Source organism: Vulpes vulpes, unplaced genomic scaffold (assembly GCF_048418805.1).
Source record: "Vulpes vulpes isolate BD-2025 unplaced genomic scaffold, VulVul3 Bu000000722, whole genome shotgun sequence".
In the NCBI taxonomy this organism is placed as follows: domain Eukaryota; kingdom Metazoa; phylum Chordata; class Mammalia; order Carnivora; family Canidae; genus Vulpes; species Vulpes vulpes.
In genome coordinates, this window is record NW_027325690.1 from 106750 (window position 1) to 178838 (window position 72089).

Sequence of the window (72089 nt, forward strand, 5' to 3'; positions counted from 1 at the left end):
TCTTAGAATTGGTGGACATTTTAAAAACCACCAGAGTGCAACCACAGGGGTAATAATTTGAAGCTTTTCAAGTTTCGCCTACTAATTCTATTTTAGAATTACTATTCTTGCCCATAGCCATTACTGCTGTTAGATATTCTAATAGTGATTGTCTATTTCCTTTATTACTTCTATAATAACTATTTTTTTAAGTACACTCCACACTCAATGTGTAGCTCAATGCAGGTCTTGAACTCATCACCCTGAGATCAAGGCCTGAACTAAGATCAAGAGTCAGATGCTCAACTGACTGAACCACCAAGATGCCCCATAATTGGCATTATTTTAAGAAATCTATCCCTTTTTCTCCATTTATATATTATTCAACAATTTATACCAGAAATGACTCAGACATTTATTTTATATTTTATTGAGGTTGAATCATATACTATGTTACTTGTTTCACAAATTATTCCAGTTTGACTACTGGAGCTCTTTCAACTTGGCCCCTTGTCCTTTTAACAAGTCCCCCATTTTTTTTTTTAAGCACAGTGCCCTAGAATTATTTTCCCTGGTTTTATTTTAGGGTCAGCTAAGGAGCTCTTATTTCAGAAGGGCAGTTGGAAACCCAGATCTGAGTACTAGGTATGCTTATTGCTACTGTGATGCCACTTCAAAGCCATCTCTATGAACAGAGGTAGGAAATGCACATTTGTATGCTAAAAACATATGTAAAAATGTATTTGTATCTACTTCTTTATCAGTATGTATGTCTATGTGATATATATATACTTGTATAGTATATATACTCATATTGATGGCTCAGATGCCAGTTTGTTACCAAATAACTCATTCTAGAATTCTCTTTGTAACTTTTTCCCTGAAAATGTGAAAAATCAATCCTCATCATCGATAGTATGTATGTTCAAACCTAATTATGTGTAGTTTCAGAACTGCTAGTGTGTACTCTGCTGAGAAACAGATTTACCAGCTAGAATATGGGGTTTGTATTCCATAAGAGTTTGATTGTATTTGAGGAATGGATGGAAAGGATAATTCTAGGTTCCTGACTTGACTAGCTGGGTATATAGTGAAGCCATTGATAGAATGGAGAATTCATTGCAGGAAAAACAAATAATATAAGATTGAATTAACTTTAAATACATTTAGTTTGAAATGGTTATGGCTTATCCAAACAGATATTTTCCAAAACGCATTTGGAGGTAGGTCCAAGGTCCAGAGAACAGTCTTAATTGGAAATAAATATTTGAATCCTAGTTGTGTCTAAGATATCCAAATATAGTATATAAAGTCAGATAAGGATTAGTAATAGAACACTATGAAAAGAAAATTATGCTTTGTGAAAACTTACTAGCTCTAGAATGGGGATAATAACTGCATATTTTTGAAATATACAATAAAAGTTAATAGCATAATCCACATAAAAACTATTTCAGAGGTACCTAATATGTATCTTCTAATACATATATTTAATAAGCTACACTTGGATTCATTGTCCATGAATATGGCTTGATGTCTAAACTGCTTATGTTTTCTAATATATTTAAATATTTGGATATTATGTTTATATTGATGTTATAACAAACTTAGTGATTTAAAACAAAACAACTGTATTTTACTATAGTCCTGGCAGTCAAAATTCTGAAATAGATTGGCAGGGCTCTATCATTTCTAGAAGTTCTAGAGAATATTCATTCTTTTGCCTTTTTTCCTAATTTCTAGAATCTGCCCATGTATCTTGACTTGTGGTCCTGCATCATTCCAATCTTTGCTTCCATTGTCACATCTTTTTCTGATTATGGCTTTCCTGTTTCCCTCTTACAAGGACCCTCATGATTACATTAGGCCCATAATGTCCCACTTTAAGACCCTTAATTTATTCATATCTGCAAAATTCTTTTTATTATGTAGGATTACATATTCAGAGGTTTGTGGGATTGGGATGTAGACAGTTTTGGGTGGGTGAGGGCATTATTCTACCTACCACGTGGGCATTAGAATTTGTAATACACATAGGAGAAGGATGATAAAAGGACACCAATACCCTGGGAAAGTTTTATGTGGGCCAGGCAGTCATGTAGTGTCTATCACCTCTGTCCATATTCCAAAGGCTAGAAATCAGTCACATACCTACATTTAATTATAAAGCTAGAGAATTTAGGCCAGCTATGTGTTCAGCAGCAAGAAACATTAAGTTTGGTGAACAGATATTTGAATTCTACCAGCCAACATGCTTACAAATAAACCAACACTCAGCATCTTTTAAATACTAGTTTAATCTAGTAAAAAAACAGGGTAATTCTAAACTGCACAGTTATGAGCTGAAGCAGTTAGCTGAAGGATAAACAGCTCTAGAATCACCATAGGATAGATGCTATTTTTCAATTTACTATTAATTCACAACCCAAGTGTGACATATGCTTACCCAATAATTCAGACAGGCTCTAATAAAGTAAACATTTACCTTGAGAGTATTTTATAGAATCTAATTTTAAAGAATATTTTCAAACATATTCTATTTAAATGTTGGTCAACAATCCATGTGCTTGTTTAATACAGAAAAATAGCTATTATTTTTAATTTTATTACACATTTGGTGAGAATTTTATATTGGAATCATTGTTGTTTCAGGAGGAATTGTTTCCTATCTGTGGTCACCAAATGGGCTAAAATTAGAATTTAAGCTGTGGAAATATTCTGTCATCCTAAAAATTCATGATGGTTAGGTCTCCTAACTTTTTATACAAATCTAAGACTATTTTTCTATACCATTTCGCACCAGCAATGGATCAAGGAGACATCCTAGGACTCGTGAAACAATAGTCACCCTATCCCTAGTCATTTTATAGGGCCCTTTGTCAATCATTTCCAGGAGTTTAGAAAGCACTTTGACCTTTGACAGTGTGTCTCTGCCATTCAGAAACATGGAACTGAACCTAAATAACTATCATGACACATTGTATTTGCTCTCAGCCTTGTAAATATGTACTTAGAATCAAGATTTTCAGAGATTTAATTCAAGAGAAGAGCATTTTGTAATCAAGCAGAATTAGGATACTATAGTCCTATTTAAAAATGTATGTGACGAATGTCTGTGACACCATTCTTTCCCCTGCTAATATAGCAACATCTGACAGTTTATTAAGAAGAAAACCAAGAAATTAACCCCAGTAGCATGGAGTGAATTAATCTGATATTTAAATGCATTACAGAATGATACTAATCCAATTATATGGAACAAAGTTTAAAAGAGAAAAATGACTGCAAGCATTGCCACAATGTGTGGAAGATAAAATGGTCTTTAAAGAGCATTTCTCGTTGCAATGAATAGTTAGTCAAAGAAAAAACTTAAGCCTAAAATAATCACATGAAAGCATGAGGTTCCCACTCTCCTCTGGTTTTGTAAAAGAACTTGTGAAAATCACAATAATTTAGTAAGGTTATTTCAAGCCATTGCTCCATGCGTCTCCTTCCATCTCTCTGCTTCTACTCACTCATAATTTATATGCATAATTCTCCTCCCATAGCATTTGTTTTCATTATACATGTACTGTAATAGTAAATATTTTCTCTCTTCAGGTGTTATCCTGTGTCATTTTAAAATTATTGTAATCCCAAGAAAATGTACTGGGCATTGCCTTTTATTCTACAATTGTGAAATGTTCCATGATAGGGGTCAAATTTATATTATAATAAAAAGAAAATTAGGCCCAAAAGGCAATTCTGCCACTAGATTCGAAAACTGGGTTTAAATAGTTTCATCGGCAGTAATAAGCATTCCAGCAGCACTTTGGGTCTTGTCTTTCACTATAAAGTAAGGGACATAGATAAAATATTCCTTTTGTATTGTTGGGGTCTTTTTAAGATTTATTTATTTATTCATGAGAGACAGAGACAGAGAGAGTCAGAGACACAGGCAGAGGGAGAAGCAGGCTCCATGCAGGGAGCCCGATGTGGAACTCAATCACAGGACTCTGGGATCACACCCTGAACTGAAGGCAGATGCTCAACTGCTGAGCCACCCAGGTGTTTCCCCTTTTAAACTGTTGATGAATTTTTTAGAAATCATTTAGAGGGGCAATAATTCAAAGGAGAGATATAACACAGATGTATTGTTTTACTTATTTATTGGTACATACCCAAGCAACAACATTTTAGGTAATTAAACAGATTCTTCACCAACAAAGTCACAGCCTCAATAAATTCAGAATTTAACACTCCACAGTGTGTAGAAATGAGAGAATCAATTTAGATAGATATCTACATATAGTCAAAATCTATGTCCTGATGTTTTGCACTATTCTTCATTTTCACTGTTGGCAACAACCTAATTAGAAAATTCTGATGTGGATGTCAAGTAATTGATACTAAGTGGAAAGGGTTGTTCTGGCCTATAAGAATTCTAAGTTAGAAAATACAGGTTATGTGATATGATATGTGGTAAACTGTAATAATAAATGATACTCATGAAATTCCATGCAAGAATTTGCCAGATTTGCCTGCTCTAGCATTAGAATATGCTATGAATGCCACTTGTCAGATATACTATATAGATATACACATATATGTGGTTCCCAAAACCAACCTGTCTATATGGAATAAATCTACCTGAGTGAGGAAAAATCATTCTACTTACATTGTGACCTTTGGCAAATTGATTAACTTCTTCAGTCTAATAATCCACATAAAGTTCCTACTACTGTCCTAGGCTCATAATATTTATTCAGAAAGCACACACTATAATTATGCTTATACTTCTGTTAGATATCACCACACTTGTTCATTTACTACCAAAATTGGTTGAGGGAGTGAATACCATAAGGCATCCACATGTAAAACTTGATTGAGGAACACATTCTACACTAGCCCCATTGTGCAAAAGCAGCCCTACCTTCTTCTGATGTTCAGGATCAGTTATATCTACTATAGTGATTTCTCTTCTTGCCTATTTGACCCTTGACCCAAGAATCCCAAAATAAGCTAAAAGCAAGCATGCCTTATAATGTAATTGCCCTCTTTCGGTGAACCCTGGCAGAATTACTACCCCTCTGGGAATCAGATCTCTAACCTCGCATAGTTCTAAACTGTGGGAATAGGATACAAACTCCTCAAGTGAGTCATTAGAAATGATAGCAAATGGACCACTTCTACCCCTTTCTTCATAGACATATGTATTTTCCTTACTTGGGACATAGTGTCATACTAAGAACTTAAAGTGAATAATGTATCTGGAGGATTCACTCCACCTTTGTGAAACATTTTTGAGCTGCTACTTCAGACGTGCTTTCAGCAGGGCATTCCTACAATTCATTACACCATAATCGTGGAACCTACTATTTTTTTTTTAACTGCCTCTCTGCCGTAAACTGGTCTGACACAATGTTAGATGTAATTCCTCACCAGTGGCTTAAATAAGAAGTTCTCAAATATGGGTGCTGACTTGCTAAAATCCTGAAGGAAGAATAGGAAACCCATACCCAAAATATTTAGCTAATCTCTTAGTATATCACTGCTCCTCCCAAGATAGAGAAGATCAATATTCTTTATGTGCCACTAATTGTTGGTTTGTTTCCTTGAGAAACAGTGCCATATTAGACCCAGCAAGGACCTCCTTTATTGAAAGGTTGATCATTAAGTTATATATATCAGTTGTTGCCCATCTCTGCCATAATGGCCAATTAGTTTGTATGCTTGACATGTCAATAATTGGTGACTGAGGACAAAAATAAGACTGACTGGTAGAGTTGTGTGCTTGGTTGTTGAAGCTTCTTTTAATGGTCTTTATAATGTAATAAGAAGGTCTTCATACTTTGTACGTATTCCCAAATATATATCTACATCTTCTATTCTAGATGTTGATGTCTCATTTCCTCCTAGACCTCTGACTACCATCAAAGTTATTTTTCCATTGTCTGTGTGTGTGTATACATACTGGGGTTGATTTTATTTATAATCATACATATATACATGCACATATGTAGATAGAAACATATGTAAGTATATGTGTACTAAATATAGGTTATTTCAGGTCTCTTCTCTTTTTTTTTATTTTTATTTTTTTAAATTTTTTTTAAATTTATTTATGATAGTAACAGAGAGAGATAGTAACAGAGAGAGTAGCAGAGACACAGGCAGAGGGAGAAGCAGGCTCCATGCACCGGGAGCCCGATGTGGGATTCGATCCCCAGTCTCCAGGATCGCGCCCTGGGCCAAAGGCAAGCGCCAAACCACTGCGCCACCCAGGGATCCCCAGGTCTCTTCTCTTAACACATGAAATGAATTACCAAATGCATTGCATGAAATTCTGCTCATCAGGGCTATCCCTTTTTTCATGGTCTTTCCAAACCATTCCTGAGTTGACCTAAATTGCATCTGTAATCATTTTCATTGACTCATAGTTGGGGCTAAGTACTTGTGCATATTGCTTTTGTTCTTTAGGTTTACTCATGCCAAATATTGGATATAGAACTTCCATTTTATAGTGAACAATTTCTTGGCCCATCCAACCTTATGACTAGGTAGATTTTAGAGAGCCCATTTCTTAATGGTAGTTGTGACAGCGTTGTCAGCACAGAAGTACACCAAGATGGCATGACTTTCTTTCGAAAACCCTGATTCTGCAGTATGGTCTTCCACTGAAGCTTGTCAAATTTTCACAAAGCATCTTTTCCTTCCTACCATCAATAGTTTGTATCCACCACAGTAGATACTTATTTTTGAGCTCCACCCACAGCTGGAAGGCTTTTGTACCATGTAGAATGATTTGGAACAATTTCCCCAGTTGTAGAATATGTTGCTTCAAAATCTCAAAGAGGCCTTCCTGGTTTTGTGCTTTCTTCTTCATACTGGGAGTTGGTGTCCAACTTGAATTTTTGTTTTCAATGATCTTCACAATCTCTCTCACCTATGTACAGTTGTGAAAGCAAATGAGCATAGTTTTTTTTTGGGGGGGGGGGGCGGGGAGGACTGGAATAGTCACCACCACGTATACTAACCATGGTGCTGCAGAGTCCTTTCTCCTCAGAACTAAGCCTATCCAATAGTCAATGGGCTCTAATGTAATCTGGCTTGGGTCTAGAAGCTGTAAGGGACTGTAATCCTACTGAGGTAAATTCTAGTAATTCTGCTCATCCTCAGTTTCTTTTGAGGGTATAAACTGAGCAATACTCTTTGCTCATCTATATTGTTGTTTTGACTGATATTCTACTAAGTTTGTTGATGCACTACATCTTCTGTGGGGAGATTTACAAATATTTTATATATACATTTATAATTTACATATTTATACATACATTAAAATTCACACATATTTTAAACTTGTTTTCTTTTCTACAAGGACTGTATTGAAAGCTGCATGGCTAAGGTGTTGATAAAACTCCTCTCTTTAATCCTGCAGAAACTGTGGATAAAATGACTTTCTTCCAGCTGCTATGTTCTTACCAATCTAGTCTCATACTTAGCACTGACCTTACACGATTGTTGTTTCTTAGTCCACCCTGACACTCACTTCTTCCTACACTCTATAATCCAGTCCTCTATGAATGATGGAAATATTGGTTTGTTATCTATATATGTTTGAGACAGTGTTTCTTATGTTTCCACTGCCTTGGAAGAAAATAAACTTCTGGGCATTTAAGTTATACTCCTATAAAGATAGCTCCACTTTGCCTCTGTATTAGATCAAACTTTTTTATAGAGAATATTCTCACATATATTTTAAGTCACCATATACCTTGTTATCCTTCTGTGTTTTATTAGTTCATTAAGTTACTGGACATCCTTATAACCATTTAGTTGTAATGTCTCCCACTCAATTCCATGACCCAGAAATGGATCATATTCTTAAACTATGGTCAACCACAGCTGATAACCTATACAAATTCATGAAGTCATCTATAAATCATCTGAAAATATTTCTTATATGTATAAATACCTATGTACACCTATGTATGTACATATATATTTTTTACATATATATTATTTTCTACTAGAAAGTTTGTCTTATACCTAAAATTCCAGAAGTTTGATCTAGATTTTTTTTAAGGTTTTATTTATTTTGGAGGAGTGAAAGGGGGTGAGGAGGGACAGCAGACTCTCCTGCTGAGCAAGGAGACTGACTTGGGGCTTGATCCTAGGGCTTCGGGATCATGACCTAAGTGGAATGCAGACACTTAACCAACTGAGCTTCCTGATGTTCCTGGATCTTAATAAGACAATTAGGCCTATTAGTAATCTTAATCACAATGTATTTGATCCTAAAAAGAAATTTACTAGTTGCTTTAATCTGAGTGTTTAACATTGGAAGACACTGAGAAAGTAGAGAAAAAAACATTTAACCAACCAAAACAGACTTTTTGTTTGATTTAATTCATCATGGGTATTCAAGAGGAAAATGAATAAAAGCATTTTATTACGTAAATTGGAATAACTTAAATTAGAAACTCCTTAAATACATTCCAACACAGATGGTAAGGCAGTCACAAATATTGTCCCACTAATTTCCACAGAATTTTCATTTACTTACAAATGCCTTTAATAAAAGCAACTGAAATTAAATCAGTAGTAATGATCTCTAGACTCCATATAGTATTGTTGCAAATTTCCTTTGAGAACTTGATTAATTACCTATCCTTTCAATAAACTTCAAATTCTTCCTTTTTACTGTTTTTTTCCACTTATTAAGCTCTTCCTACCTCTTTGAACTACTAAATTCCCCACCTTTTCACAGCAAACCTAGAAACAATCACAGGCAGTCTTTATTTCCTTTCATTTATTCACTGTCCAACCCTTTCAAATGTGGTTTTCATACCAATACTAAAACTGAAGCTTCATTATGACAGCTCTGTCTGCTGATCTAAATATCATAGTGGGGGGATGCCTGGGTGGTTCAGTGGTTGAGCATCTGCCTTTGGCTCAGGTCGTGATCTCAGAATTGAGTCCCAAGGCAGGCTCCCTCTGGGGAGCCTGCATCTCCCTCTGCCTAGGTCTCTGCTTCTCTCTTTGTGTCTGTCATGAATAAATAACATCTTTAACAAATATATTAGAACGGGACCTCAAATTTATTATAGTTCACAAAAAGCTTTCCCAAATAAACCCCTGCAACTATTCTTTTCCATGTGAAAAACATTAACATTAACGTCTCCCAAATGTTTAACTGTTGTTACATCAACATCATTGATTTATCCCTCTGCTCCTTTTCTCATTCCCATTATGAGCAGCACGATTCTTTCTTATGATAAATAATTTCAACAACTCTGTGTATTCATTTCCTATGCTGTTGTAACAAGTTACCACAAAACTGCACATATTTCTTACAGTTTGGAGGTCAGAAATATGAAATAAATCCCACTGGGCTAAAACAAGGTATTGGCAGGACTACATACCTTTTTGGAGGCTCTCAGGGAGACTCAGTTTTCTTGTCTTTTCCAGCTTTTACAGGCTGCCAACATTACTTGGCTCAGGCACACCAATCTTCAAAGCCAACAATAGCAGATGAAACCTTCCTCATACTACCACATTCTGACTCTTCTGTACCCTCTCCCATTTTTAAAAGAACCTGTGATTACATTGGAACCACCTGGATAATCCAGCATGCTGCTTCTATTTTAGGATCAGTTGATTAGCAATCTTAATTACATCTGCTACTTTAATTTCCTTTGCCATGTAATCTAAGAACCCACAGGTTCTGAGGATTAGGATATAGAGGTTCTATTATTCTACCTACCACATCCTGCAACAAACATTGACATACATACATTTTTTTTTCTGCGGTAGAGCAAGGACAGCATTTATTTAATTTATATTTGCAGAAGTACACTTGCTGGATTAAAGTACATGAACAGTTTTTGTTAGGAAGTATTGCCAAAATACTCTTCAATATGTCTTGGTGTATACTCTAATTAATAGAATGAAAACAACTGTTCTCTAAACATTTGCTACAGTGGATGTATTATTAGCATTCTCCCAAATCTCCTTTTATTGGTTACATTCCAATCAGGGGAGGGGAGGTGGAGCCTACAACCAATAACTGGCAAAAGGTCTCATAAGTAGGAAAGACTGCTGCAATTAGTGCTCTCAGCTGCTCATAGAACTGGACTGAGGCTAGTCTCTGCATCCTCTGCATTGACTGCGTTCTCTCCTAGCTTTCTTCTCAAACCCTATCCTCCTTCCTTTCACTTCTCATTTCCCAAGAGCCCTCTCTTAAGAAATCACCAGAACATAAATTCTAGAATCTCAAGTTGTGCTTTCAGAGAAGTTTTCCTAAGACATTTACTAATGCTGAGAATGATCAAGATTTTTTGTGACAGATATGACTGGTGAAATGCTCATTTATGTTTAAAACTTCTTAAATGTCACTTGACCATCTGTGTTTCTCTTTCAGCAAATTGTTTCACTCCTTTTGATCAACTGATTTATTCAAGTTTTCCTTATTAACTAGTAACATATTTATGTTAAAGATATATGTTTGTTACTAGTTAATAAGGAAAATATTGAATTCCCACTTGTTTTTCATTTTATTTTTGAATAACTTTCAGTGATTTCTTTGGTAATTGTCTTTTAACAAAAGTAATTAAAAATAAGATTGCATTGTATTACTATAGGTAATAATCACCTTATCTTAGGATTTTTTTGGCAAATTTATTAATTTTAATAATATTTTGTATTCCTAAGGCTACACAATATCATATAATCTGTGAAATAATTTTACTTTTATCTTTCTTATCTCAATATTTTTATTTTCTTGCCTAATTTCCCTGGCTAGAACTTCTCATACAATGATGAGTACAAATGGCAAAAGTGGAAATCCTTAACTTGTTCATGATCTTAGAATGAAAACATCATGGTTTGTAAATTAAATATGATATTAACATGGGTTTTTTGTTTTAGCCCTTTATAAGGTTGAGAAAGTTACATTCTATTCATCGTTTCTATTTTTATCATAAAAAGACATCAGAGTTTGTCAAATACTTCTTCTGTATCTATTAAGATGATCATATGATTCTCTTTTATTCAATAGATATACTATATTATAGTAATTCATAAATATGAATTTACTTTGAATGAACCCTACTTTCCTTTCCAGGAATATATCTCCCTTGTTCATGGTATAGTGTATATATATATATATATATATATATATGTTGGTGGGTTTGGTTTGCTAGTATCTTGATCATAATTCTCACATCTATATTCATAAAATATTAATCAGTAAATTTATTTTCTTGTGATATCTTTGTCTGATTTTGGTATCAAAGTAACACTGTCCTCATAATTTTTTCTCATATCTTCTTTGAAAAAAAAGGACAAAATTAAACCTTTTGCATTTAAACAAAATAAAAATTCAGAGCCTTAAGACATTGCTAAAGAAAAGATATTATTCATCCCAGAATAAGAGCAAGGACCTTTCAAGTAACCTAAGAAGCATTTATCTCAAAAATGCAATAAGCAAAAAACGAAAGAGAGAGAAGAAAAGAGAATCAATAAGAGCAAAAATCAAATAAAAGGCAGGTTAGACTACCATCAAAATCAATATCGCAAGCTCATTTCAAAATAAAGAAAAATAGGACTAGGAAAAGAATAGGACACTATTAAATAACTAACAAAAAACAAAAAGTCTACAATAGAACCTACACATAATACTTCTGGCTCTTTTTTGGTATTTAGCCAGATGGAGTTTAAACAATAATAAAAGTATTCCAGAAACTGGAAAAATATGGTTCTTGCCAGTCAGCAAGCAACCCTATATGGAATGGAGGCATTATGTAAAACTCTTAAGTTGTTTTCAGGAAAACTGGTTCTCAGCATTATTTGTTTACTTATATTAGACAATGGGGAGAATCACTGTTATCTTGGGGGGTTTGTGTGTGTATATATATATATATATACACAGACATATACATACAAATATATATGAAATTCTTCCTAGTAAACTTTGAAAGTTAAGTCCATTTTAAATTTAAAAGTGATTAAATAATTTATTAGGGCAGAAGTATCATTTTACTGTATTGATTTTATAAACACTGTGTATAATCACACACATATATGCATATATATACACATACATATATATATATATATACACATATACATACACACTGACATCCTATTACAAGTTCCAAATAGTTATGATTTGATATGCAAGAATGGTTAAAGAATAAAGTCTTTTTTACAATGTATTTAAATTCAATTTGCCAATATAATGCATAACACCTAGTGCTCATCTCATTGTGTGCCCTCCTTAAGGCCTGTCACCCAGTTACTCCATCCCTCCACTCACGTCCCCTTCTGCAACCCTTTGTTTCCCAGATTTAGGAGTTTCTAATGATTTGTCTTCCTCTCTAATTTTCCCCACTCAGTTTCCCTCCTTTCTTTTATGGTCCCTTGCACTATTTCTTATATTCCAGATATGAGTGAAACCCTATGATAATTATCTTTCTCCGATTGATTACTTCACTCAGTATAATACCCTTCAGTTCCATTCACATCGATGTAAATGGTAGGTATTCATCCTTTCTTTTGGATGAGTAATAGTCCATTGTATATATAACACATCTTCTTTATCCATTCATCTATCAAAGGACACTGTGGCTCCATCCACAGTTTGGCTATTGTGGACATTGCTGCTATGAACATCAAGGTGCAGGTGTCCTGTCATTTCACTACATCTATACCTTTGGGGTAAATGCCCATAAATTGCTGGGTCATAGGGTAGCTCATTTTTAACTTCTTGAGGAACCTCCACACCATTTTCCAGAGTGGCTTCACCAATTGCATTCCCACAAACAGTGCAAAAGGGTTCCCTTTTCTCCACATCCCATCTTGTTTCCTGTCTTATTAATTTTAGCCATTCTCACTGATGTAAAGTGGTATCTCATTGTGGTTTTGATTTGTATTGCCCTGATGGCAAGTGAAGTGGAGCATTTTCTCATGTGCTTGTTGGCCATGTCTATGTCTTCCTCTGTGAAAATTCTGTTCATGCCCTTGCCAATTTCATGATTGGATTGTTTGTTTCTTTGCTGTTGAGTTTAATAAGTTTTTTATAGATGTTGGATACTAGCCCTTTATCTGATCTGTCATTTGCAAATATCTTCTCCCATTCTGTAGGTTGTCTTTTAGTTTTGTTGACAGTTTCTTTTGCTGTGCAGAAGCTTTTTATCCGATTAAGTCCCAGTAGTTCAATTTGCTTTTGTTTCCCTTGCCTTCAGAGATGTATCTTGCAAGAAGTTGCTGTGGCCAAGTTCAAAGAGTGTGTTGCCTGTGTTCCCCTCTAGGATTTTGATGGATTGTTGTCTCACATTTAGATCTTTCATCCATTTTGAGTTTATCTTTGGGTATAGTGTAGGAGAATGGTCCAGTTTCATTCTTCTGCATATGGCTGTCCAATGGATGTTCAACATCATTTATTGAAGTGATTGTCTTTTTTCCAATGGATATTCATTCCTGCTTTGTCAAAGATAAGTTGACCACAGAGTTGGGGGTCCATTCCTGGGTTCTCTATTCTGTTCCATTGATCTATGTGTCTGTTTTTGTGCCAGTACCAAACTGTCTTGATGATCACAGCTTTGTAGCACAACCTGAAATCCGGCATTGTGATGTCCCCAGCTCTGGTTTTCTTTTTCAATATTCCCCTGGATATTTGGGGTCTTTTCTGATTCCACACAAATCTTAAGATTATTTGTTCCAACTCTCTGAAGAATATAGATGGTATTTTGATAGGGATTGCATTGAAACTGTAAATTGCCCTGGGGAGCCTAGACATTTTCACAATATTAATTCTTCCAATCCATGAGCATGGGATATTTTTCCATCTCTTTGTGTCTTCCTTAATTTCTTTCAGAAGTATTCTGTAGTTTTTAGGGTATAGATCCTTTACCTCTTTGGTTAAGTTTATTCCTAAGTATTTTATGTTTTGGGGTACAATTGTAAATGGGATTGACTCCCTAATTTCTCTTTCTTCAATCTCATTGTTAGTGTACAGAAATGGCACTGATCTTTCTGGGCATTGATTTTGTATCCTGCCACATTGCCGAATTGCTGTATGAGTTCTAGCAATCTTGGGGTGGAGTCGTTTGGGTTTTCTATTTTCAGTATCATGTTATCTGGGAAGAGGGAGAGTCCAATAGTACATAAAGAAGATTATTCACCATGACAAAGTGGATTTATCTCTGGGATGCAAGGCTTGTTTAACACTCATAAAACAATCAATGTGATAGATCATATCAATAAGAGAAAATACAAGAACCATATGATCCTCTCAATAGATGCAGAGAAAGCATCTGACAAAATACAACGTCCATTCCTGATCACAACTCTGAGAGTGTAGGGATAAAGGGAACATTCCTCAGCACCTTAAAAGCCATCTATGAAAAGCCCACAGCAAATATTCTTAATGGGGAAAAACTGAGAGTCCATCCCCTAAGATCAGAAACATGACAGGGGGGTCCACTCTCACCACTGCTATTTAACATAGTACTACAAATCCTAGCCTCAGCAATCAGACAACAAAAAGAAATAAAAAACATTCAAATTGGCAATGAAGATGTCAAACTTTCTTTCCATATCTTTGAAATAGCTTTGGTAGAATAAGTATTATTTCTTCTTTCAATGTTTGCTAGGATTTCCCTATGAAGCCAAGCCATCTGGCCCTGTACTTTTGCATCTTTGGAGGTTTTTGATGATGGCTTCAGTTTCCTTGCTGGTTATTGATCTTTTCAGGTTTTCTATTTCATCCTGTTTCAGTTTGGTAATTTTTAGGATTCCAGGAATGCATCCATTTCTTCCAGATGGCCTAATTTGTTGGCTTACAATTGCTTATAATACGTGTTTAAAATCGTTTGTATTTCCTTGGTGTTGTTTGTGATCTCTTTCATTCATGATTTTATTAATTTGAGTCTTTCCTCTTTTTTTTTTTTTAATAAGTCTGGCTAGGGGTTAATCTATCTTTTAATTCTTTCACAGAACCAGCTCCTAGTTTCGTTGATCTGATCTATAGTTCTTCTGGTCTGTATTTTACTGAGTTCTGCTCTAATCTTTATTATTTCTCTTCTCTTGCTTGGTTTAGGCTTTTTTTGTTTTGTTTTGTTGTGTATGTATCTGTGAAGTCTATTTGGTCCAATGTGTCATTCAAAGCCCTTGTTTCTTTGCTGATCTTATACTTAGATCTGTCCTTGACTGAGAGCAGAGTGTTGAACTCTACTATTAGTGTATTATTATCTATGTGTCTCTTTACTTTGGCTATTAATTGGTTTATATAATTCCTCTCCCACATTAGGGGCATAAGTATTCATAATTGTTAGGTCTTCTTGTTGGATATACCCTTTAAGTATGATATAGTGTCCCTCCTAATCTCTCAGTAGTCTTTGGTTTAAAAGCTAATTTATCTGATATGAAGATTGCTACCTGACTTTCTTCTGAGGGCTATTTCTATGGTAAATGGTTCCCCACCCCCTCATTTTCGGTCTGAAGTTGTTCTTATGCCTAAAATGAGTCTTTGGTAGATAGCATATAGATAGCTCTTGCTTTTTTATACAGTCTGATTCTCTGTGTCTTTTGACTGGATAATTTAGCCCATTCACATTCAGAGTAACTATTGAAACATATGAATTTAGTGTCATTATATTACCTGCACAGTCCCTGTTTCTGCAGATTGTTTCTTTAGGCTCCCTCTTTGCTTACTGGATCCCCTTTAATATTTCTTGCAGGCCTGGTTTGGTGGTCACATATTCTTTCAGTTTCTGTCTGTCCTTAAAGATCTTTATCTCTCCTATTCTGAATGATAGCTTTGCCGGTAAAGTATGCTTGGCTGCACGTTTTTCTCATTTAGTACCCTGAATATATCATGCCAGCCTTTTCTGGCCTGCCAGGTCTCTGTGGATAGGTCTACTGTTAATCTCATATTTCTCCCCATATACATTAGAGACATATACATTAGATACTTCTTGACACAAGAATTTCTCAAGCCACTTTTAGGATTTCTCTTTATCTCTGAAATTTGCAAGCTTCACTATTATATGTCAGGGTGTTGATTATATTTTGTTGATTTGGGGGGAGGTCCTCTTTCTTGGATATGAATGCCTGTTTCCTTCCCCAGATTAGGGAAGTTCCAGCTATGATTTTTTTCAAACATACTTTCTGGTCCTCTCTCTCTCTCTCTATGTTCTCTGGAATCCCAATAAGATGGATGCTATTCTTTTTCAAGCTATCACTTAATTCTTGGAGCCTCTCCTTGTTGGCTCTTTGTTGTTTTTCTCTCTTTTCCTTGGCTTCTTTCCTTTATATCAATTTGTCTTCTATGTCACTTACTCTCTCTTCTGCCTCATTTACCCTAGCAGGTAGAGAATTCAGTTTAGATTGCATCTCAGAGTATTTTTACTTTTGGCTTGATTAGATCTCATTTATGCAGAAAGAGATTCTCTAGAGTCTTTTATTTTTTTTCAAGACCCACCTGTAATTTTATAATCATAATTTCTGTATTCTATCTCTGACATCTTACTTAAATCCATATCCATTAGATCCTTGGCAGAGAGTATTACCTCTGGTTCTCTCTTGTGGTGAATTCTTCCTTCTAGTCATTTTGTCCAGTTCAGAATGGCTGTATGAGTGAACACAGTCAAAAATATAAACCATGATTCAAGCAAAATACACACTAGACAATTCTGAAGAGGTCAGGAGCCAGAAAATAAAAAAGTCAACAAAAGAGAAAAAAAAAATTTAAAAACTAAAATTAAAAAAAAAAAAAAGAGGGGGAAGGGAATGATGAGGGAGAGAGAATATAGTTTCACAGAGTGGACCAAGACAGTGATATACTTGGTTCTGAGTGTATTTTTGCCTGTATGTTAGAAGGTACTGAATTCTAAATTTATATAAAAAAGCAAAACTTATATAAAGAAACAACAGCAACAGCAATAAAAAGAAAAGGAAAAAGTGGGGGGGGGGGTGGGAAGGGAGAGAGAGAATATAATCTCACAGAGTGGACCAACACAGTGATCCACTTGGTTCTGAGTGTATTTTGGTCCAAATGTTAGAAGGTACTAAATTCCAAAATTATAAAACAATACAAAACAAATTTTAAAACCCACAAAAATTAAATTGAACGCTGTGAAAGGAGCCATAAATGAACAATATATTTATAACTTGTAATTGTAAAAATATGAAAGTCAAAAGGGAAAAGACTTAAAAATGAGTTGATAAAACATTATGGTTAAGACAGGAAAAAAGAAAGAATGTTGGAAATTTTTAACCTGAAAGATAAATGAATCATAAGAAAAAAAACCTTGAGTTATATATACTATTTTCTCTCAGTCCTAGAGTTTTTCAGTCCTGTTTGGTCAGTAAACTTGCTGTTCCCCTGTTCTTCCAACTGGTCTTCTAGGGGAGGGGCCTGCTGCACTGGCTCTCAGGTCTGTGCCTTGTCAGGTGGCCAGGCTCAGTGTAAGCTGTTTGCCCTGTGAGTTCTTTCTCCCCTAGAAGCTGCACCTCTCTTGCAAGAAGTAGTCACTTTTGCATTTGTAGTGTTCAGCTTCCCTTCTTTAGAACACAGGTTGAATTCATAGGTGTTCAGAATGGTTTGAAAGTTGTCTAGCTATATTTGGAGGACCAGATGAAATGAGGACATCTACTCTTCTGCCATCTTGCCTTTTCAAAAATAGAGTCTTTATACCTCTTAAATTAACAGTTGCTATAGGAAAATAATTCAATCTAGAACTGTTATTGGATTAATATACTCTTTAACGGATGAAAGAACAGAGATCCTTCTATTCTCCTATTAATTACTTAACTAAATATTTAACAAACCTACCCCCTTTGTATTTCGTTTTCTAGCATCAAATGATAAACTACCTTGCATCACTCTCCTTTAAGCCTTGCAAAAAGATTCAATGTTGATCTCACACATCCATTTTAAGAAGAGAAAATGATACATACACAGGTAGAAACTGTTCAAATTGATTCTACTCCTCTGTAACAAGTGATTTAATAAATGTCAAGCATTGCTGCCTGGGATCTTTGAAAACACTGGGTTTTTCCACCTGAAGTTTACTTATTATTTCAAGTACAAAGCAAGAGATACTGCTTTTATAATTTCACATCATTTAGGGGACCAAAAATTATTAAGTTGTGCATAATGAGAAATTGAAATGCAAACCATTTCACCTTAATTCCAAAATTATTTTTCATTGGATTTAGAAAATCATTGAAGAGATCAGCATGACAAGTTTATTGATTCCGTACTATGTGACCTATGTAGATATTAGGAACTGAAAGAAATAGTTTTAAAAAAGAAGAAGAAAAGAAAGAAAGTGAAGCTTGCCATTGAGTAGCTATGCAAATGTTAAGTGATTCAGCCTTATTTTTATACATGTTGGGTTTTGCTATTGCTATTTTCATAGTAAATTAGCCTATTCTTTCACCTCCCTTTCTGAAATTTATCACTCTTTGTTTTCAGAAATAAGCAGTGTAAGAGAACTTTTGCTTCTTTTGTATTGTGGTTATCCCATTTAGTTTACCATGTAGACGTAGGATTCCTAAATAATCTCATGTTGCATAGAGTCCAATACTTAAATTGATGTCATTGTTCTCCAAAACTTAAAGGCTTATTTGGACATGACAAATAAAGGTGTTGGAAGAGTGATGGGTTAGGAGTCCAGAGAATTAGGTACTACTTTTCAGCTTTTCCTTTAACCAGCTATGGGATCTCAGACAAATTGTACCATTTCTGACACATAGTACCCTCATCATACAGTGAGAGTTGTTAACTAGAGTACTGCTTCTTGAAATTTAATGTGCCTTTGAATCACCTAGAGAACCTTGTTAAAATTCATTTTCATTAAATAAGTCTGCAATGGGGTCCTAGATTTTGCATTTCTAACTTCCCAAGTGATATTCGTGGCATCAGTATCGGCCCCATTATACCTTGTGAACCTATCCTGAAAAATCAGAGGCACATTAATATCAAAATATTGGTTTGCCAAAAGGATATTTTGGCTCTGCTCATATGAATTTCTAATTCCTGTTTATTGATGTATCATTGGAAATCACAGAATAGCATAATTTAGTGACAGCTTTTATCTCTGAGCTAACAATGTGTTTAAGAATTGCTTGGCATGGTAAGTTCAGAAATGACCTTTCTCTATTGTAAATAAATTGTTAATCTGTAGAGCTATGGTAATTTTATGAAATGATCTATAATCTATCATGTAGTATTTTGTATGTTGTTTCAGATACACAGTAATTAGAGACAAAACATTCTTGCAAGATCATCATGAAGATCTGCTTATAGTTACATCTTGATGATGTGATAGTATGAGTAAAGCAGAGTCATTTCTCTTTAGAACAGAAAGATTATCCAAACATAGGATTCCAGCAGTTAATTTTATGTTAGATCACCTAAAAGAAATGTAAGCCCTGATATATTTGAAGTTCTAAACATTTCCCTCATACTTTTCTCTCTGGCTTACCCATAAACACCACCAAGATTTTAGGAAAATGTCAGTAAATGTGTGTGTGTATTATACAAATTATATATATGAAATCATTTTTCAACAAAGTATATATATTTTTTTCAATAAAGGATATATTATAGATAATGGAAGGCAAGACTCTAAGATGACACTGCAGATTCCTACCTGCCCCTGTATAGACTCCATAAAATCCCAACCTTTTAAATGTTGTGGATATGATGGTATATCATTCCTGTAAATATAACTTTACTTAGAAAGAGACATTTGCAGATGAAGTTGAGATCTATGATTACTTAACTTTGAGTTCATTCAAAGGGAAATTATCTTGGTGGGTCTTATCTCAACAGAGAAATGTTAAAAACATTAGAAAGGTTTGAGAAATACTCATGCTTACTTTGAGGGAGCAAACAACCACATCATGAGTGCCTATAGTGGGTTCATGTGGCAAGGCTTATAAAGTTAACACATAAACATCTTTAAAAGGCAAGGAAAGAAGAAATAATAGGAAATAAGAATACTGTGATAGGGCTATAGAGGGAATAGAGCACAGAACTGCTCAATTCTATAATAAACCTTACAGTACTAGTTCATTTTCTTTAAATTTATAACAATATAATTGTATAAATAAAATAATTAAAACTAAAGTTGTAGGAAAATTAGATCATGTACCCCTCACCTCATGCAATATATTATTATTATATCATGCTTTTGATAAAACATTAAGGATATGAATTATTGACAAAGCCCATAAAAGGTAAAATTGGGATGTAAGTTTAAATTTATTGATATGTTTTTAAGGTCATTCCCTGATTTTCTATACCATACTGCTACCAAATAAGGGATTATGAGCAATAAATATCTATTGTTATGTAATATAATTAGTTTGAGACAAAGAATATCTGTATTAGCTTCCTAAGACTGCCATAACAAAATAACACAAATTGGATGCTTTAAAGTGACAGAAATTGTTTTTCTCATAGTTCTAGAGGCCAGAAAGCCAAAATTAAGGTGCCAGCAGAGTTGATTTCTTCCAGAAGCTCTAAGGAAGAATATATACCATGCGTGTCTCTTAGCTTCTAGTGGCTGCCAGCAAGCCTTGGCATACTTATTTCATAAACACATCATTACTATCTCTGCCCCAGTCTTCAATCACCTCCCAGTCTACATGCCTTTCTGTTGTCTTCTCTTCTAATGGATTAGGGGTCCACCTGATTAAGCCAAGATGATCTCATCCTGAGATCATTAGTGCAATTACATCTAAAAGTCACTTTTCTCAAATAAGGTCACATTCACAAATTCCCAGTAGACATATATTTGAGGTGGCCACCACTCAATCCACTAGAGTGTTTAAAGTTTATTTTTACACTCTTGCCTTTATAAAATTGCCCATCTTGATGACTCATTGCCACCAAGCTAAGTTTCCTGCATGCATGCTTATTATTTAAGAATGATAGTACATTACCCCCCCAAATATGGGAATCACCACTATTTAAAAACAGGTGAAGCTGAAGTCAATATAATGTTATTTCAGAGTATCAGAAGGCCATGTGATTTCATCATCAAAGGTACAGGATCTTTGAATGACAGGACACTGATTAGGAAGAAAATGATATTTATAATTCTCTACTCCTTTCTAAGGTCGGTGAACCCCAGAAATGCACAGAGTCTTTTCCCTGATGAATGGCCAAAGTATCTGAATATGTGCATTTGGGGAAAAAGGGACAGTAAAATTAATTTGCTTAAAAAAAAAGGAGAGAAGCACAGCAAAATGCTTAGAGAAAAATAAAAATAGGGGAAGGGTGGAAAAAGCAACACTGACTCCTGAATATACAAATCCAGGTAGAAAATGCCATGTTTGTGGGCAGTTAGAGAGATGCTTAAAGTGGAGTTATGTCAAAAGAGAATTAAGGAAATTTTATGTCGTAGAGTAGTGTAAGCCATATACTCTTTCCCTTTGAAATTTCTATTAGTCACCATTGCCTCTGTAGGGGGAGTTATTTTAAAGAAAGAAAAGTTATTTTAAAGAAGGATTAAGTCCTTCCAAGTTGTCTTGGAAGAAAAATAGAGGCTCCCACAGGATAGAGGTTACGTTTAATATTATACACTATACATGGGTGGATAGATGCAATTGGTTGTTCTACATTTAAGATCTGTTTTGCTAGCTACTGGAGAGGGGCATCATGCTCTTGACAGGTATGAAATAGAGAAAGGAGTAACGAAGAATGAATAACTTCAAGCATAACTGGATTTTATGTGCAGAAATATTCTTGGAAAATATCCTTTGTTACAAACATAAAACCAACATATTGTATTTTGCATCATTCACCCTCCATATCCAAATTCCTTTCAACCATCAAGATCAGAGTAAAATCAATAATTAAATAACAGACTTAATAAGGATAACTTCTCTCTCTTGAAATTGCAATATTATCTGTGTGTGATTCCTCGTGGAGTACTAAAACTATATCTTTTGATTAAAATAAACCATAAGGGAAATCTGTAAGTTCTATGATATGTATGTTGGGGATATTAAAAGACTTGAAAATTCTGTCTTTGTTTAACAAAGCACTTTCTTGTATCTTTTGGCTCTAAATTACTATAAAAGAAATTATCTTAAAGTTGGCATATAAGAATATACAAGAAGAATTTGTGTAATTTATTAATGGGAAAATTTTGGATATTTTAAAAGAAAAGCACAATTAGGAATAATGATTTTCAAGTTATTACTTCTTGAATATTTTATTGCTGGAAGCATTTCTCATCAAAGTAGCCAGTCATGATTCTGTTGAGGGTGATTTATTTGTGGTTACCCACAATGGTCAACCTTCATTTACTTTGGTTTAATCTTGACTCTACTCTTTATTAAGTTTCATGATCTTGCCAAATATATAACCCTTCTGGATCTCAATTTGCTTGTCTATTTCATGGGAGTGGATGTATCAGTTGCATACAGATTTTGTGTGAAACATAGTAGAGTTAAGATGAAAATAAAATAATATTGCTTAGTGGAAGTAACAAATATGCAAACAGACAATAATAATAGACTATGTGGATTGCTCTAATAAGGGATACACAAGTAATATAAAGCCCAACAAAGGAGGTTTCTAATCCAGATTTGGGAGTATTCTTAAAAGAAGATAATCCAGAGAAAGTTTTCTTAAAAATATGATAACTAAATCAACATTGGAAAATTGACTATCTATATGAAGGGCATATAAAGGGGGAATAACAATCTACATGGAGTGAACAGATATGGGGTGGTTCTGAGACAGGAGAGGACAAAATATGGATTATGATAATAATTCCCTATATTTCTCCTTGCCACTCACTACACTATGATATTCCTATTTAAAGTTTGTTTTACCTGTTAAGTGGAGTTCATAAGAAAAATGACCCATCTCTCTTGCCCATCATTCAAAATGTAACTCAAAAAATTTGATGAGCTATTTGACAATTAAACACTGTTTTTGAAGATATTTGGGAAGATGGCAGAGTAGAAGGACCCTGAACTTGTCTCATTCCACAGACACACTGAGGCAACAACTGCACATGATGTAACTCACTCTGAAAATGACCTAAAGACTAGTAGAACAGATCTTTCACAGCTAAGGTTATTAAAACAGTATGGTATTAGCATAAAAACAGACATGAAGCAATAGAAGAGAATAGACATCCCAGACATATACCACACACATATATAATCAATTAATCTATGACAAAAGAGGCAAGAATATATAGTGGGGAAATGACAGTCTCTTCAATAAATAATGTTGGGAAAACTGGACAGCTCATGTTAAAGAATGAAACTCACCCTTTATCTTACACCAAACACAAAAATTAACTCAAAATAGATTAAAAACTTGAATGTAAGACCTGAAACCATAAAACTCCTCAAAGAAAACATGGGTAGTAAAATATTTGAATCAGTCTTAGCAACATGTTTTATTGTTGTTGTTTTTTTTAATCTGACTTCAAATTCAAGGAAAACAAAAGCAAAAATAAATACATGGGAATATATCAAACTAAAAAGCATCTGCACAATGAAGAAAACCATCAGTAAGATGAAAAGACAATATACTGAATGAGGAAGATATTTGCAAATGACATATCTGATAAGGGATTAATATCCAAAATATATAAAGAACTCATAAAACTAAAACAAAAAAAGTCTACTTAGGAAAGTAGCCAAAGGGTCCAAATAGACATTTTTTTCCCAAGGAAGATATACAGATAGCCAACAGGCATACGAATAGCCGCTCAATGACACTAATTATCAGGGATACACAAATTAAAACTGTAATGAGATTATCACTTTACATCTGTGAGAAGGACTAAAATAAAAAACATAAGAAACAAGTGTTGACAAAGATGTGGAGAAAAGGGAACATTTGTGCTTTGTTGGTGGTAATGCAAATTAGTGCAGCCACTATGAAAAGCAGTATGGATGTACCTCAAAAAATTAAAATTAAGAACTACCATATGATCCAGCAAGTCCATTACTGTGTATCTATCCAAAAAAAAAAAAACCCAAAGCAACAACAACAAAAAAAACTAATTCAAAAAGATATGTACACCCCTATGTTCATTACAGCATTATTTGTAGAGCCAAGATATGAAAACAACTTAAGCACCATTGATGGATGAATGGACAAAGAAGATTTGGCATATATATCCAATGGAACGTTATTCAGTACTAAAAAGAATGAAATCTTGCCACATGTGAAATCATGAATGGATCTAAACGGTTCTACATGAATTAAGTCATTAAGTCAGAGAAAGACAAATACTGCATGGTTTCACTTATATGTGGAATATAAAACAAAACAAAACAAACAAAACCTAGACTCATAGATGTAAAGAATATATAGGTAGTTAATAGGTAGTCACCAGAGTTTGGGGTTTAGGAAGGATGGGTGAAGGGGATTAGGAAGTAAAAAATGCCCACTATAAAATAAACAAGCCATGAAAATGTAATGTATAGTATAAGAATAAAGTCACTAATATTTTATTAACTTTCTAAGGGATAGATTGTTACAAAACTTACTGTAGTGACCATTTTTCAATGCATAGAAATGACAAATCACTGTGTTATACATCTGGAACTAATATAATATTTTATGTCAATTATACCTCAATAAATCTAAAAATAGTTTGAAGGAGAAAAAAATTGGAAAAAACCTTTAAATGTAAATACATGCAGATAAGTTAAATTTAATTCATGATTCACTTCTTATGAGGGTCAAGAACAAGTCCAAATAATGGTATTAAAAATCAAACAATGATTGCCTTAGAGAAATGGGAACTGATGAGATCACATAATAAACCTTTTTGGTGTGATCGGAATATGCCATATCTTGCCTGCTGTACTGGTTTATGAGTATATTCAGTTATTTAAACTAATCAAATTATACTGTTAAGATGTACATTTTTCCACATATAAACTTCATCTCAACAAAAAGCTAAAATAAATGAATAAACAAATAATTACCAAAAAAACTATGTTTTGGTGTATTCTTTTTCAAAAGCTGATATGGATTTTTAAAAATGTAATAATATTAATAAAAGCTATTTAAAGTTATAATAAACTATTTAAAGTTATAATATAATATAATAAACTGTTTTACCATTTTACCTTTTGCCATGTTTTATCAAAGCAATCAAAGTTATGAAAGATCTCAGCCTGTTCAAATATTTGCACATTTGGCACATAATTGCAGATTTCTAACCATCTATATTTGAACTTTATTTCATGTTCTCAAGTATAAAACTGCTTTTAGAGTATAATTTCAAGAGTTTTTTATAATAGTTTTGGCACATACATTTGTAAAGATTCCACAAATCTTTAATTCCTTCATAGACAAAAATTAATATTTTTAAAGTGTTACTATTTTGAAAATCTGCTATTATACTGTTATTCAAAAATATTTTTAGGAATTCTCTAATGTGGGTTTTTAGCAATAAAAATTGAATATTACATACCTTAGTATAAATTTGTAACAAAATTTATGAGAATCAAAAGAGAATTGGATGTCTGGTCCATTTTGAAATTAGAAACATTTATCCTTTGAGCATCTCTGGCTATGAACAATATATCAAAAAGTTGTTTTCTTCCTTTTGTATTCCACTGAAAATCATTGCCCACCTAAGTTAATTCTACTTAAGTAATTTAAGGACATAGTAAAATACAAAAAAGAGAAGTCTATCAGAGGATAAACGATGTTTTTAACCTCTTGTAAGTCATTGACAATAAATTGTAATGCAATTCAATGGAACACATAATGCTCTTATGAATGTCTATTATAAACATATCTTTTCACTAAATTTTTAAAAGTTTTATCCATTTCTTGCATTTTTTTAAAAAAAGATTCTATTTATTTATGCATGAGAGACAGAGAAAGAGAGAGAGAGAGAGAGAGAGAGAGAGGCAGAGACATAGACAGAGGGAGAAGCAGGCTCCACACAGGGAGCCCGATGTGGGACTCGATCCCGGGACACTAGAATCGCGGCCTGGGCCAAAGGCAGGTGTCAAACTGCCAAGCCACCCAGGGATCCCCACATTTCTTGCATTTTTACAATGTGTTGAGTTGGCAATACCATGAAATATTTGCCCTAAGAGTTAAATTAATTTTCGTTAATTTATAACCATATGTGTAATTTGGTCCTCATTAAATCCCACAAAAGCAAGAAAGAAATTAGGGTGAGAAAGTGTGGTGATACAGTGAAGATTTCTAGAAGAGAAGGTTATCTTGTTTTTCCTTTAATATATTATTAGTGCATATCAGTGATAGGGAAAATGACATTATCTAATATTGAAAAGATACAAGATGTCTTCTGAAAAACATCTTTGGTGTTATATTTACTTCCAATTAAAATAAATTAAAGAAATTATACTTTCTCTAGTTAGATTGATTACAAAATGGAACAAAATTCTGCACAATTCTCTAAATCTGCCTTCTTGGCATTTCCACATTTCTGCTCTATACATTAGGAGGTAGAATCTATTTTCCTACTCCTTGAATCTTTTGTTTTTTTTTGTTTTTTTGTTTTTTTTTCTACTCCTTGAATCTTATCTCTGGATGTTTTACATTCTGTAAAATATATTTTACATTCTGATACAATGAAGGAAATAACACTGTGCCAGTTATAACAATTTGCTTTTTTATTATCTCCAAAGACTTTGGAACCTACCTCTTCCATGAATACACGTTCATGTAAGTTTATAGAAGGATGAGAGACCACATGGGGCAGAGCCTGGTCATTTCCACCAAGGCCATTCTAACCAGGAGCCACCAGTTTATAACAGATGCTGAACAAGCCAAACCCAAATCAACCAAGATTAGAAGAATTTCCCAACCTTCTGTATCTCGTGCACAAAAATAAATGATTGTTATTTTAAGTCAGTAATTTTATAGTGGCTTGTTATACAATTAACTGATATATCATCATTTAATTAAAGGTATCAAAATAATTGCACTGTTTGATCCAAATACTGAGTTAACATACATCTCTACATTGAAGTCATACAGATTTCATAATACATTTCTTTTTTTTTTTTAAGATTGTATTTATTCATGAGAGACACACAGAGAGAGAGACTGGCAGAGACACAGGCAGAGGGAGAAGCAAGCTCTATGCAGGGAGCCCAATGTGGAATTCAATCCCAGGATTCCAGGATCATACCCTGGGCCAAAGGCAGGTGCTAAACCACTGAGCTACCCAGGGATCCCCAATATATTTCAAATTTAGATGTATTTTCCATCTGCAACTAAGATTTAATGTGTGTATCTATAGTTTAAGAATCAATTTCTTAATATAATAAATTGTCCTAGTATTATTTATTTTTGAGTTTATTATTTTCCCCACTCATATAAAATTCCTACATTATCCCAATTCTTATCATAACCCAGGCAATTAGGTATGTATAAGTATTTGGGGGGGGGGGTGTTCTAATTATGCCTTCCTTTATTCGTTAATCTATTCCTATGCCAATACCTCACTATCTTAAATGCAGTAGTTCTTTACAGATACTGCTGATAAGAGAATTTTCCCACAATTAGTTCTTTTTTTTTTTTTTTTAAGAATTAAATTAGTTATACTTAGTCTTTTACTCTTCCCTATACATTTTGGAATCATATTATCAAGTGTTATGAAGGACCTTGAAATTTTAATTAGAAAATGCATTGAAAATATAATTTTGCTAGAATGACATTTCCATGGGATTAGATATTTCTATTCATGAGATTTCCACTTCCATTTATTTAAATCTTGTTTCATATATTTGAAAATGCTAAAATTTATGCCCAAGAAGTAGCACACACTTTTAATTGAAATTATTCTAAGATTCTATATATTTTTACTGCTGAATGATAATGTATTTTATATTACATTTTTATATTTCTTTAAATTCTAAGTGATTATTATTGGCGTGAAAGATCACAACTGAATTTTTAAAATTTACATCAGCAAAACTACACTTTTTTGTTTCTAACAATTCTGCTACAGATTCTATTTAGCTATTTATTCAGATAATTATACAATCCAAATAATAACAGCTATGCTTTTTTGTTTTTCATTTCTTATATATATTTTTATTTTGTTGTTTCTCATAGCACTAGGACTTTCAGGATTATGCCAGACAAGCATAATATTAATAAACATCCTTGTTTTTTCTCTAGTAAGTATAATATCTTCTGTAGAGTTATAAAAGAAAAAGATATCCTTTATCAGCATAATTTCTTCCCATCCTAACTTGTTGAGTTTTTATCATAAATGCTATTGAATTTTTTTGGATCCTTATGCTGTAAGTAGTAAAATGATCATATGTTTGATTTGGTTTGGTAAAAGTTTATTTAGGATTTTTGCATCTATTTTTGTGACTGAGATTGATGTAATTTTTTTTTTTTTTTGGTAGGGTCTTTTCTGATTGTGACACCCTGAATAACTTGGTGTCATAAAATACATTTGTGTTTTCTTTTTTTCTTTTCTCAGGAAGAATGTTTATAAGATTGAAATATTTTTGCCACTTGAATACTTGGTATCAATCTCCTAAAAACCTTCTAAGACTGTTCTCTTTAGTGAATAGAGTTTTGATTATTGTTTAAACTTCTCCAGTGATTATAGATGCTTCTTATTTCCTATTTCTTCTTGAGTAATATTTCTTAATTAATTTCTTTTTAGATGATTGTCCGTTCTTGATTTTCATTATTTTGGCATAGTTTTTCATTTTTATATCTGTAATATTTTGTATTTCAGTATTGGCATATCACTTCTATATTTCTAATAGTTTTAATTTTTGCTTTCTTTTTGTTTTCTCAGTATCTCACAAGTAATTGCCAATGTTACTAGTTTGTTTTTTCAAAGAATTTGCTTTTCTATTCTCTTGATTTTGTTTTTATTCTATCTTCTTTTATATGGATTGTTTTATTTCTTCTCCTTTTTCTAAGATTATTTGTTTCCATGTAATCATTGAAGTGGCCTTTTAGTTGTTTGTTTGTTGTTTTTTTGTTTTTTGCTTTTTCTTTTCTAATGGCATTTAAATAAGTTTCTAAGAACCACTTACACCATTTCCTACAAGTTTTTGCATATAGCTTTTATTTTTGATAAGTTCTAACTATTTTTCAGTTTCCAAAATGAGTTTTTCCTTGGAAGTTCCAAATCTATTGGTCTGTTACTGTTTCTATCAATTTCTCATTTAATTGCATGACAGATAATGTAGACTATACCTGACTCTTTAAGACCTACCAAAAATAATTTTATAGCCTATTAAAGTTCCATGTATACTTGAGGAAATTGAGTATTTGCTTACATGTAAAGATAATGGACCTATACTATCACTGTGATGAATATTTTATATTTTTAATTTTTTTTTTGTCCGCTTCGGTCATTGACAAAGTAAAGTGATCTGAAATCTCCCATTGAAATGATGGATGGTAGATTATTTATTTTCTTCTAGCAATTTATCTATAAGCTGTTTTTAATTTAACGTTATTAATAGCATTATTTTGTATACTGCATGTTATATTTTGTACTTTAGGCTGCAAATATATATGCATACATATTTATAAATATATACATGTATGTTCATGTGTACACACATATACATACACACATATACAGAGTGATTTATGTGTTTATCTTTTTAATATTTATTTGTAACCTCTAAATCAATATTTGTGGCATTTTTGCAGTCATTCAAGAATATGTAGAACAGTGAAAAATTTGAGTAGCCCCATGCACACATTCTCACCGGAGGTTGAACAAAGTGATGCTGTGCCTTCTTGTTTCAATCCTCATACTGCAAACAAGTGTCCTTTCCATAATCTATATAGCGCCACATTTCTCACATATTTTTGCTGTCGGTGATTTTATCATTGTTTAAATGGCCCCTGAGTATAGTGCCTGAGGTGTTGTCTAGTGTTTCTAAATGCAAGAAAGCTACAAGGAGAAAAAAAAAAAAAAAAGTCTGTGTCATACAAGCTTTGTTCAAACGTGTTATAGTGCAGCTGGCTACTAATTCAATGGTATGAATCAACAATATATATTAAATAGGATGTCTTTAAACAGGGACGCCTGGGTAGCTCAGTGGTTGAGCATCTGCCTTTGGCTCAGGACATGATCCCGGGTCGGGGATGGAGTCCCACATCAGGCTCCCTGCGAGAAGCCTGCTTCTCCCCCTGCCTATGTCTCTGTCTCTCTCTCTCCGTGTGTCTTTCATGAAAAAAATAAATAAGATCTTTAAAAAAAAAAAGATGTCTTTAAACAGAATCAGTTGATGAAAATGTAACCAGAGGCACTCAGCATGAACTTAACTGTTTCCCATAGAAGCAATGCTTCAACTCCTACCATATTTCCTAATGTTTCCTGATACTCACAGCAACTGGAACATAGTATGAAAAACTAGAATCAAATTTTGTATATCATAGAAATAAAACATGAATATGGGGAGACCTGGGTGGCTCAGTCAGTTAAGCATCTGCCTTCTGCTCAGGTCATGATCTCAGGGTCCTGGGATCAAGCCCCACATTGGGCTCCCTGCTCAGAGAGCTGGCTTCTCTCTTTGCTCCTCACTTCACTCATTTTCTCTCAAATAAATAAATAAAACCTTTTTAAAAATGCATATAATTTCTAGTGATTTCTAGTGCTTTGATCTTTGTATAATTGTAAATTTTGTTTTTGTAATAGTCAAATGTTTTATCAAATAAAACATTTAACAAACATTAATATACCATTTAAACTAAACTTGAATATCTTTTGCAAAGTATCAATTAGCTTGACTGACTTTGAAAAAATAAATAAGACTACTCTTTACAAGGTAATTTTTCATATTCCTTGATTTTTTTCTACAAATTCTAATAGGTAATGTCTATATTAAGTTTTTACTATGATTTTTTGGATATAGAACAGACTAATCCTAAGTGTATGGTTTATCCTAAGAGACTGATATCTATTTAATGTATACATTTCTGACTACCTTAATTATAAATTCAGCTATAAAGTGAATTTTGAATACTTTCTGTAGGAAACTCTTATTTGTGATTGTTGGGATTTGAAGGAGCTGGCACTACCTCCATACTTCTTTCTAGGAACATATCTACATTTTCCACCTTTTCTTACTGTAAACCTCAGATTATTTGAATGTTGATTTTTTTCATTTTAGCAAATGTGTAGTCAATGCCAGTCTTATTTTATCTTCACACAGTATTTTTGGGAGAATTGAAACACCAAATCAGTTAGCAAGTTACTTTTCACTGCAGGAGATAAGTGAAACGGACTAAGCTAGCATTGCAGATTTATCATTCCCTCCCCTGGTTATCATTGTTTATCTCATTTCATCTTTTTAATATTGCTGGTATCTGTAGACTTCGTGTTATATAACCTCCTTTGACATGGTACTTTTGAGACAATTAGGATGCATGTAGATAAATCACATAAGTCTTTCTGGTTTTATTTATTAATTGATTGTGATATCCAAAATAGTGACAGTTGTAATCATATTAGTAGGTAAATAAAATAAACCCTATGAAATAATTACAAGCTGTTTAGCGAGTGTCTACTGCCTATGCTTGCAGAGTGTGGTTTCAAGCTTTTTTAACAGGTCTTTTTTATTGAAAATCTGCAATAATATTATCTTCATTTTCTACTTACCATCAGTGGGTTAAAGAGATACTGTAACATATTTTATCTTCATCTGCCTAATCCTATGCTTAACAGATTGGCAATATATTGTTAGTCATTTCACAGAAGGATTTTCCACTTCTAATCTTGTTAACCTTTTAAAGTATTTTAAAATGTTCTTTTCAGTCAGGTGACTGGGTGTTCTTACTAGAATTTCAGCCCTTTTGTTCTGGTCAAATTATGCAAGTTTTCATTTGGAGGCTATATTGAAGAGTGTCCAGTTATAACCAACAGAAACCATTATTGTCTGTCTAAACTGGGAAAGAAATGACTTACCATAGAAAATTCGGCCCGTATATAATTGCTGAGATGAAGAAAGGTAACTAGGTTAAGGTCCCAGGAGCAATTTTTACCACCAAGATCTATTGTGTTTCTTCCAAAATCAAAAAAGTTGTTCTTTGCAAAAATTGATGAATCAAGAATCTGCTGGCTTCAGAATCATTCCGCCACTGCCATGACCTGTGTAGAAAAATGAATACCTTAAATTCTGACTTTATTTGCTCTAAGTCTTGCATAAATGCATCCAATTGTCATAAAATAAAATATATGCTAAGTCTAGATACAAAGAAACCTGAATAAATACTTCATACCTGTCTGCTATCTGCTTCTGAGAGATTATAGGAATGGATGCTGAGTGAACCAGTCCTCGTATTTGCCACCATCAACAGCTATTCAATGGCCACGTCTGATCAAACATTCTTCTTATGCTTAAACTCTTGAACAACAGTTCCAGCAACAGCCTGCTACCAATTAACTTAACACGACCAATTCCTAGTATGTCCTCACCCTTTTCCCAAAGAGGAGATTCAAACTTTCATCTGTCACATTTACATGTCTAACTGATGTTCATTATCCCTTTTAGTTCAGTAACAATCCATCCTTGATTTCTAGCAACGTATAAAATAAGGTTACTAGTAGTAATCACTACTCTAGCCTGTATAAAATAGTACCGTAAAATGAGAGAGGAAACTAAAGAAGAAAATTAGTTAAATTATATAAATATATAACTAATAAAAAGACAAAAATATGTGTAGCTTATATGGTCTTTGTTTCTACAACAAGCATTTTTTTCTATATATTATTATTTTTTTGGTCCCCATTTAGAATCTTAGCTGAACTGATGGGTTCTTTTTCTGATAAGAAGAGCTAACCATTTTTGATGCTTCTGAATCCTCAATGATATCACCATATTATTTTGATGTTGTCTTCATAGGTTTTAATTTTTTTTTTTATTAATTTATGATAGTCACACAGAGAGAGAGAGAGAGAGAGAGAGGCAGAGACATAGGCAGAGGGAGAAGCAGGCTCCATGCACTGGGAGCCCGACGGGGGATTCGATCCGGGGTCTCCAGGATCGCACCCTGGGCCAAAGGCAGGCGCTAAACCGCTGCCCCACCCAGGGATCCCTATAGGTTTTAATATTTGGCATAGAAATAATATGAATTCCCCATTTGCCCAAATTCTGTAGTAAAAATGTGACTTTATATGGTAATCTGGATAAATCTCCTCACCAACAATGAACTCCTTTGTTGATATATAATACTGAGAAGATCCTAAAATTTCATCTCTGTCTCCTCTCCAGGCTCTGAACAAGCCTAGCCAAGCATTTACAGTGTGTGCTGCACAGAACTCATCTGCAAAACTAGAAGAGGTTTTTTCTTCTTTCTTCCTTCCTTCCTTCCTTCCTTCCTTCCTTCCTTCCTTCCTTCCTTCCTTCCTCTTTCTTTCTCTTTCTTTCTTTCTTTCTTTCTTTCTTTCTTTCTTTCTTTCTTTCTTTCCTTTCTCTCTTTTTTCTTTCTTTCTCTTTCTTTATCTTTCTTTCTTTTCCTTTCCTTCCTTATCCTCTTCCTTCGCTTATCCTCTTTCTCTCTCTCTCTTTCCTCTTACTTCCTCCTTTCATTCTTGCTCTCATTTTCATTTTAGCCCCTTGTTTTCAAGGAAATCTCTAACAAACCATTAGCTAAACATGTTCTACAGGAAAAGATACCTCAGGGTGCACACATCACAAAGAATACAGATTTTACAAAATAGTTAGAAAAGTCACTAAACACACAAATAAATACCACCTATAACAAACAAGAAAAACTGATGATGAGAAAGAATCTGATCTCCAGAGTTGCCACATTATAATAACTTGAAATGTGCCACTGTCAGGGGAAAAAGTACAAAGTATATACAATGTATACAAAGCATTGCCTATTCATAAAATAAATTAGCAGAAATTGTTTCTGAGGAAACACACAAACATTAGGTTTACTAAAGGTTTTTATAAACTGACTCAAATATGCTCTAAGAGCTAAAGAAAATCATGGAAAGAGTAGCAAAGAGAATCAAGAAAATGATTTGTAAACCAAATGAGAATATCAATAATGAGGTAGAAACTATAAAAAGAAAGCAGACAAATATTGGAGAGCTAGAAAGTAAAATAGCTAAAATGAAGACTTCATTAAAGGGATTCAGTGGCAGAATTAAGCAGACAGAACAAAGAATCAATGTATTTGAATATGGTAGTATTGAAAAATACTGAGGATCAGAAAGAAAATAAATGAAAAAAGTCAATACCATATTTTCCTCTTCTATTCAAATAGTGTTGCAATGAACATGAGATTATCAATTTATCTTTGAAATCCTGATTCCAAGTCTTTTGGGTAAATATACAGAAGAGATTGCTTAATCATATTGTAGTTCTATTTTTAACTTTTTGAGGAACCCCCATGCTTTTTCCATAGTGGCTGCACCATTTGGCATTCCTACCAACAATACACAAGGGTTTCAATTTTTCAGTAGCTTCTCCAAACTTTATTTTTTTTTAAATAATAGCAATCCTGACAGGTGTGAAGTGATAATTAATTGTGGTTTTGATGTGCATTTCTCCAATTACTAGTAACATTGAGCATTTTTCTGTATACCAGTTGGTCATTTGTGTTTGTCATTGTGTTTGTATTCTTTGAAGAAATGCCTATTCAAGTCCTTTGCAGATTTTTTAATTGGGTTTCTTTTTTCTATTGAGTTTTAGAAGTTCTTTATATATATTGGAGATTAACCCCTTATCAGATACCTGAGTTGCAAATATTTTCTCCCACTTTTTAGGTTTGCACTCACTTTGTTGATTGCTTATATTGTTGCACAGATTCTTTTTAGTTTGATATAGTCCCTCACTTTGTTATTTTTAATTGCCTGTAATTTTGGTGTCATATCTAAGGATTCATTGCCAAACTAATATCCTGAAACTTTCTACCTATTTTGTTCTAAGATTTTCAGTTTCAAGTTTATATTCAAGTCTTTAATCCATTTTGAGTTGATTTTTTACCATGACAAAGTAAGGATCCATTTTCATTCTTTTAAGTATGTGGGTATCCAGTTTCTCGATACCATTTATTAAAGAAACTATTCTTTGCCAATTGTGAAATCTTGGCAACATTGTCAAAGATCACTTGATCCCACATGCATGTTTGTTTTATTTTGTTTTGTTTTGTTTTGGGCTTACTATTCTCTTCCTTTGACTGATATGTCAGTTCTAATGCCTATACCATATTGCTTTGATTAATGTAGCTTTGTATATATATATATATATTTTTTTTAAATTTTTGTTTATTTATGATAGTCACAGAGAGAGAGAGAGGCAGAGACACAGGCAGAGGGAAAAGCAGGCTCCATGCACCGGGAGCCCGATGTGGGATTCGATCCCGGGTCTCCAGGATCGCGCCCTGGGCCAAAGACAAGCGCCAAACCGCTGCGCCACCCAGGGATCCCTATATTTTGAAATTAGGGAATGTGATGCTTTCATCTTTGTTCATTCTCAAGATTGGATTTCGTTTTTTTTTTAAATTAATTTTTATTGGTGTTCAATTTACCAACATACAGAAAAACACCCAGTGCTCATCCCGTCAAGTGTCCGCCTCAGTGCCCGTCACCCATTCCCCTCCAACACCCGCCCTCCTCCCCTTCCACCACCCCTTTGAATTTATTTTTGTGTATGGCATAAGAAAGTGGTCCATTTTCATTTTTTGTATGTTGCTGTCCAATCTCCCCAGCATCATTTATGAAGAGACTGTCTTTTTCCCATTCCTGCTTTGTTAAAGATTAATTGACCACATAGTTGTGGGTTCATTTCTTTGTTTTCTATTCTCTTCTATAGATCTGTGCTCTATTTTTGTGACAGTAGCATACTACTTTGATCACTACAACTTTGTAGTATAACTTTAAATCTGAAATTGTGATGCCTCCAGCTTTCCTTTTCTTTTTTAGAATTGCTTTGGCTATTCAGGGTCTTTTGTGACTCCATACAAATTTTAAGGTTATTTGTCCTAGTTTATGAAAAAATGCTGTTGGTATTTTGATAGGGATTAAATTAAAATTGTAGATTGATATAGATAATATAGACATTTTATTTGTACTTATTCCAGAGCACAGCATGACTTTCCATTTATTTGTGTCATATTCAATTTATTTCATCAGTTTTTTATAGTTTTGACAGTACAGGTTTTTCCTCTCTTTGGCTAGATTTATTCCTTAGGTATCTTACTGTTTTTGGTGCAGTTGTACACGGGATTGATTCCTTAATTTCTTTTTCTGCTGTTTCATTATTGGTGTATAGAAATGCAACAGATTGTTGTACATTGATTTTGTATCCTGAAACTTTACTGAAATTGTGTATCAGTTCTAGCTGTGTTTTGGTGAAGTCTTGCAGGTTTTCTATATAGAGTATCATGTCACCTGCAAGTAGTGAAAGTTTGCTACTTCCTCGCCAATTTGAATGCTTTTGATTTCTTTTTGTTGTCTGATTGCTGAGGCTAGGGCTTCCAGTATTATGTTAAATAATAGTGGTGAAAGTGAAAATGCCTTTCTTAATCCTGACCATGGAGGAAAAGCTCACAATTTTCCCCATTAAGGATGATGTTAGTGTGAGTTTTTCATATACAGCCTTTATTCTGTTGAGGTATGTTCCCTTTAAGCCTAGGTTATTAAGGGCTTTTATTATGAATGAATATAGTACTTCTTCAAATGCTTGTTTGTATCTATTGAAAGGATCATATGGTTCTTATCTTTTCTTTATTATTACATGTATTATGTTGACTGATTTTCGAATATCGAACCATCCTTGCAACCCAGGTATAAATCCTATTTGATTGTGGTGAAAGATTTTTTTAAAGTATTGTTGGATTCTGTTTACTAGTATTTTATTGAGAATTTTTGCATCTATATTCATCAGAGATATTGACCTGTGATTCTCTTTTTTTGATAGTGTCTTTATCTCATTTTGCTATCACAGTAAACCTGTCATCATAGAATGAACTTGGAAATTTTCCTTCCTTTTCTCTTTTGTGGAATAGTTTCAGAAGAATAGATACTAACTCTTCTTTAAATGTGTGGTAGAATTTGCCTGTGAAGGCATCTGGTCCTGAATTTTGCTTGTTGGGAGTTTTTTGATTACTGATTCCATTTCTTTACTGGTTATTGGTCTGTTCAAGCTTTCTATTTCTTCCTTCTGTTTCAATAATTTATTTGTCTAGAAATTTATCCATTTTCCAGGTTTTTCAATTTATTGGCATATAGTTTTTCATAGTATTCTTTTATGATTGTATGTCTGTGGTGTTGGTTGTAATTTTTCCTCTCTCCTTTGTGATTTTATTTATTTAGGTATTTGGGTCTTTTTTTTTTTCTTTTTGATAAGTGTGGCTAGAAGTTTATCAATTTTATTAATTTTTTTCAAAGAAATAGCTCTTGGTTTCTTTGATATGTTCTATTGTTTTTTGTTTAGTTGTTTGGCTTATTTTATTTTTAGTTTCCATATCTTTCATTCCTGCTCTACTGTTTTGTGGAGGCCGAGAAAATTAAGGCCATTCCACCTTAAGTTCAGCGTTAGCACAAGTACAGCCATCTCAGGCCCCTGTGAATAAGAGCTGAACTTTACCTTACTCCAGTTAAACCCCATATTAGAATGAGAACAGAGCTCAAGCCAGTGGCAGAAAGTCCCATATCAGAATGAGAACAGAATTTAATGCCCTTGAAAGCCCCATATAAGAGTGTAAACAGAACTTGAGAAATTCCTCCACCCCTTCTGGAGGTCCACAAAAAACCCAGCTGGAACCCACCTCAGGGACCAAGTCCCTGCTTCCGCTCTGTATACTTGAACTCAAGCTCGAGCTTGTAAATAAACCCTTGTGTGTTTGCATCGGTGTTTGCTCCTTGGTGGTTTCTCGGATACGTAGGTAATCTTGGGCACAACAATTTCTATCTATTTTCTTCCTTCTATAGGTTTTAGGCTGCATTTGCTGTTCTTTTTATGCTGAAAGTAATGGTCTTATGAAGAAGAGGTCCTATAGTGCCCGGGCCTAGGCCTACAGGGAGTGTCTCCTGTGTGCATGTGCTCTGCTATAGTAAGCTGTAGAATAAAAAAAAAAGATTCTAGCTTCAAAACCATTCCATCATGACTGTGCTCAAATCTGGTAAAATAAATATCCTGTACCTTACTTCTCTTCTCACATACCTCAGTTATGAATCGACAGAACTGGTTGCAGAATGAAAACTTTAAGAAGATTGGAAAGGATGTTGAACAAGTTAATTATATTGTCTACCACATAGGAAAAGCACAAATTTTGCAATTCTTTCCATTTCTTTAACAAAATAGAGTGATTGATGATAAAAGAAATTCTACTGACTCAAAAACCAAAACATGATTTCTGTGCTGAATTAGTTAGAATTTCAAACTGAAGGTTGGCACAAGTTATAGATATTATACATATTGAAAGGCAGCTTTATGGTTAAGAAACACAAAATTTCCTCCTTTAGTGAGTCGCATACAAGAAGGTTTTGGTCTGTTTGTTTCTTTTCTTTTTAATATGGCAATAATCATGTGAATGTATTAAATCCTATCCCAGGAACCCAACTCAACATAAAAACTTGAGTACTATTCTATAATTAGATTTCTAAGCCCTGATTATCTTTGGAGCACTGTCTGTAGTTTAGATGTATCCTCTGTAAATTCCTACTGCTGTTCAGGGGAAAGATTTATGAAAGTATAAATCCAAATGCATTATCTTTATTTCTTATTAATCTGCCTTCTTACATCTAACTCCAAAAAATTTCTGATCTGCACAATGCATTAACTCCACAATTTTATCACCACTACTTCTTCTGTCATGCAGTCTAAATCATTCACAGTCATTTTGATTATTATAGGTTTTAGATGAAACAGGGATAATTTAAACAGCTATAATATTTTCTTACACGGATAATAAGAATCCCTGAAATTCAATGACATCAGGAAAAAAATATCTTAAGCTTCATTAATAGATGCAGTTCTATTATTGCTTCTGTTGATGTATTTTAAATGTGTTTTGAAGAAATAATGTTCTGATGGGGTTTTTTTTTTTTTTTTGGTGTTTGTAAGAGTGTGTATGCAATGCATGTGTGTGTTTTACAATAAAAATAATTTCACATTTTAAGGGTGACTATCTGAGGATTAATACTCTACATTCTCAAAATACCTAAGTCCTTTAGTCCAACTATTTTTTTCTACATAAGGATTAGAAGCTTGATGGATCAATGTCATTACTAAATTGTGTGTCATCACAAATTGATTCTTAAGTATTACTGCTTTAGCCATTGACCCTTATATTATGAGGTATTGCATTTTCAAGAAATAGAGTTATAATTTTACTTTACCACTATATGCTTTTAACCAGGAATGATAAAGCTAAGTAAAAAAGAAAAAAAAAAAACACTTTTTATGGTATTTTGCCATTGAAATTTCACTAACAATATAGACAATATTTACTTTAAAATATTTTTCCCGCAAGATAGTTCAGATATCCTAATAATATTATAATGAATCCATATTTCTTTCTCTGTATTCTATCTATTAAAAATTCATTTTAAACTCAGAGAAAGTGAGTGAAAAGGAAAAGGAAGTGAGGATGAAAAACAGAGCACAGAAAAGGATATAATACCAAAGGACTTTTCAGGCAAAGTTACATTGATATGGAAAGTGAAGATGACTGATATTAAAATGAAATTGCAAGTGCAGATAATGTACATGCAAAATGATTTATGATTCTTTTGTTTCCACAAATCTTTAAGGAAAAGCTTACAGAAGATTAAATGAGAAAAGCATTGTCTTTTTCATCACGCAATATTTTCTGTGTTTTATATGGTTCCATTTATTTATTCAATCTTCATCTAAGGAAAAATTCTAAGTGTAATATTTGTCCACAGAATATATACTTTAAAAAATTAAAGTATTTTTGGCATTTCATGATAGAACAAAATATAGCAGATTAGAGATAAATTTTCAAAATGTTTTAACTACCGGAAGACATATAGAATTTAAACATAGTAGAAAACTGGTATTAAAAATCATGAAGTTCAGGCTCTGGTTGAAACTTTTGAATTGGAGACCCCTAAAAGGTTGTTGTTGTTGTCACTGTTGTTGTTTGGGTTTTCTGTTGTTGTTGTCTTTTTGGTTTTTGTAAAAGTTCTTTGTTGGTTGGCAAGCACACATATAATGAATTAGATTTATATGAGACAGAAGTTGAAGACATAACAAAGAAAAAATAAAGTGAGATAGTTCATTGTTCCATGATCCTTAGAAGAAGGCTTTGGTTTTAGGGGATTGAAGTTTCTTTGGTTTCTCTTAGCATGGCTCTGTCTTTTCATGAAATGTTCACCATTAGATGAAAATCTTAAACCAAACTTAACACACTAGTTTCTACCTACATGGGATAACCTTATTGTAGATTTCATTTATCTGACAGAAGTCAAGGTTGTGGACAATTGTCAGTTTATCTGGAAGTTACTCTGAAACCTCTAAAAGGAAGAACAGTCGACACAGACTCTTGAAGCACAGTATATGCCCTCATGACTAGCAATATAAATTACTAATTAAACTTAGAAAGAACAGATTGTCTTCAGTGTTCCTCAATTTTGTTTAAAAAGACACAAAAGTGGGTTTCTAATGGTTAGAGACATAAAACTGAGAGGAAAAACTACAAAGGAAATAGAAGAAAATTTAAGGGGATATCATTGTGACTTGGAGTGAAGAACTTCAAAAATTAAATTTCAAAAAAAATTAAATTTCAGAAATGAATTGTATGATGATATAAACATATTTACATCAAAATTACGGGTTTATATTCACACAGTTAACCAAAAAAGTTTATTAGGCAAACTAGGGGATGGAATTTGCAATGTCCAAAACTAAAAATGGATTAATATGTACAATATATGTGTTGCTTCTCCAAGTCAACTGGAAAATCACAACCATCAGGAAAAAATTGGTAAAGGTCATGAACAGTAAATTTACAGAAAAGGAAATCCTGAAGGCTAATATGCATATTGAAGAGATGGTCACATTCATTGGCAAACTATTATGATAAGGGGATTTTATTTCATGCATATTAGATGGATACAAATTAGAGAGCTGGATAATTCAAGTTTTGTTGCAGATATGAGACTTTAGGAAGTATTATGTACTGCTACCAGGAACGTAGATTGGTACAATCATTTTGGAGAGCTATATAACATTATTCATGCTAAGTATTCACATACCTTATTACACAAAAATCTATTCTTGGGTATATACTCCAAATAATTATCAGGCAGGGCCATAAAGGAAAATACCAGGATATTCATTTTATCATTGTGGTTGAAATATAGTCAATCCCCATGGTCATCCCTGGGAGAGAGGTGAGATAAAATATAGGGGATGGAGAAGTATGAAGTCTTAGAAATAGATATATCCTTGGGTGCATCTATAGATCTTAAAAACATCTTGTTAAATGAAAGAAGCATAAAGCAACAAAATACATAACCAATTCCATTTACATAATTAAAAATGCACTTAACCAAGCAACACCATTTGGTTTATGTGGACATATAAATAACATTTAGTAACACATTAGATTAGATAAGGTTATCTATTGGGATTAGTTCTTGAGCATACTTATATTAGCTAAATTAACATTCATGACTCTTAATCCAATTTAAAATTCTTATCTCCTTGATAATCAACAAATATGAAGACCTATTTATATTAGCAGAATATTCTCTCTACTTTGGGTCCCATTTTGTGGTTTCTTTGCATAACTAATACTTTTTTATTGTATATTGAACATTGTGGGAGATACTGCGGAGACAGTTGATTTTGTTATTCTCTTCTGAAAAATACTGTTTTATGTTGTAAGAGGCAGTTAACTTTACTGGACTCATATTCTAAACTATCTTTCCATGCAGTGGGCAAGAGCTGAATTTTTCAGCCATTCAGTTTACAGGCCTCAGTTGAAAAATTTCATATCAAATATCTCATTTATAAATCAGCCAAGTATTTGGAGGGAATTTGAGTCCAAATATTTGGGGTCACCCTTTCTGCAGCTCTGTCCATTTTGGTAAATTATACTTCGTATCTTAGCTACCCAGGATATCCTAATCTCCACCCACTGACTCCCCAAATCAATAATCCTCTGGATTTTTTTCTTGAGTTCCACCTACCCTGAGCCATGAGGACCAAGAAGCCTCTCAGGCAAAGCCACATAAATGCAAATCTCACTTGGTTCAAACATCCTCTTCTAAAATCTGGCTCACCTTCAGTTCTGACTGCTTATTCACCCACAAGTGCCCTGAAATATATATATATTTAAAAATATATTGTCCTGATTTGATCACTGCTATCTTGAAATAGTTATTCCAATGGAAACTACTCTGCTAATACTGACACATATGAAATAATAAATTAGTTAATATACATGTAACCAAACATTTCAAGAAAGCATTAAAAATAATCTTCCTGCTTAGGAATATATTTACTGTAGCTTCCAAAGATTTTCTACATCATGTGGAATTCATTTTGATAATTTTTAACACTGTGATAAGAATATACTGAGACAAAATATCAAGCTATATTGTTAAATTATATTAGTAAAATCTGCATTCTGAGCTTCTCAACATAGTGAGGCTCCTTAGAATGGATAAACTCATATTTCTAACCTCAACATCCTAACTTCAAGTCCAGCCTTATTCCCTACACTCTTAGCCATATGGACTTCATGGTTTTGTATATTTCTAATGCCACCAAACTTGCTATTCCTTAAAGGTACCATAATTTCTTTAACCTGTCTTATCTTCTACACATAGAATTTGCCCTGTTTTTCTCCAGGAAAGGGCACAGAATTAAATATAGTTATTTCTCACCTCACGTATCTAACTTACATTGTTCTTCAGGATTCCCCTTGGATTTCACATCTTATGGAAGCATCTCCTAATACTTTAAGACAATATTCATGTTCCCATCTTACTCTTTCCATCTATCAAGTTAGCACACATTACATGTTATTGTAATCATTTTCTCTATCTTCAAAATCGAATAGAAATAATATAATAAATATTTCATGCTCACCAATTTAGCCTCCATAATCTATACAAATGCAGATAAAAAATTATGGAAAGAACAAATAAATATAGATGAATTGATGAATAAAATAATGAGTCAATGAATCAATGAATGAATAACATTTTATATCCGCCTAAAAGAAGCTCCATCAGAAAGAGGGGTTGTGTAGAAAATGTGAAAGGAGTCAAAGTATTTATGGGTTATAAAATATCTCTTAAATTATGTCTCATTGGTAGGCACTTCTCAATGTATCCTTAAATCCTATCTTGGTTAGAAAAACAGTACAAAGACTGTTCATATTAAATTGATTAAATTCATTATATCCATTAAAATGAATTAAACTAATTCATATATTAAATATATGATGCAGTAAATTATTTGATTTATGAGTCAAACCCTTTTAAGCAAAACTGATCCAATGGGATATAAAACCTCAAATAGTACCTTATAGATGCAGTAATATACAATCATAATTAAAAAGGTGATATGTACCTCACTATAGTTTCTGAGATGTTATTTCATAAATTTGAGAAAATAAGGATTAGGAAACTTTGAGAAAAAAAAAAAAGGAAACTTTGAGAAATACAATTAGACAGGAAATAGATTAACATTCCTATGATTTAAATAGGTGATATACTCAAAGTAAAATTCATTTTATTATACTTCATTTATAACTTAATTTTGAACTTTTTTCAAGGAGTTTGAGAGCACAGAAATAATCATAGTATTGAGTTAATACATAATGAACAGTGCTGCCTGAGGTACAGGGCTGTAAAATGGATTTACTTAGGAAAAATTCAAGTAAATATATGCTATACATTGTAGGGGATTTTCATATGAAGTTTGGTTTTGTAATAGAATCTTTAAAAGACAAGTCTGATGAAAACTGGTATTTTAAATATCATTTTATACACTTTCTATGAGCTTAGAGATAAGGTAGAGGACAGGAGTGGCATAAATCAAATGCACAAACTTTAGAATAAAAGTTTTTTATTTTAAATTTTCATTAAAATTTAATCCTAATGTTTTATAGCTACCACTCATACTGGGTTCTTGCTTACTTTTATGGTTGAATAACACACCATAACATAATTATTGAAGATGTATAAATTGTAATATACTAAATATCCTCAGTGATAGCTATTGTCTAATTTGACAGTATAGAGAACATCTTCATTAAATTCATTCAAAGGAAAATAATAAATATTGTGATATTTGGGATATTATAATAATTCTTATAATAACTTCTAAAAGAAATCCAATGGTCAATTCAAAATATCTCTGTATTAGTTATCTTGGTTGTTTGACAATTTAGTGGCTTAAGACAACACATATCTCAAAGTCCTGTAGGGACACAAAGAGAAGACTCAACTGGGAATCTCTCATCAGGGTCTTACAATGTGGAAATCAAGGTGTTGGCAAGGATGGGCTCTCCTCTGGAGGTTCTGGGGAAGAATCCTCTTTCAGGCTTATATAAGTTGGCTAAATTCAGTTCCAGGACTTCGAGACATGAAGTCCCTCCTTCCTAACTGTCAGCAGGGACCACTCTTAGCTCCTAGAGACCAATCTCCAGTCCTTACACATGATGCCATTTCAAGCCAACAACATGTCAATCTCAGGCTTCCTATTTTTCTGACTTCCCCCTTTTCTTATTAGCTGTAGAAAACTCTCTACTTTTAAAGGGCTGATGTGATTAGGCCCATATGATAATCCAAAGCAATCACTTTATTTTAAAGTAAATTAATCATTCATCATAATTATATCTGCAAAGTTCTTTATAAAAATGTTGTATTAAAATATTTTATTTTTAGGTAATCTCTATTCCCAACATGGGCTTCAAACCTACAATCCCAAGGTCAAAAGTTACATATTCTACCAACTGAGCCAGTTAGGCACCTCTCTGCAAAATCCTTTTTGCTATGGCACATAACATATTCACAGTCATGAAATATAATCACATTTATAGTCCCAAGTATTAGAGGAGGTAATCTTGGGGGGCTATTTTTAGAGTTCTGATTACCATATAAATATAGAAAAAATATCTCAACTTTTAGATATATGCCAACAAAAATACATAGTTTCTATAAATTTCCCTTTTTGATTTAGAAACAACTTTTCCTTTGATTCAAATGCCAGTTTTAAGTATAATAATCACACTCTCATATTCAATAAAAACAAAAATCATTAGGGAAAAACTTAGTAGACATCATTAAGAGTGGGCAGCCCAGGTGGCTCAGTGGTTTAGTGCTGCCTTCAGCCCAGGGTGGATACCTGGGGTGGAGTCCCACATCGGGCTCCCTGAATAGAGCCTGCTTCTCCCTCTGCCTGTGTCTCTGCCTCTCTCTCTGTGTCTCTCATGAATAAATAAAATATTTTAAAAAAATAAAAATAAAAAAAGAGTAAAACTATTTGTGAGGGAAGAAAGATTGAAACTTACTTAAATTTACTATTTGGAAAAATTCAAAACCTGAATCTGACTAGAATGTTAAATAATAAATATAAATGTAAAATTTTTATCATCATGAGTTATGGGTCAAGAAAAAGTAAAAATTGCCTTATATTGGTATGTAAATTATTTTTGTTTATGATGTTTAAAACTCAAAAAGTTGTCTTAAGTAGTTGAACAAAGTGTTTCCTGATTTGGGATTGCTCTGTCTTGAATTTGTTGATCTGCATCATTTCCTGTATGTTAGCCATGTCATAGGCACTTTGTTTAAATATGGCAACATTTGTCTGAGAAGGGTCATCCAACGGCATGGCTAACAGTACTAATAAAGTACAAACTTTATCCTGCTGTGTTTTCTGCTTCTGAGATGTTGAAAGTATTTGTGATTTTTGAACTACCAGGAAGCATTTATGACCCTAAGACTTTTTAAAGGGCTTATAAATGGTGGACTGTGGTAATACCTTTTATTAGTTTCCATTTGTTGGATTTCCTGTTATCTGCAAATGTTTTAAGTGGCTCTAATGCCATGTTAGTTCCAGTGGCTAAAAAACTTTTAAGAGGACTGACTAACTTTCAGACCACAGAGAAATGATTCTATCTTTAGTTTTGTATTTTTTTTTTTAAAGTTAAGGTTATATTTTGTTTTTGGTTAGCCAGCTCAGTTAGCATTTAGGTTTTTCACTTATATAAAGTATTTGACTTATAATAAAGTATTTTGATTATTTTAATTTTCAGATATCAAAAGCTACTTTCCATACAGAAAAACTGTTTCAGCTGTAATTGTGGAAATTAGGAAGAATTTGGTTGAATTGTGAAAATTCTTTGCTTGCTAAAAGCTATCTACAGTAGAGGGCAGGAAGGCAATAGGACAGACTAACAAGTCTAATCGCCAGACTCTGAATAGAACTGCTAAAGAGGAACTGCCCCAATTATTCAATTTGGATAATAATTTGTAATGAATCTGTGACTATAGATTTATCCTATTTATTCAAAAATATGCAAGGCCATGTGGTAGGCATTTTAGTCTCTGGGGGAATGAAAGAATTTGTACATTTTAGATGACAATGGGTAAATACAAAAATAAGCAAGGAAAACAATGAGGTGTGTATTGTTACCATAAAGAAATAACAAGATTGGAGATTATTGGTTGAAAAAGATATTGCTATAGAGAGAATTCACCTCTTTCTAACAAGAGTCAATTATTCAGGGAAAACTTCTATGAGGAGATAGTATTTAAGTCACAACTTGAAGAATGAGAAAAGTCAATCATAGGAAGAGTAGGGAAAGCTTTTTTAAAGAAAACAGTGCATGTGTAAAGAGTTTAAGGCATAAAAAAAGTGTTCATTTTGAGTAAATGAAGGACTAGTGGGCTTGAAACTTTGTGAGAAATGAGTCCAGAATGTAAATATAGTAAAGAGCCTTGAGTCCATTGTAACAAGTCTGGATATTAATATAAATGCAATAGGAAGCCATGGAAAATTTTTACCTTTGTGTTTCCATTTGAAATATTGGCTCTGGTTCCTCAGTAAGGACAAAATTGGATTGAAGAAGAATAGTAGGAAAGGAGATAAGAAGGTGTTGCATAGAGAAAGGAAGGAATGTTAAATGCCCTGCAATAGGATTGATGAGGCAGAGATTGATAAAAGTGGATGGATTCATCATATAATTTGGAGGTTGAATCAACAGAATTTGCTGATGAATTGGATGTGGATGAAAAAAATGAAATTGGAAATCAGAAAGAATGTCTCAGATTGAAGTCTCAAGAAATGTACGATAAGACATTCACCAAGATTGGGGAAATAGCTATCAAGTTCTCTATTAATGGAGGTTGACACAATGAATTTCTCTGACCCCTAAAAGTCCCAAGGGTATTCATGAGGAAAATATTTTCTCTTTTGAGGGGAGTGGAAAGCTTTTCATCATTTGGATTGTCAGAAGTAGTCTAATATGCATTATCTGATATGCAAATTTATTGTCCATTTTCCAGTCTACTATGATGACTTTTTTGAAACACGAGAATAAGTCTTATATAAAATAAGTGTGTGAGATCTGAGTGAGGCAAGACAAGTTCATACCATTCCACATTTATTTTCAGATGTTCTACTTTTTCCACAAATGTTAGCAAAACTTTCTTTTCTTTTTTTTCTTTTTCTTTCCTTTATTTTTTTTTACAGAGGGAGAGACGGAGAGAGGTGGAGGGCAAGGAGGGACATAGGGAGAAGGAGAGCGAGAATCTTAAGCAGACTCCATGCCTGGTGTGGAGCCTATGCATGGCTTGTTCTCACAACCCTGAGATCATGACCTGGGCTGAAATCGAGTTGGACACTTAGCCAATCGAGCCACTCAAGTGCCCCATGAAAGCTTTCTTAATATTATATTGTAGTTATAAAATTATTAGAACAACTCATGAATTTTAAAAATATTTCAAATCACAGAATTAAAAATCTGAAGAAATAGATTATATTGACAAGATATTTAAAGTAAAAACCTAAGGAAGAGATAAATAATTTGTGTTGAAATGTAATTTGATAACTTATTTTACATTTTTCTATTATGGTAGCTAGCCTCCAAGATGGACCCAATGATCCTGACCTCCTGATATTCACACTCTTATATACTCAGTCCTTTCTCACTTTGAATAAGGGCTGGTCTCTATAACCAATAGAATATGCCAGAAGTGATGGCATGTCACTTCTAAGGGTAGTTCATTAAAGACTTTGTGACTTTTCCCTCCCTCTTGGATCACTGGTTCTGGGAAAGCTAGTCCTCATACAGTAGGAAGTCCACATGGTAAGGAATTAAGGTTTCTAGAGAACAGCTAATGAAAGACAAAGTCATTTTACCAGCAACCACATCAATTAGGAAGCAGAACTTCCAACCCTCATCAGCTCTTCAGAGAAGACAGCAGCTATGGCCAATATCTGGACTACAGCCTCATGAGAAACTCTGAGCCCCAATTATCAACTAAGTTGATTCCAAGTTTTTAGTTTATGAATGCTGTGAGATAATAAACACTGAAAGTTTTAGGGAAACTTTTCACACACCAATGAAAATAAATGTACTATTTTTTTTTATTTAAAAAAACAAAAACAAGAAATTAATAAATCTTCCAACTCTGTGAGGGTTTTATATCCTGGATTTAGACAAAATTCTGATATGTTTTTGAGATTCAAATCTGACATTATTATAAATATGTCCTTTTGTTACCTTTGAGATGTCTAGTTAATTTCTGATTTTGTTATGGTGTATATCGAGGAAGAAATAAGGGAGCCATGAAGTCATGCTCAAAGATGGAAATTAACTTTTTTGAAGAGGGATTGATGCAGTAACTGTCTGAGAAGTACGTATTAGAACTTTCAATAGTATGTCTGTAGCAACCATTATGTAAACATGCAAAATAGTGCTGCTTGGATTCAAGAGTCATGGTCCTAAATATCTTACTAAGGAAATTGTAAACTTGGGGAAACAGGGAAGAAATGAGACAAAGAGCAAAAAGTATAGGGCTAAGATTTGTAATGTGTCCTGCCGATACCAGTTTTATGAGACTTTCTGTGAAGAAAAAGAGGTGAGTGAGCAATTTGGAAAAAAAAAAAAAAAAAAAGGCATAATCTCATTGAAAAAAAGTCACAATGGAGATTTACACTGTAAAGAAACCTATTTACCTAATTTTCATCCTCTTTCTCAGTCTGCTTGTACTACTATAACAAAATACCATAGGCAGTGTGGCTTAAACAATAGAAATTTATTTTCTTGCACTTCTGGAAGCTAAAAGTTCAAGATTGAGGTGTTGGCAGATTTGGTTCCTACTAAGGCTTCTCTTGTCTTGTAGATGACTGCCTTCTCATTATGTCCTCACATGTCCTTTTCTTTGTGTGGTCGCATACCCTGGGGTCTCTTTCAGTATGTCCTAATCTCCTCTTCTTATAAGGACACCAGGCATTTGGGACTAGAGCCAAATTTATGACCTCATTCAATCTTAATTATGTCTATAAAGGCCTTATCTCCAAATACAGTGATATTCTGAGGTAGTAGGGGTTAAGTCTTCAACATTTGAATTTTAGGAAAATTCAGTCCAATCACCTTTCCAGAAATGAATGGACTATTGTAACCTCTACTCACACTAAAGGGCATCCCTGATGTCTAAGAATGTCATCAAATTAGCTCCCAAAGTACCTTTTGTTTGGGGGAAATAAAAGTAATCTTTACACTATAATAGTTTCGAAACAGTCACTTAAAAATTAGTGTCTACTCCCAAAGTCCTTACAGAATTTATCCCTGCCCTTTGGGATCGATCTTTCAGTCCTTGTGTCATTGTGGCAAAGTCAAGAAAACAGAAATCATTCTGCTAATTTCAAACAGGCAGAGTTTAATCCAGAAATTAAAAAAAAAAAAAAAAAAGGCTCTAAAGTAGTTGGAGGGGGCTGCAAGAGCAAAGGCAAAACAACAGGTCATTGGATGGGCAAAAGAAAGGAAGGCAATACTGAGGAATTGCCACATTCTTATTCTGGGAACCACAAGCCATATTTTAGAGAATTTGTTGCATTTGATTTTGATTCCACCCCAAAAAATGCAGTGGTGGCCAGAGCTATCGTGTTAACAGGTGTGCTGCCTCTGCTTAGGCTGCAGAAATCCAAACTTATTTCTCCTGTTGCCACAAGGCAACCTCCAGCAACTCTCATATTTATAGAGAAGACAGAGGTTTCACTTTTTTTTTTTTCTGCTTGTGATTTCCAACTGCCATTTCCTATTGGCAGTGCCTAGAGAAAGCTCCTAGCAAGGTAGACTGGGAAATATAGTTTGAGACTCCACACCCTCAGCAGTTTGAAATTGAGAGACAGGTAAATAGCCAACACAGCAGTGGCACAGTCTATGACTGATTGCATTGTATAATTAAACAGTTACAGTTTAACAGTTAAATACAGTATAGTCAATGCAAACAGATAGGAAATATTATAAAGAACACCAGGACTGATTAAATTTCAACATATTAAGATGCCTTTAAGAAAATTGAATTAGTTTTCAGATATTTTTGCAAAATTGATCCTCTTCATAGTTTTTTATAAAAGTCAAGTGTGAAGTCATACTATTGGATAGGATTGTAGAAAAATAATGCAAAAATTAAGATGCCATCCTTTATTTTTAAAATTAGCATATTACCAACCTAAATTTTGTTAAATAGGTAATGCTCTTAACTGATTTCCACTATTTTTTCATTTTATTTTGTAAGATATGGGTGCAAATCAAAATATTAAAATTATTTACTATGCAATTAAATTCTGTAAGTGGATTCAGTTAAATTGTACTTTTCCTGCCACCAACTTTACTGACATAATGGGAACTTCTCTAATGCCTATCAGCATGCAACAAAACCATTTTTCCATTAAATATATTTGAGGAGCACTGGTATAAAAAAGATTTGACGTGATGGCTGCATTCATATAACCTGGGAGGACTTGGTTTGTTTTATTACTGATGTGAATTTTCATGAGTTTGTGATTGATTAGGTACAATAGGTTCTTAAAGCTAAAATACAAAAAAAAAAAAAAAAAAAAGAACTTGTGTGTTTCTTTTCTAGCCAACAATTCTGATATATGTTATATGGGCTTTAATTCAATATTAGTATGTTTGTTGCTTATGAGTTCCTAAGTTCTGTACTCTAATGATTTAGAGTAATGTTAGTCTAGGGTATATTTTTTAAGCAGCATAATGACATATCACTGGAAGTCTGTTCTTACCTTGTGTGTTTCACTGATATCCACATGATTTCTTTTATTTTTTTCTATATTGCTAAGGGAGGTAGGCAGATGGTTAAATAAATGCTTCAAGCATGTTAAAATTAAACTTGACATTTCTGATTACCTTGGCAGATACTTCCACTGATTTGCCACAATGTAATTTTAGGATAACTTATTCTAAACTTTTCATATTTTTTATAAAATTTAGTTTCAAGTATTAAAATTATTATTATATGAAAAATGATATTTGTATGGCTGGTAGTCATATATATGCTTCTTAATTTTTTCAAGATCATACTACTTAAAATTATGGAACTCTTTCATGAATTATGATTCAGGATCTTAAGATAAAGTAATACTTTCCTAAACTTCTTAATGGTATCAAGATCATGAAATTCTTAGTGAAAATATACTTGGAGCCAGATTTATGAACTGTGACCTTTTTGGTACCTAAATATAAAAATAGTCTTTTAGGGGTTTCATTTCTGAAAGTATGACTAAGCCATGTTTGGTTGTGCCAAGTGACTAATTAATCATAGGAGGAATATTTAGGAGGCATGTGGTGATCCATCTGGCAAGTGACCTAGAGAAGAAAGAAATTTGCTCATCCTTATAGTGTCTACTTTGGAAGTAAGGTGGTTTTCCTCTATCTTCACAAACTCATTATCTTCCTAGGAGGAAGATATGGACAACCTCATTTTTAGGTTAACTGAAAGAATACAATGGCCATTCTGAACTTTGGTGAGATAGGGAAATTGTCAGACATAGGACCAGAAGTTAAAATATACAGAATGTGTAAGAAGACAAACCGACTTGGTTAGCTGTCACAATGGGATCAATAATAAATCTGCAGTTAATTGGGCTAATATTTAAAAGAAAGATCTCTATGCTTGGCTACTGACTAGTGAGTGTCTTTGTAATCTTCTGAATATTCTTGGAATTTTGAGACAGGATGGTAGCATTAACACATTTTGAAAGTTGACAATCTGCTTCAAACTTAAGAGAGGTAATTAAAAAAAAACTATTAAAATAAATGTCAATGTGTGAAAACAAAGATGCTATTCTCCAGAAACCTATATTGAAAGGAAAGTCAAGCTTCTGAGTTGGCATTGAAGTCACAAGGTCCTATAAAAGCTGGCATTAGGTACAAGCTTTAAGAACTAGTGTTTTTATGCCTGAATTCTGGGGTCAAATATGTACCATTAATGTCAGAAAAATGACACTGACCTCTATGTTGAGGTGAGGAGTGACGTTACATGTCTGAATCATAAACAGGAGATAAAATGTCTCTACTCATTCACCTACAATTAAATAGAAAATTTATAGTTCTATCCAGAAAAAAGAATCAGAGGCATATGTTAAAGGTTGGAGACAGAACCAGCCTGTGATCTATAGCTTTAAGTACAAGATTTAATTTGGAGACATAAACTCCAAAGACCTTGGAATAAAGTAACTAACAAAGGGTATTGAACAGATAAATTAAACTCTTTGCATAAGTATGTATCTCAAACAAAAATTACAAAATTCATTAAGAAATTCTATGCTATGGGGGTGGTTGGGTGGCTCAGTTGAGGATTCAACTCTTGGTTTTAGCTTAGGTCATGATGTCAGGGTGGTGGAATTGAGCCCCAGGTCGGGCTTCTGTCTCCATCGTTCTCTAAAATAAGTAAATAAATCTTTTTTTAAAAAAAAGAAATTCTATGCCATGAGATGTAAATCCAAGATTTCAAAACAACAGCAACAAAAGCCAACACATTCAAGGAAACAGAATATAATATCTGAAAAGATGTTAAATTTTATGACCAAAAGGCTCAATTTATAGGGAGAATAATAACATCTATTAGAGGTTTTGAATTAATAAGTAGGTAAGCTTTATTATTATTTTTAAAGATTTTATTTCTGCTAACTGCAGAATGGTAATATTATAGTCACTGAATCTCAAAATATTTCTTACAAATATAAATAGAGCAAGTAGGCATAATAAAACCCACAATCTCTGCAACAAAGCTAAATAATAAGGTGTAATAATTACCAAAACAGAAGTTAGTAGTGCCAAATCACCTACACCAGCAAGATACTGATATTGTCAGAAATTGTGCAGAAAGAAATGTTGAGAAGTCAGCGGTACTTATGACATCCCTGAAAACTAGGTAACCCATTATGGATTGAATTGCGTGCCCCCCAAAATATGTTGAGACTCTAATCCTCAGTATCTCAGAAAGTGACCTTATTTGGAAATAGGGTCCTTGCATAGGTAATCAAATTAAAATGAAATCATTTGGGTAGACTCTAATCTAATATAACTGGTGCTCTTATAAAATCGATGATTTGGATACAGAAACAGATAGGGAAAATGCCATAGGAACATAAAGGCAGGGATCAAGATGATATGTCTATAATCCAAGAAATGCCAAAGATTGTCAGCAAACCATTATAAGCTAAGGGATAAAAATGTAACAGGCTCTTCCTCAGAAGGAACAACCTTCCTGACACCCTGATCTTGGACATCTCGCCTCCAGAATTATAAAATAACAAATTTGTATTGTATAAGGAACTCAGTTTTTGGTGTTTAGTTACAGCAGCCCTAGAAAACTAATACAATACCAAATATCAAATTGCTAACACCTTGTTATAGAATGCTCAGTGAGCCCATCTGAGAAAAACTTCTGAAAAAATAGTCATTTTGTGGTGAGCATAAGGGGACCACAAAGATATCATCTGAATACTATGATCTCATATGTGTGGAAAAGCTTCACCCTAAGAATGGCCACGTAAGCTCAGTCTCCTAATGTCTTTAGTTTTATAATTTTATCTCTGCCAGAATTTCTGATGGTTTCAATGTCCTCCAGCAGCAGCTCTGCCTGAGAAAGCCTGGATTCTCAGCCTCTTACTTTATACCCAGAATTGGCAAATGCTTTCCAGGAGAAAATCAAATGCAGAATTTTGGCTCAACTGTTTGGCCCTCCCTTCTTGGTAATATTGGTCTTTTGCATCCTGGCTGCTTCAGTAATTTTCTCATGCCTATAAACAAGTAATTTCTAAAAACTCAACTTTTACTTTCTTTCTTTCTTTTTTTTAAAGTTCACCAAACTTTGTGAATTATTCATGATGGAGGTATTTTTGTATTCTAAACTACTCTATCCTATTCAGAAATTGAAGTTAATGTTGCCTTATGTTTGAACCAATAAGATATATTTCAAAATGAATTTGAGTGCCTCTCTCTCATATACATACAGCCTTCTGTATTTTTATTCATGCAGTTAGTTATATGTTACTTTTCAAATTTTGGTGGGAAGCATTAAGTATGACCTTTACATTTTTTTTGACCTTTACATTTTTAATAGACTTTGAAAATTAGACAAATAGAATAGAAAAATAGACAATACAATATATATCAAAAAGAAAAAATGGTATATTTGGTTTTATATTTTAAAAAACAGTAAGTAAAAGATTCAGCCACATAATTTATAAATGTGTTGTTTCCTCTTTTCAGATGAATTTATTTAATTTGTAACCCTCTATTTTCTTCAAGAACCACTACTTCATATCATGACTCTCCTTAGAGTAAATGAGATAAAACTATTTCTTAAGAGTTGCTCATTTAAGTTTATCTAAAGGAAAAGAGAGGAGTCTGGAGGTCCTTATTAACACTCAGGTGAGCCTATGAGTGGCTTGTGTTTGAAGTGGCCCTATATTCTGTAATTTTCATACTATAAGTTTACATCTGTTATATGTTAAACTTAAATTAATATGCTTAATAAAAATAACAGAGATGATCTCAGAATTGAGTAGCTTTCATTTCCTGAGGCTAATTTGTAAAATCAGAAATATCTGAAGTAATGCAAATTGCCCACACTATTTTACACTAAACGTGAAATTTTTCAGAACTCATAAAATATAAAACTTACTATAGACTTTTTTTCTGGACTTGAAAAATACAAGATTTTCTCCCTTATCTCCTCTTCTTGTTACAACGTTTGAATTCAAGGTATGAATCCATTAACATACGGAACAAATTACCCTAAGAAAAAAGAAAAACAAAAAAAAATTAAAAAAAATTAAAAAAAGAAAAAAGAAAAACATTCAAATACTCCCCCACTCAACTCAACATGGCACAAAAATATAAATATTTGCTCCTAAAATCCATTTGATGAAACACAACTCAGTTCAAGGCAAAGAGTCCCTAACAATAGAAAAGATAAGCATAAACTGTTCATTTCCTAATTCATCATTTTGTTACATATATTTTTTCTTTTTATTATTAATAAGAAAATCACTGCAGTACATTTACAATTACTAGCTACTTGCAGTCATTCTAGTAATTCAGTTAAATGTTTTTATAAGATGTTTGGGTTCACAAATAGGATTATTTTCCACATGTTATAAAAAGGTTTGGCACATAATACTCATGAACAATAAAATGAGTTTGGTGGGGATCCCTAGGTGGCTCAGCAGTTTAGCACCTGCCTTTGGCCCAGGGCGCGATCCTGGAGTCCCAGGGTCAAGTCCCGCGTCAGGCTCCCGGCATGGAGCCTGCGTCTCCCTCTGCCTGTGTCTCTGCCTCTCTCTCTCTCTCTATGTCTATCATGACTAAATAATAAAAATCTTTAAAAAAATGAGTTTGGTGACTAATTCCCCTTTCCTCTACCAGACTGGAAAATTTCCTATGAATTTTATGTCCCTCTGTTTGTGACAGCCATTTGCTTAGCCTTCACACCATTTTGTGTTTCAACCAAGATGAAATTAAAATTGACAGAAGTATCTACTATTTAAAAAAATAGCATAGATAATTGGGGAGTGGAATGTAGTGTGCAACATTGCTTTGCATCCAGCACCTTCATTATGACAGTGTTCCGAGTTTGAACATTTTGAGAATTGCTGAAGAGGATTGGTTTATAAAGAAGTGTTTAAATATAATGAAATTGAATATTGAGGATGTATAAATATATATTTCATTAAGTTAAAAGTTTAGCAATTTAATTTAAATTTTTATACTATAAAACATTCTTTTTGGATTGAGGAAAACAATGTTAGCCCTCCCTCATATTTTTTCCTTTTTTTTGCCAGCATAATATTCTGAAGAAATATTAGTATTTAATGTTAAACAGTGAAGTACACAAGACTATAACAAAAATAGACATTTAGATCAATGGAACAGAATTTAAAAAACCCAGAAATGAAGTGATCTTCAATAAAACAGGAAAGAATATCCAATGGGAAAAAGTCTCTTCAAGAAATGGTGTTGGGAAAACTGGACAGCGACATACAAAAGAATGAAATTGGATGAATTTCTCATACCATACACAAAAATAAATTCAAAGTGGGTTACAAACCTAAATATGAGACAGGAAAACATTAAAATCTAGAGGAGAACACAGGCAGTAACCCTTGACCACAGCAACTTCTTACTAGATATATCTCATGAGGCAATGGAAACAAAAGCAAAAATAAGCTATGGGGACTTCATCAGAATAAAAAGCTTTTTCACAGTGAAGTAAATAATTAACAAAACTGAAAGATAACTATGGAAGGGGAAAGGATATTTGCAAATGACATATCCAAACATAGGTTTAGTATCCAAAATCCAAAAAGAACTTAACTCCACAGCACCAAAATGAATAATCCAATTAAAAATGGGTGGAACATATGAATAGACATTTTTCCAGAGGACATATAGATGACCAGCAGACACATGAAAAAATGTTCAACATCACTGATCCTCAGAGAAATACAAATCAATACTACAATGAAATATCACCTCACACATCTCAGAATGGCTAAAATTAACAATTCAGGAAACATGTGTTGTCAAGGATGTGGAGAAAGGTGAGCCGTCTTACACTGTTAATTGGAATGCAAACTGGTGCAGCCACTGTGAAAAGCAGTATGAAGTTTTCCCCAAAAGTTAAAAATAGAACTGCTCTACAGTTTAATAATTTTACTACTAGACATTTACCCAAAGAATACAAAAATACTGATTCAAAGGGATGCATGCACCCTGATGTTCACAGCATTAACTACAATAGCCAAATTATACAAAGAGCCCAAATGTCCATCAACTAATTAATGGATAAAGAAGAGGCGGTACACACACACACACACACACACACACACACACACACACACTAGAATATTACTCAGCCAACAAAAATAATGAAATCTTGTCATTTACAAAAACATGGATGGAGCTAGAGTATTATACTAAGAGAATAAATCAGAGAAAGACAAATACCATGTGATTTCACTCATGTGGAATTTAAGAAACAAAACGAATGATCAAAGGGAAAAGAGAGAGGCAAAGCAAGAAACATTAACTATAGACAATAAACTGGTAACAGAGGAGAGGGCTGAAGGGATGGGTTAAATAGGTGATTGGGATTAAGAAGTACACTTGTTATGAGCAGTCAGTGTTGTGTTGAATCACTAAATTGTACAACTGAAACTATATTATCCCATATATTAAGTAACTGGAGTTATTTTTAAATACTTTAAATAAAAAAACCTTTAAAGAGTTTTAACTGTCTAAATAGATTTCAGCTTTAGTTCATGGTCATAGGAAAACTGAACTCATCAGTTTGTTATTATAATGGAGGAAAACAACAAGGAATAACAATATATAAAAAACAAATAACAAATTTGAAGAAAAATAAAAGTATTCTATGAAGTCCATTGGAACACATTTAAGTAAAATTGAAATCGATTGTGTTGATCACTAAAATAAAATTTATTATTGCACTTTCTAGTCATCTGGCTTTAATTGTAGGTACTGAAAGACATACTCAACACCATAGTCCTTACAATGACATTATTCTTTAAAGAGGCTTGATAATGCTCACCTAAAATCAGTCATTTAAATACAGCTGTCACCTTTTTAGACTGTTTAAGTAATTTTCTCAACTATCATTAAATAAGAAATGGTCACTGCACATTTTCTTTCGTTTTATTGCTGTAAATTTACATCAAAAGAACCATCTCACATAATAATTGTTAGAGAATGATCCATTAAAATAAGAGACATATACAAGAAGAAGCAAATTCTAAATTGTTTTCTTTAGTGAAAATAATTTAATTGTGTAAAAACAAAAAAAATTGAGTCAGAGGACTTAACTGAGATTTTACTTATTATGGCAATTACATGGAAAAATTATTACAGAAAATTTTTTCTCTTCAGTAAAAGTAATCTGCAATTAGCCATGTACAGTTTATGCACTAAAAATGTCTAGCTTTGGCTATGAACAGATCATCTTCAGTTCTGAATATTTTTCTCAGCTATAGTAATATTGAACATGCACATACACACATTACCATTTCTGGTAGCTGGTGGGCCAATAGCCATGGCCACTAATGAAAATAATTAAAATTTTAAGTCAGATACGGATAACACTGAAAATACTAATGGACCTCATTTTTTTTTTAAAAAAAGATATCATTTATTTATTCATGAGAGACACACAGAGAGAGGCAGAGACCTAGGCAGAGGGAGAAGGAAGCTCCCTGTGGGGAGCCTGATGCAGGACTCAATATCAGGACCTCAGGATCATGCCCTGAGCTAAAGGCAGACACTCAACCACTGAGGCACCCCGTTGCCCCGACCTCATTTTTTAGAGCAGTTTAGCCTTAAAGAAAATTGAGCAGATAATATAAAGATTTCTTTATATCTACTTTCTTCCTCCTGCCCAGAGTTTCCACTGTTATTAACTTCTTGCACTAACGTGGTACATTTTTTCCTACTGGTGAAATAATACTGATACATACTATTGTTATTGTCATTGTTATAATTAATTAAGGTCCATATTTTAATTTGGGTTTACTCTGTGTTGTACATTCTTTGGTTCTGACAAATATATATATATATATATATATATAAATAATGACATATATCCATCATGACAGTGTCATACAGAAGATACTCATTACCTTAAACATCCCCTGTGTTCTATCTTTTCATCCTTCTCCCTCCATGAAACCCTGGTAGCTGCTTTTTTTTTTCTGTCTATAATTTTTCCCTTTTTAGACTGTCATATAGTTGGAATTGAACAGCATGCAGTCTTTTCAGATTGGCTTATTTCACTAAGCAACATGCATTTAAGGTTACTCCATGTCTTTTTGTGGTTTTATATAGCTCATTTCTTTTTATCACTGAATAATATTCCACTGTATGGATGTATTACAGTTTGTTTATCCATTCACATTTTGAAGGACATCTTGGTTACTTCCAATTTTGACAATTATGAAGAAAGCTGCTGTACACATTCTTATTCATGCTTTCATGTGTACATAAATTTTCAAGTCATTTGTGTACATACCCAGGAGTGTGATTACTGCATCATTTAGTAAGATTATAATTAGTTTTGTAAGAAACTGCCACAGTATCTTCCAAAGTTGTGGTATCTTTTTGCATCCCACCACCAATGAAGAGTTCCTGTTGCTCTACACCTTCACCATCATTTGGTATTGTCAGGGTTTTTTGTTTGTTTGTTTGTTTTGTTTTGTTTTGTTTCCGTTATAGCTACACTAATAGGTATGTAGTAGTACCTCATTATTGTTTTAATTTGCAATTCTCTAATGTCATATCTTGGTAAACACTTTTTAATATCTTTACTTGTTATTGACTTTCTCTTGAGCAATGTGTCTGTTCAGATCTTTACCTATTTTTAATTGGATTGTTTTCTTATTATTAAATTTAAGTGTTTTTAATACATTTTGGATACATCTTTGTAAGATATGTTTTGCCGTAGCTTGCTGTAGTTTGTCTTTTCATTCTCCTAACAGCGTCTCGTATAGAATAAGATCCAGTTGACTGATGATGATGTTCTGTTCAGCTAATTTTTACTGAATTTCCCCCTGTTGGAACTATTACTGGTAGAGAGAGGCGTTAATGGATGTTTCTGTTTCTCTTTGCAATTATATTAGGTTTTGTCTCACATATTTTGAAATTTTATTTTTAGACACATATTCATTAAAGATTGTTATGTTTTTTAGAGAATTAACCCCTTAGTCATTATGTGATGCCTTTTCTATCCCTGATTATTTTCCTTCTTCTGTGTATCCTTTGTCGAAAATTAAAAGAAATACTCCTACTATCTTTTGAACTGTGTCACAAAGATATATCTTCCTCCATCCCTTTATTTTAAATCTACATGTGTATTTATACTGAATATGAGTTTTTGTAGATAAAATGGATTTTTTGATTTATTAAATCTTTTTGTTGGTATATTGTCATTCATATTTATTATTATTGTCACATTTAGATTAATAGCCATAGTACTTGTAAATATTTTCTGTTATTGCCCATGTTCTTTTCTCCTTTTTTGTCTTCCAATCTTTTTTCTGTCTTATGTGATTTGAGTTCTTTATACAATTTCATTTTCTCTCTTAGCATATGAATTATAGTTATTTTAATTTTTTTTATTCTGATTCTCCAGAGTTTGCAATAAATGCTTACAACTATATAAGTTCATGTTCAAATAACACTACACTATTTTCTGGATGGTCCAGATACATTATAATGGATTATCCCCAGTTCCTCCCTCCTGCTCCTTAAAGCATTTCCATCATTTATTTCATTTATCCATAAACTATAATCACACAATACATTGTTATTATTTTGAACAATGAACAAGTAGAGCAATTAAGAATAGGAAAAATAAGTGTTTATTTCATCTTCATTTGTTCTTTCTCTAATGTTCTCCTCTTTATATAGACCTGAGTTTCTAACCTGTATCATTTTCCCTCTCTGAGGAACTTAGAGCTTTTCTCACAAGTAACATGTGCTGGTGAAAATTTCCCTCAGTTTTTGTTGTCTAAAAAGTTCTTTATATCTCCTTCACTTTTGAAGAATAGTTTTACTGAACACATATTCCAGGATGGTGGTTTTTTTCTTTCAATACTTTAAACCCTATTCTCTTCTACCTTGACTGATTTGTAAAGAGAAGTCCAGTGTAACTCTGATCTTTGTTCTTTCTTCCTTTATAGGTGAGGATTCCCCACACTTTCTCTTTCAACTTGCGTGGTGTTTTCTGATATTCCTGTGTCTATGGCTTGATGTCTGGCATTAATTTGAGAGATGTCTCATCCATTATTTCTTCAAATATTTATTTTGCTCCTTTCTCACTACTTTTACTGCATGTTACATCTTTTGTAATTGTCCCACAGTTTTTAGATATCTCATTCCTTTTCCATTCTTTTTTTCCTCTTTAAATTAAACTTTGGGAGATTTCTATTAGAATATGCTAAAGCTCACTGATTCTTTCCTCAACTGTGTCAAGTCTACTGACTGGCCCATCAAGGCATTATTCATTACTGTTAGTTTTTAATATTTGATATGTCTTCTTGTTTTTTGGGGTTTCCACATCTCTGCTTATATTACTTGTCTGTTCCTGAATATTTTCTATTTTTCCACTGAATCCCTTAGTGTATTAATCATAGTTATTTCACCTACCTATATTGCACTTCCAAACTTCTGTCGATTGCAAGTCTGGTTCTCTTGTTGCTTTGTCTTTTAGACTGTGGGTTTGTTTTGTTTTGTTTTCCTTTTTAGTTAGCATGCCTTCTAAATTTTTTTGAAAGTAGACATGATATATTGGGTAATAGGAACTAAGATAAATAGGCCTTTAGTGTGAGGCTTTAGTTTTACTTATAGGAGTTATGTTGTATTTATTGTTTTAACCATATGTATCTAATCTTTAAATTTTCTCTAGTATCCTTTTTTTTTTGTCTCCCCTGTATTATTTGGGCTCCCTTGGCAATTTATTCTTAAATAGAGTCTAAATTTTGTAGTTTCTGATCTGTAATTGCCTGATCTATAGGAGTCCTATTGATGTGGACTTCCAGTAAGTTATGGGGAGGGGAAGACATTATTCTGTAATCCTATGATTAGGTCTACGTATTTTACCAGGTTTGTGAGCCATAGCTGCAACTTTCAGAAATGCTTTTCAGCCCTTCCCCCTGCCCCCTCAAGAGAGATAGATATTTCCTTGTTCTAAGATTTGGAGTAACAACTTCCAAGCTCTTTAGATATTAGATCAAAAGTTGTAAGCCTAGATAGCTTTTTTTAAAAATGTATCACTTACCAAATTAATTAGCAAAATAGGGATTTAGGGATATATAAAAAGTTATGAAACTTGATTTTAATTTAAGTATTTTTTAAAAATCATATAAATTGACTATAATAGTATCAGAGAAAAATTAATTTACTTTCTTTTTTTAATTTAAATTCAATTAGCCAACATATAGTACATACTTAGTTTCAGATATAGTGCTCAATAGTTTTCAGTTGCACATAACACCCAGTGCTCATCAAATCATGTGCCTTCCTTAATAGTTGTCACTGATTTACCCCAACTCTCCTTCCAGTTTTTGATGGAACAAAAATTATACTGATGCTGGATTTCTTTTTTCTTTTTTCTTTTTCTTTCTTTTTTTTTTTTTTTTTTTTTGATGCTGGATTTCTTTTTTTTTTTTTTTAAGATTTTTTTATTTATTTATCCATAGAGACACACAGAGAGAGGAGAGAGAGAGAGAGGGAGAGAGAGAGAGAGAGAGCAGGCACCATGCAGAGAGCCCGATGTCGGATTTGATCCAGGGTCTCCAGGATCATGTCCTGGGCTGCAGGCGGCGAGAAACCGCTGCGCCACCGGGGCTGCCCTGATGCTGGATTTCTAAAAGAAACAACAGAAATTAGAAAATAGTGGCATGAACTTTTACCCTATACTGACAAATATCCTTTGTGAGGATAAGGTGAAAAAAGACATGTGCCAAAACCAAAAATAGAGATTTTATTACAAATAAAATGTTACCAAAGGAAATTTTAAGTAGTGGGCAAAAGAAAATAACACCAAAGGAAAATTCCAAGATTCAAAAAGAAATAAAGAACAAAGAAAAAAATACATTAGTGCATAAATCTAGAGACAGCTATAAAAACAATATAATTAACTCTTTTGTGGGTTTCAAAAAGAAATAAATAATCTACATGATAAAATCAGTATAAAAATATAAAGGTATGTAAAGTATTCTCAGGTTCCTGTATTAAGGGACATTAGTAAATATATTGATTAATCTTAGACTTTAATGACCTAAAATTAATGATAAAATGTCTAAAACTACAAAGATTAAACATAGGGATGCCTGGGTGGCTCAGCGGTTGAGCCTTCCCCACGCTCAGGGGTCTCAGGATATAGTCCCACATCAGGGTCCCTGCCTGGACCCTGCTTCTCCCTCTGCCTACCTTTCTGCCTTTCTCTCTGTGTCTTTTTCAGGAATAAATAAAAACTTAAAAAAGAAAGAAAAAAGAAAGAAAGAGAAGAAAGAAGAAAGAAGAAAGAAAGAAAGAAAGAGAAAGAGAATAACATTCTAACTAGTACAAAAAATTACTTTGACAATCAAAAGGAGGATATTACAATGAAGGCAAAGCAGAGAAACATATTGCAAGAGAAGATGCAAGCTAAGACTGTAAGATTATAAATTCAAACATATCAATGATTGTAATAAATTTACATAAACCAATTTCTAAAAACCCAGGCTTTGTTTATTTATAGAACACTCATTGTAAATTTTGGATCAAACTTATGCACACAGAAATACTGACTATAAGAAAAAATTAATGATGGGCAGCCCAGGTGGCTCAGCAGTTTAGCGCCGCCTTCAGCCCAGGACCTGATTCTGGAGACCCTGAATCAGGCTCCCTGCATGGAGCCTGCTTCTCCCTCTGCCTGTGTCTCTGCCTCTCTCTCTCTCTATCTGTCTCTCATGAATAAACAAATAAAATCTTATAAAAAAAAAAAGAAAAATAATAATGAATAAAAAAAGACAAAAAGAAAAAGTCAAGCAAAAAATAAATACTAATTTTAAAAAGCAAATCATTTAGTTATAGTAATATCATTTTGTGATGTTTTGTATAATCCATGTGGAGTTCTCAATGACTGGGAGAGATGTCTGTGCTAGAGATGCATGTTAGGGAGCTGTTTACATATAGATAATATTTAAAGTTATAAGACTTGGGGATCCCTGGGTGGCTCAGCGGTTTAGCTCCTGCCTTCCGCCCAAGGCGTGATCCTGGAATCCCGGGATCAAGTCCCACATCGGGCTCTCTGCGTGGAGGCTGCTTCTCCCTCCGCCTGTGTCTCTACCTCTGTGTGTGTGTGTGTGTGTGTGTGTGTGTCTCTCATGGATAAATAAATAAAATCTTAAAAAAAAAAAAAGTTATAAGACTTGATAAATCACCAAAGGTGACTTTTATAAGAAGAAAAGAGAATCAAGATTGAGTGCCAGGGGATCCCTGGGTGGCGCAGAGGTTTAGCGCCTGCCTTTGGCCCAGGGCGCAATCCTGGAGACCCGGGATCGAATCCCACGTCGGGCTCCCGGTGCATGGAGCCTGCTTCTCCCTCTGCCTGTGTCTCTGCCTCTCTCTCTCTTTCTCTGTGACTATCATAAATAAATAAAAAAAAAAATTAAAAAAAAAAAGATTGAGTGCCAGAAACCACCAGCTTTAAGATGTCAGTTAGATGAAAAAGAAGCAGTAAAAGAGATGAAAAACAAGCCATCAATTTGGAAGGAAGAAAACCGGGAAGTTTTCTGAAAGTCAAGTGTGTCAAGGTGGAATGATTGATGAATCATGATAAAGTCTGTTTATAGATCATATAAATTCAAAATATGATCAATGATTAGACAATAATGACAAAAAGGTTGATAATGTTGATAACTCTTATGGTATATTGTGTTCTCCAACACCCTTAATATCAATTCCTCATTCCGTCATCAGAAGTGATAATTTGTTTTTTAACAATTAATTCTCCCTCATTTCCCTCTTTTTCTCTAAAATCAGAAATGAGGTTTTTCTTTCCATTGGTGTATTTATTCCAAAACTCCACACTTTCAGTATGGAAGGTCCCTTTATTGTATACATAACTGGTTAATATTACTTGGGGAGATAAATTTTATTAAATGTTTTTCTTGTGGTTGTCTTACTGAGCAAAATAAGTCATAATAGAGCATACAAGTAAATTGATGTTTCTTCTCTTTTTCATCAATATAGATGACATTATTAGAAAAAAAAAGAAATATACCTTCTAGGAGCATATTAACAGAGAATGAATAGAGAACCATCTCAATTACTGCTGGAGATTCTTCTGTTAAGGAAGATCAACCACTAATTTCCATATATCTGCTCTAAAAGTACCACAAATTTTTAATTATGATCCACTCCTATGGGACTTATATTCTTACCGATGCAGGTCCAAATGAGTTTACTATGTCCCTTTAGATAGGAATTTTAATGATTAGATATCCACATGGAAGAAATCCTTAGAAGCCATTTTCCATAATCTTAATCTCTTTAAACTTAGCTTATTTCTCTTCCTCTTGGTTTGTTTCTGAGATTTCAAATTTCCATATATAGACACTAAATTATGATAAAAGCTGAAGGTCAAACTTTGTTCTTTATAATTCAAGGTAATAGTCAGTTTTGGAAAGAGAAAGAAGAGATCTTCAACTCCCATATACAATCAACTATGCCATCCACCTGCTTCCATTGTCATAATATTTATAGGTATAGGAGGTATACATCAGGGAAATGCTCAATATATTTGGGTATATTTTGTTTCAACTATAAATTATTTCTTCCACAGCTAAGTAAGATCATATGTGTGCCTTAAAATTTCCTTACGCTCCTTTTATTCATAGTCTAGGCTGAAAGAAAATATAAGTTGCTTATTTTATGATTTATTTTCACATGATCTCCAACTTGATTTCCATTTGGCTTTATAGGAGATAACAATTCCCAAGCAAAATGTTTATATAGGTTTTATTTTTCAAGCTACGTGGAAATATAAAATAAAGAGTGAAACTTGAAGGTTATTAGAAGAAAATGGAAGAGTCCTGTCTAGTCTCAATTAAAAGACTTTTCTCCTTTCCATTAAAGGTCAACTCCATATTAAGTAGACTAGCTATGATTTTGATGGCTCAATATAGTTATTTACTAATATTAATTATTCTTATCTTGAGCAATAGATTGCAGTAAGTAGTATGGGCTCTGAACTGACCCTATTAATTGGAGTGTGTGATCAAATAATTATTCTTCAAAGCACAATTTGACAGTGTGCCCTAACCTAGAAAATAACAACTTACCCTGAATACAATAGGGTCATTTTATTTGCTTTTAACAAAGTTGAGATTTCTATCCAATTTGAATATGACTGTATTTTATGATACTTCTATATGGATTATAAATAAATGAAGGAAGTAAATTTAGGTATTCAGAATGTTTGTATGATTTATGAAGAGGAAGCCTCACTACACACTAAGAACCAAATGCTACTAGAGGGGTTCAAGATTGCAGTGTTAGGAAGATCTTGAACTCATCTTTTCCTATAGACACACAAAAATTATAATATATATAATGATTCCTCCAAATAGACCTGAAATCTAAGTAAACAGAGCCTCCACAACAAAGGATAAAAGGCAGCATTAAAATGCATAGGAGATCCAGAAACATGCTTATGCCAAAACAAAAACAAAAACAAAAACAAAAACAAAACCCTAGTGGCAATTCACAAGCAAAAGGGATCTCAAAAATACGTAAAATTTTTCCTGATAAAGAAGGGGTCTGTCCTCCACACCAAGTACTTCAACCTCTAAATATTGTACAGGATAAATGAACTCCAGAAAAACCACAGAACTGTAGGGAACAGAAAATGTGCTCTTAAAAGTCTCACAAAAAAATTCACTTGCACAGGATCCTTGCACATAAATACCAGTTTGAAAATCACATAGACCATATGGGAAAGAAACCAACTAATTAATCTTAAAACATCTGCAAGAGAAGCAGGAAATCTTTTGAACTCTTTCTGGGGCAGAGACACCAGTGGATGCCATTTTGTGACCTCATTCCAACTTCTAATACTGACAATGGTGAGAGCTATTTGGAATTTTCCCTCTAATCTGTTTGCACCAGAGTGTGCACCCCTCTAAGGGCTCTACCTACACCCATTATGTAGCTCTGTATCATAGCTAAGACAGCCAAGAACCCCACTTATAACACAGCTGCATATCACAACCAGGCCAGGTATGAGCCCATCCACTTCTGTGTCATACTTACATGTCACAGCCAGTCAGTGAAGAGCTTCATTAACCCTTGGGGGCGGCTGCATGACACAGTCAGGTCAGGTGACAGCCCTGCTCACCACCCCTAAGCCATAGTTGTGATCCAATCACAGTAGGTGGACACAGGCACCTGACAAAAAGAAAACCCTTGAGGACCTGGTACAGGTGCTTTGGAAGATGGTGCTTCTGAGCCCCACAGGACACCTACACAAGATCATTCCTTCAAGACTGGGAGTGGTAACTAATTTGCCCAATACAATTAAACACAAAGGAGTCAGGCAAAATAGAGACAAGGAAATGTATTCTAAATGGAAAAAAAAAAAAAAGGATAAAACCACAGAATAAGGCCTTAATGAAACAGAGGTAAGTCATCTATCTAACCAGGAGTCTAAAATAATGGTCTTAAAGATGTTCACTAACCTTGAGAGAAAAATGAGCACAGTGTGCACTTGAACTTTCTATATGAAGTTGAACTTTCTGTATGAAGAGATAAAAAATATTTTTTATACCAAACGGAAGTTACAGCACTGAAGAACACAATAAATGAACTGAAAAATATACTAGAAGGGTACAACAGCAGACTTGATGAAGCAGAACATATCGGTGAGGTGGAAATAAAAATGGAAATAACTCAAACAGATTGACAAAGGAAATAAAACATTAAAAAATAAAATATTTTAAGGGAATTTTGGGACAACATTAAATATAACGCTCATATTATAGGGGTCACAGGAGAAGAGAGAGAGAGAAGACCAAAAACTTTATTTGAAGAATTAATGGCTAAAAATTCCCCTCATTTCTGCTGACGGAAAACAGACATCTATATTTGGGAACTCCAGAGAGTTCCAAATAAGAGAAACCTCAAGAGATACACACTGAGACACATTATAATCAAAATGGTAAAAACTAAATAAAGAAATCTTAAAAGTAGCAAGAAAAAAATGTTACATATAAGTGCAACCTCATAAAGCTATCAGCTAAATTTTCAGCAAAAAAGTAGCAGGTTAAAATGGAGTAACATGACATATTCAAAGTGTTGAAAGGAAAAGAAAAAAAAAACTGCCAACCAAGAATTATCTACCGAGCAATGATACAGAATTAAAGGGATATTAAGGATTTTTCAGATAAGCAAACTGTAAAGGAGTTCATTGCCACTATATCAGTCCTACTAGAAATCTTAGAGACTTATTTAAGCTTAAAAGCAGTGGCACAGATAAGTAATTAGTTTATAAAAGTAAAAATCTTGGGACATCTGTGTGGCTTAGTCAATTAAGCCTCCAACTCTTAATTTTGGCTAAATTTATGATCTCAGATTGTGAGATTGGGCACATGTTGGATTACACACTGGGGGTTGGAGCCTGCCTAAGTTCCCCTCCCTCCTTTTCCCTCACTCCCTGCACTCTCTTCCTCTCCTGAAAAAAAAAAAAAAAGTAAAAATTTCAATGGCAAAGATAAATATATAGTAAAGATAGTAGATCAATCATTTATAAAGCAAATATGAAGGTTAAAAGACAAAAGCAGTCACAGTGAAAATTGCAATACTTAGTTAATGTATGCATAATAAGCATGTAAATGTGACATCAAAAGGATAAAATGTAAGGGAGGAAGAGTAAAAATATGGTTTGGAAAGTGCTCAAATATAAGTTTCTATGAACTTAAAACCAAAGGTTATATACATAGGCTATTGTATGCAAATTTCGCAATAACCACAAGTAAAAAAATTTTAAAAATTAAAAAAAGGAAGAGAGATTGAGAGAGAGAAAGGAACCTAAACATAATGCTAAAGAAAGTCATCAAACCACAAGGAAATAGAGAAACAGAAAAAGAAACAGAGAGAAACTATAGAAACAAAAAACAATTAAAATAATAAGTATATACCTAAATAATAATTACTTTAAATGTAAATGCACTATATTCTCCAATCAAAAGACATGGAGTGACTGAATGGATAAATATTTTTTAAAAGGACCCATCTTGGGATGCCTGGGTGGCTCAGCGGTTGAGCATCTGCCTTCGGCTCGGGGCATGATCCCACGGTCCCGGGATTGAGTCTCACATCAGGCTCCCTGCATGGAACTTGCTTCTCTCTCTACCTGTGTCTCTGCCTGCCTCTCTCTCATGAATAAATAAACAAAATATTTTTTTTAAAAAAAGGACCCATCTCGGGGATCTCTGGGTGGCTTTTTCTTTTCTTTTTTTAAAGTTAGCCAGTGTGTAGACTTTATTACGTAGGCACATTTTTTTTTTAAGTAAACTAGTTTTACATAAAATTAATCATAATAGTACAAGAAGTTACATCAATTGAGGATGGATGATAAATAAAGGAAAATATAAGCCTTGGATCAGCTGAATCACTCACTGGATCTTGGGTCCACCCATCCTGACAGACCAAAATTCATTGATTGACTTTACAAAAATGGAGGGATAGGAGGAGTGCTCTTTTTTATCTTTTATTCTTTGGCTAACACACTAATTCTGTTTAATTTCCTGCATATGATAAAGTTTTCTCCAGGTTCTGTTGGCAGATAGACACAGAGGTCAAATGAACACCGGCTTAGGGTCAGAGGAGCTCATAATATTCCCTAGTGCCTGCCTTTGGGCCAGGGAGTGATCCTGGAGACCCGGGATTGAGTCCCACATCAGACTTCCTGCATGGAGCCTGCTTCTCCCTCTGCCTGTGTCTCTGTTTCTCTCTCTCTCTGTGTCTCTCATGAATAAATAAATAAAATCTTTAAAAAATAAAAAAATAAAAAAATAAAAAGGACCCATCTCTCTATGCTTTACAAGAGACTTACTAAGAATTAAAGATACATACAGACTGAAAGTACAGAGTTAGAAAAAGATATTCCATGCTAATAGAAACAAAAAGAATCTGGTATTGCTATACTCAGATCAGACAAAATAGGCATTAAAACAAAGACTATAATAAAAAACAATGAAGGGTATTATACAACAACAAAGAGAGCAATTTAGTAAGGAGAGATAGCATTGATAAATATATATGCTTCCAACATAGGAGAACAAAAATGTATAATGCAGGGGAGCCTGGACATCTCAGTTGGTTGAGCATCTGACTTGGTTTTGGCTCCGGTCACAACCTTGAGATGGAGCTCCATGCTCAGCAGGAATCTGCTGGAGATTCTCTCCCACTCTCTCCCTTTCCCTCTGCCCCTCCTTCACTCATTCATGGTCTCTCTCCTCCTCTAAACATAAATAAATAAATCTTTAACAAATCCAAAAGGAGAAATTGACAGGAACGTGATAATAGCAGGGGACTTCAAAACCCAACTTAAATAATTGAATATATCATCCAAATAGAAGATCAAAGGGATATATCTCCTTAAATAACACATTAGACCAGATGGACTTAATAGACATAAACAGAACATTCTATCAAAAAACAACAGAATACACATTATATTCAAAGACATATAGGACATTCTCCAGGATACATTACATGTTAGGCCACAAAGGAAGTCTCAGTAAAGTTAATATGACTGAAATTATATCAAGCATCTTTTCTGACCACAGTGTTATGAAGGTAAAAATCAATTAGAAGAAAACTGGAAAAAAATTGAAATGTGGAGATTAAAAAACATACTACTGAACGCCAGTGGGTCATCAACAAAATCAGAGTAAAAACAAAAAATACCTAGACAGAAATGAAAACACAAATAGAACATACAAAAATCTATGAGATACAATATAAATGATTTTAAGAAAGAAGATCAGAGCAATACAGGCTTACCTCAGGGAATAAGAGAAATCTCAAATTAACAATTTAACTTTATATCTAGAACTAGCAAAAAAAAAAAGAACAAAGCCCAAAGTTAGTAGAAAAAAAGAAATGATGAAAAGCGTAGCAGAAGTAAATAAATGGGTATTAAAAAGCTAATAGAAAAGATTGATGAAACTAAGAGCCGATTTTTTGAAAAGATAAACAAAATTGATAAATCAGGAACCTTTCTTTTAGGGAGATTGAATCAGTAAGGCAAAATTCCAAACAAACAAAAGTCCATGATCAGATGATTTCATTAGTGAATTCTATCAAACATTCAGAGATTTAGTCCCTATCTATCTGAAACTTTTCCAAAAAACTGAAGAGAACATTTCCAAACTTATTTTATGAAACTTATCTTATTTTATTTTATTTTATTTAGGCCAGCATTATCTTATTACCAAAACCTAGAAAAAGACATCACAAAAAAATATAGACAAACATCCTTGATTAATATAGCTGCAAAAATCCTCAATAAAATATTGGCATGCCAAATTCAACAAAACCTTGAAAGAATCATACACCATGATCAAGTGGTATTTATTCCAAGGATGCAAAGGATGGTTCAACATCCACAAATCCATCAATGCAATACACCACATTAACAAAATGAAAAATAAAAATCATATGATCACCTCAATAAATGCAGAAAAAGCATCTGACAAAATTCAATCTAAATTTATGGTAAAATTTTTCAACAGTTAGTATAGAGGAACTGTAACTCAAATTAATAAAGGGCATATGTGAAAATCCACAGCTAACATCACACTTAATGGTGAAAAACTAAAAGCTTTAAGATCCAAGAACAAGGCAAGTATGCCCATTTTTGCCACTTTTATTCAACACAGTACTGAAAGTCCTAGCTGCAGCAATCAGACAAGAGAAATGAAACACATCCAAATCAAACAGGAAGAAGTAAAACTGCTTTTATTTATAAATGACATGATGCTATACATAGAAAATCCTGAAATCTATACTAAAAAAAAAAAACCCTGTAGAACTAAAAATGAATTCA

At 33.4% G+C, this 72089-nt stretch overlaps 1 long non-coding RNA gene across 1 annotated transcript; it reads right to left on the bottom strand.

Moving 5' to 3' along the window:
• Positions 1-29630: 29630 nt before the first annotated feature.
• LOC140596636 (uncharacterized) lies at positions 29631-55213 on the bottom strand. Its single transcript, XR_011998533.1, has 3 exons — positions 55107-55213; positions 31908-32090; positions 29631-29891 (listed from the first exon to the last, which is right to left on the bottom strand). It is a non-coding gene; the product is annotated as an uncharacterized lncRNA (long non-coding RNA).
• Positions 55214-72089: the final 16876 nt, after the last annotated feature.